General features: G+C 42.5%; 2 protein-coding genes across 4 annotated transcripts; one reads left to right on the top strand and one right to left on the bottom strand.

The window, feature by feature from the left end:
* Positions 1-2,703: 2,703 nt before the first annotated feature.
* Positions 2,704-8,689, bottom strand: LOC149304781 (chemerin-like receptor 1). Of its 3 annotated transcripts, none has more exons than XM_089478787.1 (2): positions 8,393-8,689; positions 2,704-3,949 (listed from the first exon to the last, which is right to left on the bottom strand). In XM_089478787.1, the coding sequence occupies exon 2, from the start codon at positions 3,900-3,902 to the stop codon at positions 2,838-2,840; it is 1,065 nt and encodes a 354-aa protein (XP_089334913.1). In that variant the 5' UTR covers positions 3,903-3,949; positions 8,393-8,689; the 3' UTR covers positions 2,704-2,837. The 3 variants fall into 3 exon arrangements, with proteins under 3 accessions (XP_089334913.1, XP_089334911.1, XP_089334912.1); XM_089478785.1 differs by lacking the exon at positions 8,393-8,689 and adding an exon at positions 8,202-8,361; XM_089478786.1 differs by lacking the exon at positions 8,393-8,689 and adding an exon at positions 7,278-7,347.
* Positions 8,690-40,389: 31,700 nt separating this feature from the next.
* On the top strand, positions 40,390-66,438 carry HAS1 (hyaluronan synthase 1). The gene is made up of 5 exons (XM_089478587.1): positions 40,390-40,459; positions 59,110-59,807; positions 63,471-63,696; positions 64,341-64,473; positions 65,288-66,438. The coding sequence occupies exons 2-5, from the start codon at positions 59,112-59,114 to the stop codon at positions 65,961-65,963; spliced, it is 1,731 nt and encodes a 576-aa protein (XP_089334713.1). The 5' UTR covers positions 40,390-40,459; positions 59,110-59,111; the 3' UTR covers positions 65,964-66,438.
* Positions 66,439-72,089: the final 5,651 nt, after the last annotated feature.

The raw sequence follows: 72,089 nt of genomic DNA, 5'->3' as shown, positions 1-72,089 counted from the left end.
AAAGGAGATTTTCAGCTGGTGCAGTTTGTCTATTTATTGCACAGACCTCCTTCCTCTTCTGCATAGCTACTAACAGTGTAGGAGTCTCTTCAACTTTTTGTTCTCTGACCAGCCTTGTAAAAAAGAAGAAAAAAGACAACAGTTCCTCTCCATTTGATAATCCTTACCTTACAGCAAAGAAGAGCTCTATCGGCTTGCTGCTTCCCGCCCAGTCAGAATGCTGTCAGTGAGAACAGCTAAGCAGATGTGGTTTCTGTTGTATGTCAGGGGTGTTAGAAGAGCTTCTCATACTACCTCTTTTTATCCCTGGGAGTGTCCTTTACAAGTTGCAAGACAAGCAAAATTTCAGTCTTTCTGGTATCTGCTTAAATAAGCAAAGACCACCTCCAGGTAACCAACCAACAACCCCACCATTTCCTTGGCTGTACTGTCCATATTCCAAGGAGGGAGCCCTGGCATTGAAAGCAAATAAGGTTCCATCAGCATATAGAACATGGACCCTCACTGCTATGGAAGGAGAGGTTGGAGAAGTCACTCTTCAGGACAACAACATCCAAAATCCTCCAGCAAACCTGGTCCCTGGGTTCTAGTCCCAAGATGTAGTAGTTATGTGGAAGGTAGCCAAATGGACTGAAGCGGTGTCCGCCAATTTCTGCCTTCCAAGTACTTTGGACTACAGCTTCCACTATCTACGGCTGGTAGGGTAATGTCCCCATCCAGGATAAGCCCAAGTCATTTAACTGCTGGAATAGGGTAGATAGGTAGATGAAAACCTAGAGATAATTCCTGTACCTTTAAGGATTGTGTAGAAGAGGAAATTTCAGCAGGTGCTGCTTCTTGCCTGAATGCATGGCAAGCAACAACTGGTGAAATTACCTTTTCTCCGCAACCGTTAAAGGTACAGGAGCTGCCTCCAGTTTTCACTTTGGCAACCTTATGCCTGAAGCAAAAAACAAGATGGCAGCTCCCTCAATTCCATGTAGATCAGCCAAACTGGCCAGTAGTTAAATTTTTCTTCCACACTGATAATGGGAAAGGGACAACATCTGAGGAGAGCATACCATTTTCAATGATGCAGGATAAGCTGTGAGGTTGTTGGTTTGCTCTTCCAGGCTTGCTTCCTTGTCCAAGTCCAGAAAATTTGTCACCTTCTTTTGGCCAAAACAAAACCCAAGTGTCCAGACGTGGGCCACTGTGAACCTCTAATAAACCTCCAATAAACAGGTGCTTTAGATATGTCTTGAAGTAATTTCCTCCTCCCCATCTTCTTTCAACATTGATAAAGCCATGTCCTGCTCATTCTAATTTAGTACTAGCCATTTTCCATATTCATAGAAACAGAGTTGGAAGAGACCACAAGGGTCATCAGTCCAACCCACTGCCATGCAAGAATGCACAATCAAAACACTTCCGACAAATGTTAAATACTATTTTGAGTTTGTGTATTATTATTTATGGGGGGAAATTGTGTGGATGAGAATGTAGATCAGGATGGGAATCATGGATCCCTGCAAGTCCCAACACTTCAAACCAGCATAGTGAGTGGTGAGGAATGCTGGGAATTGCAGTCCAACAATACTTGGAGGACTGCATGACTCCCAGCTCTGATTTAGATCCAGAGAAAACAGCCCATTTGGGGTGAAAAATGAAATGCTTTTGGAAATGTGTAGGTGAGGACAATCCTGTGCTGTGACAGATATATTTTACCCCTTGAAGGAGGACCTCTTCAGGAACCTATTAAAGATATTATCTAATCTGAGCCTCAGTCTTGTAGATGTGTAGCATCTGTCACTGTCAGCAATTTGTTTCCAGTAGAAACGTCTGTGTCAAAATTTACAGAAAATAGCTCTTGCATTGTTAGGAAAACGGAAGGGAAAGCATCAGAATAAAACATTTGCAACTGGTTTGTAATCATGACATCATTACACTTGCAGTAAATCCTTCCGATTATAAAATGTTTGCATAATACAGTTCAATCCTGGTACCATGATTCACCAACTTTTTTGAGAGAGAGATATGGTAACCTATGTAACCATTCTCCCTCACTGGAAAATCAGACAATGGGGAAAATTAGGACTTTAAATCACTGGCTTACCTCTTCCGAATTGAAGTCGGACTGCAGCTGGGTCTTATCGCAAGGATTTTGCCAATGAAGCAGCTGGGTGAATCTAGCCCGGCTGCAGCCCGCATCCCAGACATGCTTTGGGAGCCTCATTTAGAAATCAGGATCTTTCTAACTTCAAAAAATAGCTTCCGAAGTGCATTGAGGACCCAGGCTGCAACCGGACTGGACTCACCTGGTGGCTTTGGTGGCAAAATCCTTGCAATAGTACCTGGCTGAATTAGACTTCAATTTGGAAGAAGTTAGCCAGGTTATTTAAGTGGTGTAATAAGGTCTTTAGTGAGACCAGCAAGGCGTTATCTGAAACAAGAGGATATGCTAGGTCTTCCCACAGAAACCAAAGATGATATGTATATATCAATAGAAGTATAGTGTCTAGATCAAGGGAAGCAATAGTGCCACTCTATTCTGCCTTGGTCAGGCCTCACCTAGAATACTGTGTCCAGTTCTGGGCACTACAGTTCAAAAAGGATGTTGAGAAACTGGAGCGTGTCCAAAGGAGGGCAACCAAAATGGTGAAGGGTCTAGAAACCATGCCATATACTGGGCCAATGTTATTAAAATAACACAGAGTCATGTAGCACCTTTGAGACTAACAGCTTTATTATAAAATGAAGGTTTGTCAACATCTAATGCAATATATGCAGGGATCTATATATGTGTGTATATAAACATTCCAACATATTTTTCTGCCTCCCAGCTGCATATGTTTTCTTTAGACTAGGTGGCAGTCTACTTCCAAACTGGATTTGCTCTTTGTCAATGCCTGTGCCGAGGTCTCACTAAAAGCATTCTCAAAAGCAGCTAGCACAGATGTCCGCAGCTTCTCCCTGAAGTCCTGCCCCACAAAGACGTACAAAAAAGGATTCAGGCAACTGTTGAAGTAAGCCAAACCAGAAGCCAAGGGGATCCCCACCACTAGGACTATCTGTAGCCAAGGCGTTACTGTGGAGACTGACATCTCCAGGAAGGAGAAAATGTGATAAGGAAACCAGCAAATGAAAAAGGCTAGGACCACAGCCACCATGATCTTGAAGGGCCTACTTGAGCGGGTGAGGTGATTCCCCTTCAGCTTGGCCATAATAGCACCATAACAAAACAAGATGATGGTGAACGGCACCAAGAATCCAGCCACAAAACGGGTCAGCACTATGGCCTGGTGACGATGGGCGCCCAGGTCAGCAACGTCCTCTGACTGGAAGTCACCAGACAAGGCAAAGTTGTTGTAACAATGAGTGGTGTTCTCTTCAAAAGGACTGGGCCGAGTGTCCCGGAAAACAAGGTATGGGGAGCTGAGCACCAGAGCTGCTACCCAGATGCCCAGTGCCACCAGAGAAGCCAGCCGAGGTGTGCGGTAGTTCTGGGCCCATACAGGACACACCACAGAGACGCAGCGGTCCATGCTAATGATGGTGAGAAGGAAGACGCTAGCAAACATATTGAGGAAGGCTACAGTGGTGCTGAGCTTGCAGAGGGCCTTTCCAAAGGGCCAATGGAAGCCCAAGGCCATATAGGCCACACTCAGTGGGAGGAAGAAAGTAAAGACAAAGTCAGCTATGGCCAAGTTGAGAAACCAGACAGTATTGACAGTCCTCTTCATACGGAAGCCAGTGACAAAGATGACAAGACCGTTCCCAATCACGCCGAGCAGGAAGGCAGCGGTGTAGACCACCACAGAGAGTAGGCGCATTGACTCGCGGAGACCCACGTTGTCATCGTAATCGGAATAGTCTTCATAGTCTTCATAAAGACGTTCTTCAGAAGTGTTGCTAGTGTCCATTTTGGAGGAGAAGAACTTTTGGGGAAGGCAGAGATTGTGAAGGTAACCTATGGAGACACAAGATATTGCTTAGAAAAGATAGGGTAAAATGGCCCATATGTTGTCTGTCAAAAGTCCAAGACTACCACCACTACACCACACTGGCTCTCAGCTATCACATACATTTCACCAATGAAAACCAGGTTATAACTGACTAAGCTTCATTCAAGTGTGGTCAAGCTGCAAAGGTTATTAATGGGGAAGGGCAGAGAAGTTAAGAGAGGCTGCTGCAGTTTGCTTTTGCCGATGGCTACAGAGAAGTGCAAGATTCTGCCGCCTCCTCTCTTCCCTCTCTTGAGTTAAAATGAAGCACAAAGTACTTTTTGCACTTTGAAGTCACTTTGCAGCAAATGAAGTAATCCGAAGGCAAAAGAGGAAAGTAGGAAAAAGAGGAGAGATAAACTGGGACATTTTAAAAGAAGCTGGGAGGGTTGCCCAACCCTGCAGGGTTTGGCTGGAAGCTTGGAAATTTAGCTATTTAGCAGTCTTTTATATAGAAAGTCATGGATGCCATATGCAGTTGTACAGCCTTTAGCCACAAGATGGTGGCAGCGCAACACAGACTTAATGCAGTAGTGTCAGTTTCTCCAGGCTGCATAATAAAGTGCTGCACTGCACATCTGTCCAGCATCTGTCTTACACCACAAACAAAGCTGGGTGTGGTGCTGCTGGCAGAGTGGAACCTGTTTCACTTTCAGAACAAAGACCCCCCCCCCCCAGGAATTTGAATTAAGTAAACCTGCCAAAGGTTTTCGACTCAAAGCATTAACTGTTACAAATCCTTGGGAATCGAGCAGTTTTGAAATAGGCATAAATTGATAACCTGGTTGTGTTCTTTGGCCTAAAGTAAGGGTGAGCAAAGTGCACTCAGTGTTGCTGGATTGCAACTCCCATTAGCAATAGCTTGCACAGCCTGTTCTGAGGACTGCTGGGAACTGGTGTCCAGCAGCTGAACAGTTAGATTTTATCTGTTCCTGACATAATTGAATGTTCTCTGACATGGATCCAGAACTCTTCCCTTTTCCTACATGTAGATAAAAAGTCACCCTACAGAATTTGCAGGGGACTGCAATTCCTCACATTCGGCTACAGCTGATGGGAGCTGCAGTCCAAGAGGGCTGCACTTTGTCCACAGCTGCTCTGGTTTATGATAAAATTATAGAATCATAGACTCTTATTAGAGTTGCAAGGCACCACAAGGGCCATCTAATCCAACCCCCTGCCATGCAGGAATACTCAGTCCCAGCATTCCTGAAAGATACCCATCCAACCTCTGTTTAAAGACCTCCAAAAATGACGAGTCCACCATCCTCCAAGGCAATCTATTCTACTGTTGAACAGCAATTATAATAACATAAAATAAAAAAGTTCTTTCTAATGTTTAGATGGATTCTTATTCCAGCTTGTCAATACCCTTCTTGAACTGTATTGCCCAGAACAGGACATAGTATTCCAGGTAAGGTCTGACCATAGCAGAATAGAGTGGGACTATTACTTCCCTTGATCTGGATAGTATACAGTGCAGAACTGATGCAGCCTAGAATTGCATTGGCTTTTTCGGCTGGCGCATTATACTGTTGGCTCATGTTTAGCTTGAGGTCATCTTCACATGTACTAATTTCAAGCCACTCATCCTATATTTGTGCATTTAATTTTTCCTACTTAAATACACCACCTTACATATATCCCTCTTGAAATCTATTTTGGCCCAGTTCTCCATTCCGTTACAGTCATTTTGAATTCTGATTCTGCCCTCTAATGGATTTGCTCATGCACACCCCAATTTTGTGTCCTCTGCAAATTTGATAAGGATGTCCTCTATTCTACCATCTAAATCACAATACCATACTTTTTAATCTGTCCATATAGCTCCACTCACACACAGATTCTCACTGCAAGTATACCTACAAGCAGCAGGTATACATCGCCATTACAAGAGAACAGAAACCAGTATGACGTTACAAGGCTGACTACTCTACTGTCTGGACATGTTCTAAAATATATTTCATTTTGTGGGTGGAAAATCTAATTTAAAGGTCTCTCTGGAACATCCTGTCTGCGATTTTGCAGGATTTATTTGCTCCAAGGGGGCTACTAAATTTTGTGCACATCACATTATACTGTAGTTGTCAAGACAAGTCAAGAGAGACCCCAAGATTTAGATTTCTGAATCTTGATTGAAATTCAGAATCTCAGATGGGTCAGATTAGACACAATTAAGGACAAACTAAACCACCCAAATGGGCTCCAGCCCACATTTGAGAAGCCTTGAACAACTCCAGGATGGAAGAGCCTTGGTTTGAAAGGAGACTTTTTTGAAGGACTCCTGAATAGTGTTTTTTGTTCTGATGTCACTTGTAAATCATGGCGGCTGACTAAAATGGTGAAAAGTGTGGAAACCATGATGTGTGAGGAGTGACTTAGGGAGCTGGGTATGTTTAGCCTAGAGGAGCGAAGGTGAAGAAGTGATATGACAGCCATGTTTAAATATTTGAAAGGATGTATTACTGAAGATGGAGCAAATTTGTTTTCTGCAGCTCCAGAGAAGAGGATCTGGAAGAACAGATGCAAACACAGGAAAAGAAATTCCACCTCAACATTAAGAAGTAAGAGCTGTTCAACAGAGGAACATGCTCCTTTGGAGGGTGGTGGAGTCTCCTTCTTTGGAGGTTTTTAAACAGAGGCTGATGGCCATCCTTCAGGTGTGCTTTGATTGAGAGTTCCTGCATGGCAGAGGGTTGGATTGGATGACCTTTGAAGTCTCTTCCAACTCTAGGATTCTATGGCGCGTTACAGAGCACCGAAAAGTGGCGCTCTGCCTGCGCCGTCATTAGCTGCGCCGAGAAGCCCCAGCGGCCAAACCGCGAGGCGTCCCAGCGCAGCTAAAAAGAAGCGCCAAAATGGCGCTTCTTCTTGCGTTGCGGAAATGATGCGACGAGGCACCAATGGCGCACTCGACATGTCATTTTCGTGACGCTACGTGTGGACGCTAAGCGCCTGGCACGTAAAAATGGCCACGCCTATGTGTATAGGGTGCGGCCATTTTTATGCCCCCGCCACGTGCTAGGGGTGAGGCCGGTATGGACGCTAGGTCCTCAGCCAACCCCTAGCACGTGATGGGGGAGCCACAAAGGCCCGTGCGGAACGGGCCTATGATTCTATGAGTAGCTGTGACATAAACAATTAGGAGAATTAAAACTATACCTTTAAATTACAATGTCATATGCACATCCTAAATGTATTTACATTTGCTTGATTATATGTGAACATTCAGGGATAGCCGTGTTGGCCATATAGTAAATCCAATAACATCAGAAGTCTACCTGACATTCATACCTTTATCGAGCCAACAAATATACACAATATATATGTTGCAAGCTTTCGAAGCTCCACAGGCTTCTTCATCAGACCTGGTGTTAAAAACCATACAGGAGGGGGGAAATGAAGGTGTTACTCATAGGCCTGCATTTTGCTGTTTTTGTTCTTAATCTAGATGGTCAGGAGCCTGCAAGAGATACCCCTCCATACCATCAAACAGCTCTCTCCATTAAGAAGTTATTCCAATGTGTCCAACTAGAATCTGTTTTGTTCCAATATCCACCCATTAATTCTACTGGACAGTGAGTACTTACAGAGTGCACTGAAGTCACAACACAATTCTGACCAGTATCTAATCCTAGTATTTAAAATGCTGTATGCAAAGTTGGAAAGCAGTTTACTGCTGCCCTAAATGTCTTCTAACTGCTTATTTTCCTGCACAGAAATTTTCCTTTTCTGAGGTTTAAAATAACTAGACATTCAGTTTCTTCAAAGCAAACCTGCATTTATTTTGCCTTCATATGCACCAAAATTGCAGACAGTAAGTATCTTTAACAGGCTTCTTGCATGGTTTAGGAAAGTCCTTTTGTTTTTGGACTAAAACACCCAGAATCCCCCAGCTAACCTGGTCACCAGGGATTCTGGGATTTGTCACTACTGGCTGGAAGGTACTGAGAGATCTAATCCTCACCCCCCCAAAAGGAACTTTTCCAAGCTCTGCTTCTTATTACAGTAGGAGCTCATAAAACATAACTACACTGAAGTATCAGGTTACAGCTAGGGCATGGAAATTGGAGCCTTCCAGATATTTTTGATGTTTGACTATAGTTCCCATAATCCCTGGCCCTTGCTGTTTAGGATCTAAGGGACTTGTAGTCCAAATTGTCTGGATGATACCAGGTTATCTATCCCATGACTATCCAGGAAGATCTGGGTTCAAACCTTGCTTAGCCATGAAGCTTGCTGGTTGACTTTGGAGCAGTCCTTCAGACTAATCCACCTCACAGGGTTGTTGTTGAAGATAATAAAGGAGGGAGCTATCCGTACAGTTCTGAGCAACTTTGAAAGGAAGACAGGAGAAAGATGTCATAATCATGCACACAAATTCTGAAAGGCTGTCAAATCCTACTTACCGTCCCAAAGCAGAGGCTGCAAAAGGGAAACCTTTTAGACCTCCGCTTTCCGTCCAGATCTATCGGCTCCTCTCCTAGTGGCTTCAGCCTCCAAACCTTCACTTCTAGAGTTGTTTGGAAACACTAGTCTGCCTCCAAAAAACTCTACAAGCGGATGGTCCTGTTGTAGGATAGAGAGACGCACAGGTTGAGTGTGTGTGCTCTTAGGAAAATAGAGAGTCCAGACATGTGGCTGGAAGGGAGAGTCCATTGCCCACAAACCATTGCCCAATTCATTTTTATTTTTTAGTGCCTGCAGAGAACTGGCACAGGGACCACTCCTTTAACCCTTTATCACTTGGCCCAAACAGTGAGAGCGCACTGTTCCACGGATGTTACTCAGAATCCACTTCAAACACACCACAGTGAGGACTGATGAATTAGACCATTGCCTTGCCATTTAAGTGCACAATAAACATAAATCAATTACATGAATCTCATTTCCCCCCAGTTTCTCCAGCTTCTCAGGTACACACATTTTTGTCCAGCTGTATCTTTTGTGTACAAATGGTCCTCTTATCAGCCAGAGTTCCTGGAGTAATGGCAAAAGAACTATGGTTGTGAAAGTTGTATTCTCAATATCACCCTGCTCCACCTGTACTAAAAGTATTTAAGATATAAATTAACGGAGATTAGAATATTTATTAATGATTAATAAATATTGGAATCTGAATTAACAAATGGATTTTTAGAGGGAAAGAAGCTAGATCCCTGCTCCCATCATTATTTATGGCACTGTTGCCTTTTAACCTTTAGATAAGTCAATGACAAACAGTCATTGATGGAGATGGGAGAGGGAGAACTTTACTAATTTGAACTACAGCTTCAAGAATCCCCTAGGGACTTGGGAGTTATAACCCAACAAGTAGTACTTCCTTGGATGCATCTGCATTGCAGAAATCATGCAATTTGACACTGCTTTAACTGCCATGGCTCAGTGCAATGGAATTCTGGGAACTGTAGTTTTGTAAGATACACAGGCCCTTTCCGCACAAGCAAAAAGTACGTACTAGGCATGTACTAGGGTTATGAAAGGGCGTCCCTTCCGGACGCCCTAACCTTAATACGTACCTAGTACATACAAAATGGCAGTGCCCTATACAGATGGGTGCCACCATTTTGACGTCGCGGACACTTAGCGTCCGCAAGTCATGGCTCCCTTATGACAACGCAAGTGCGCCATTGGCAACTTGCAGCGTCATAAGCGCGCCGCCAAAAGAAGCCTCTTTTGGGGGCTTCTTTTTTGGCTGTCGGGAAGCCTTGCTGTTTGGAGGCTGAGGCTTCCCGGTGGCGGAAACAGAGGCGCTGGCAGACCGCCCTTTTGGGGCGGTCTGTAAAGCGCCACAGTCTTGTGTTGAAGAGCACTTTGGTGCCACAACAAATTACAAATGCCAGGATTCTATCAAATTGAGCTATGGCAATTAAAGTGGTGTCAAACTGCATTAACTCTGCAGTGCAGATGGAGCCCTGGTTCTGGGAGGGAAGCCCTAGGAGTGTTTTATTCTCTTCCCAGGGATACGAATAGTCCCAGAATCTATTAGTTCAAGAAATGGGATATGAACTCAAGCCCAATGCAGAGGAAGAAGTCAGAATGCTCCAGAATCTTGAATTCTATTTCTAGCCGGTTCACCATTGTTAACTAAACTGCTTACATTAGTGGTCAACCAACGTGAATGGAATAAGTAGGAACAGATGGATAGCTGCAGCAGCTACTTCTGTGATTTAAAAAAAAACCACAAGAGATTTCTTTCTGGTCACAGATGTGCATCTTGCATGTGTTTCTGCCTTCATGTGAAAATTAAAATAGGAAAGAAAGAAAAACTTGGTTGTTAAAAAGAAGAAGATAAGTTCAGCATCGATGCCTGAGATCTTCTTCGCAGAAGAAGGCAGCAATGCCTGGCAGTTAGAGCGAGGGCTGTTTGCCAGGAAACTTTGGGTTCCCTTGCCAAGCCTCCACTTGCAAACAAAGCAATTAGAGAGGCCACAAACTCCTGAGTGTTTGTAACCTCAAGCCACAGTCACAACAACAAAAGCAGGCTGCCCAGGAATGAAGGGGTAAGTGGTGCCCCTTGGAGATCTGTAACCAGGATGGCTCAACAGTTGCATTATGTGTTGTTTTTTTAAAGTGGGGAAAATAAATCATTCAGAAAATAAATACATAAAAAAATTCCAGACAAATCAAACCTTCAGCAATTTGCTGACCTTGGGGAAGTTCCCAGATATTCAGCACCAGCCTTGGGCTTTAAGATAAACAGCAAACCACTAGCCACAAAGCTAACATTCCCAAGGTTCAATTCAACAGATAGATTTTTTGCTAAGGAGGTACGGGTGGCAGATGAATAATGGATAATGGTGGGATCATCCTGAACCAATATTATTCTAACCCAGCACATTGGGAATGCTTGGAGACCATGAGGAAGGAGGAGGAGAGGAATATTAAGAGGAGTAACAGCTGAGTGAAAAGACAGCAACAATTTCATGATGATGATGATGATGATGATGATGATGATGATGATGATGAATTTCCATGTATAGCTTGCCTTTCTCCCAATAATGGGATTCAAGGTGGCTAACGTTTTCAGGACAATACAGATTTTAAAACCCAACAAAAACTTTGATAAAAGTACAATTATAAAAGTTAATTAAAAAGCAATTCAGCCGCTTATAAAGTTAACATGTTAAACATTAAAGGATTAACTTCATTAAAAGATTATACAAACCATCAAAGTGCATGGCATATCATCTTTGATGTGATCTTTGATTATGCCACTAACCTTGAAAGGATAAAGAAAAGATTTCATGTAATGGCTCTATGCAGTTGCCTGGAGGCACATATTACTCCCCAAAGGTGAGTGACTGTTGACAGATCCATTTCAAAGGCATTATAGTCAGGTGCACCAGAGGGCACTGATGTCAACGGACCATTCAATCAGAACCTAGAAGACCAAGATGCAGAATGGGCACCTAGATACAGCAGTGGTTGTGTGGCATGGCTGTCTCTATTTTGGATAAGGGAAGCTAAAAGTGACTGTTCATAGAATCATAGGCCTGTTACAGACAGCCAAAATAAAGCTGCTTCAAGTCACAGTGGAGGTATGGTGTTTCAATGATGTATGCGTCCTAAGAGTCCAGAAGTCGCACCGAAGCCATGCTCCAGCCTGGAGTGTGGCTTTGGTGTGGCTTCTGGACTCGTAGGACACATGCATCATTGAAACACCATACCTCCACTGTGACTCGAAGCAGCTTTATTTTGGCTGTCTGTAACAGGCCATAGAGTTGGAAGAGACCACAAAGATCATCCAGTGCAACCCCCTGCCATGCAGGAACTTTCAATCAAAGCATACCCAACAGATGGCCATCCAGCCTCTGTTTAAAGACCTGCAAGGAAGGAGACACCACCACTCTCTGAAAGAGTGTGTTCCACTGTCGGACAGCCCTTACTGTCAGGAAGTTCCTCCTAATGTTGAGGTGGAATCTCTTTTCCTGGAGCTTGCATCCATTGTTCCACGTTCTAGTCTCTGGAGCAGCAGAAAACAAGCTTGCTCCCTCCTCAATATGATGTCCTTTCAAATATTTAAACAGGGCTATCATATCACCTCTTAACCTTCTCTACTTGCATGTCAATGGAGTGAGGAATCAATATTGGGTTGCAGTCCAAACTGTTCAGCAGCAATCCAAGGTTGTGGGTACAGGTTTCTTTGCTAGCTCCTGTAAAGTTTGAAGTAAACCCTGGAGCAGATTCTCTGCCCCAGTGACATGGAAGCAACCAGCCACCACCCTTCGACACCCCTGGTCCTGGCCCACTAATCTCTTCCTTTTTCTCATAGTAGCCATTTCTTCTATCCAGTTGCCAATTAGGACCATAGAAGTATACAAACACCCCGGCCTAGCCCAGCCCATACCTGTCTGTTCTGGGTTCTCTGGCTCCACAAAAGTTGTTTTCCATGATGTGGTAACAACCAACATCTCTATACTATTATTATTGGCATAGACCATAATTAGAGAGTTCTAGTGCTGAGAAAGCACAGGGAAGGGAAGTGTAAGGGGGGCTTCCCGCTTTCCTGCTGACAATCCTGAATCCGAACCTCTTACAAGCACCACATCCCATTGTATCCCCCTGTGCCTTCCTTACAGCTCCATTTTGGGTCCCACATTTGACAGTACTGGATTTTTGTTCTGGTTTAAAGATATCTTTCTCTCTTATGCAATCATCTCCTCCCTCCTAGTTTTACAAGGAAACCAATGTTTCTTTATGAGCAACCAACACTCAGTTACTCTAGTCTTGTATATAACAAGCAAAAGGTAATAAAAGAGAGGGGAAATAAAAAGGAATAGCATGGGCCAAGGGTAAAAGGCCTTGTGAAACTACAAAGCCCAAGATTCGATAGCATGGGCCTACAGCAGTTAAAGTGCTGTCAAACTGCATTATTTCTATAATGTAGATGCAGCCTTAGAGTGAGTACCACCTACTCATAAAAGAGTCGTCCCTTGTGTATTGCTACACACTGTTCCAGGTGTATCTCCTTTGAGGTTCAAACTACATATCACAAAATGTTTCTGAGTTCTTTCCTTTGTGTGAGATTCCTTTTTAATCCCATTCAGCCTAGATATTGTCTTATGAGAGCCCCTTGGCTCTTGCGCAGTTCACAGTCACTCTCCTCAAGCTTCTTTTTCATTTACACAGGAGAAATAATATGATGGATTATATTCAGTATTCCTGCCTCTGAAAGATGCCACCATCCAATGCCTGCATCCCAGACTTCCTCAAAGATGTCACTCCTCAGAGTTGCATTTTGGAAGATACCAGGAGATGGAATGGAGTCTTGCAACATTGGATGCATCATGGGATCTTATTCTCTTTCCCCTTGCAACTGAAAAGGCAGCTTTGGAAGGGCAAGCTGAACTATGAAAAGAAAAAGGGTTAAGCAGCTTTCTGCTCATCCATTCACCATTCTTCTGCTTAGGTACAGCATGCCCCAGGCTGCTTTGAGTTTTTTGGAAGGGTTTCGGTTCCTTTGCATTTTTATAGCGGAAGGCAGGTTCACACTGCAGGACTATATGAACGACCAAATTGCAGTACTGCAACAGAATTATCCACTTCTCATATTTCATTCATGGAAGATGAGAGAGAACAGGCCATCATGCAGAAAGACAACAGGCAAACCCTGCTGTGAGTAGGACTCATGCTGGAAGCCCTTGATGTGCAACTCATTGCAAACCTATCCATTCTCATGCTGGCACCATTTGGAAATTGTCTCTGCTAAGTGATTTATGCAACAGCTAGGTGTTTGGCGGTGCTCTCTGCAGCTACTAGGCCCTGAGGATATGCTTCTCTCTCGCACGCTTGCAAAAAAGAGACAAGACTTGATCATAACTTGGCTCATCACTCCTAAATGGGCCAGTGCCACTATATCTAGTGCTCAGACTAAAAACAGCACCCACATAGATGCCAACAATCCTTACCCATCTATGGCCAGAATTTTGTTGATGCTTGATTCACTGAGTGAATGAGTCTTGCTTTCCTCCCAAGCAAGGGATTCAAGGCAGCTTACAATACATTTTAAAAGGTTAAAGTAAAACATTAGTTTACAAAGGTTAAACAAGAATTATATCGCATTATTTTTAAAATAATAATAATAATAATTAAAAACAGTTAAAAACATTTGTTCTATGCCCACTTACTTGGGAGTAAGCTGAACACATTGAAGACCCTTGTAAGTAGGCTTTATGGTTGTTAAGAATGTTCCGATTTAAGGATATTGCAGTGAAAATGAATGGGAAAAGTAATTTGCCCTCCTTCTGCAAGTACCTGCAGGTAAGCAAAATGAATATCAACCTGAGTGTTAATGTTGACTCTCACACATGTATCTTGAAAATAGGCTCCAAGGTACTGGAGCTTCCACGCTGAAAACAATAGGTGCCATTCATTTCCATAGGTCTACTCTGTTGGGACTCTGTGTCGAACCACTGAACTGTGTTGTAACAGCTGTGGTTTTTCCAAGCCTGTAATGAACTGTCGTACTCCATAACACTACACCCGGTCCCATATAAATCAGTGCAGGACCAAATCATTGACTGCAACTCATAAAAAGGCAGTGATGGAGGCAACGTGTGACAGAGAAGGGCTGGGAGCTCAAGAGTGGTGCTGCAAGCCTACCTCCCCTATCTTCATTCATTCATCTGTGAAATGTCAGAGGTATGCCTTAGGCATGCTGACACATTTCCTGAGTGGCAACAGCTGCCAGAGAGGAGGATGTGGTTGACCCCAAGCCAGTTGTGGCTGAACATCAAGGAGCTCTGAAGTTCCAGCAGGCTCACCCTGGATCCAACTCAGTTCACAGTGATGCTTTCCGTCTCAACCTCTTCCTTCCTCTCTTTCGCTCTCGCACACATACACACACATTGTTGACCACTAAATCATACTAACCGCAATGGAACTGCCTTGCAAAGGCTGAAGAGTTACTTTTTTTACAGACACACACACATATATAAAGTGGTTTGTTGTCTAATTTGTTAGGAAACCCCTCAAAATAATTAGTTGGTAGTAATGTTACAGAGAGATCTACTCATTGGTTGTGTCACTCCTTGCTTTTTCATTACCATTTGTCCAATTCCAGTGGCTGGCAGATTAAAATAATAATACTAACTGTTCTGAGCTGTGCCAGAAACTAACTTGAAAGTGATATTCATCATCACCCTTCAAAGCATCCTTTGCCCCTTGTTGTATTGTTATAGCGAGAACCACTTCTTATATCATTTTTGGAAATATAATGTCTCTGCACCTTCCCTGCAAAATAATAATAATAATAATAATAATAATAATAATAATAATAATAATAATAATCAGATATAGGTAACTGATACTTGTAAGATGTTATGCCTGGGCTCTTGTGTCACATTGACTGCAAGCAGAAGGTGATCACCATTTTGAATACCATGGCCTGGAAAGATTGTGCCTTGAGAACAAAGGCCACTATTGCTCCTGTGCCTTCTTCATCTTTTTCAGAGTTCTTCCACATGCAGAGTCCAGGCTTCAGTCCTATGCCTCAGATATTAGGAATGCAGAGCCCTTCAAATAGGTTTGGAATGTGACTCCCAAAAAGTATTATCTGGCAAAGGATCATAGGAGTTGCAGTCCAACCTCATTCAAAAGGCTATATCCTTATCCCTGCGACACATTCTTAGCTAGTACTTAGCTACTGGCTCTGGTTGCTTCTCTAATAGTCTCTCAGCCTTTCTGCCTGTGAACTCAGATATTGGTATCGTACGATTACAGCTACAGAAGTAGGTTCAGGATTTGTAGTAGCTGATCTCCCAGACTGGGTAAAGCATACCAGTTCAGAACACACCCAAGAGTCCTTTGCCAGATGACGACTTGCCAAACTCTGCAGAAAACTATCATCTAATTGTTGGTTCTGTGATGTGGGAGATTCATGATAAGGAATTCCAACTATTTCTCCTAAAGGCAAAAAATAGCAGTGGAGGAGAACATGTACTTGTTGAATTTCTGTCTGCCAAGGAGCTGTTAAAGAAACAGAAGTTCCAATGGAGGTGGGATCACTACAGCTTTGAATTCTGCAAACATCTGAACCAGTTTACCTGCCCTGCCACAAAATAAAAATATTTAGATTCAGAACTGGATGCACATGATTGTATATACAGTTACATATGAGAGGCAGCATGGTGTAATGGTTGGAGTACTGGGAAGGGACTTGGCAGATCTAGAGTCTAGTCTCCACTGAGACAGAAAACTCAGTGAAAGAGCTTGGAATAATCAAACCTCACACAATTGTTTGTGAGGATAAAGTGAAGATGAGAAGAACCATATATACTACCTTAAACTCATTACGGAAAAGGTGAATACGGTGTAACTGATAAATAAAGTTCATCCAACTTTTCTTATCCTGTGCATCAGAGAAATGCAAGCTACTACCTTTCAGCAGAACAATGTTTTAAGAAAGATCATTTGCCAACTGACTGATTCTTCCTTCCCAGGCCATCTTGTTTTCCATGTGGGTAAAGGAAAAAGTAGTGAAAGATTCATCTCTTTTCCACCATCCAGATCATTGGCCTGTGTGGAATCCTAGTGGCCTTTGGTTACCAAATATTATACCAAATATAGATATAAATATAAGAATTATGTACACATACCAGGGTGCTCTGAATGGGCCACAGCTGTATTCAGATATTTCAGACTTTGGTCCATTGTTCACAGGCTCCCTATGCAATCTTACCTTCCTTTCCAACAACTTTGTATTTTGGAAGGAACTAGAGTGGTGTGAGTGTTGGACTATGACTCTAGAGGTCTGGGTTCGAATCCCTGGTTGGCCCTGATACCCACTGGGTGACCTTGGGCAAGTCACACGCTCTCAACCTCAAGGAAGGTAATGGCAAACCTCTTCTGAATAAATCCTTCCAAGAAACCCCCATGATAGGTTCACCTTAGGATCTCTGTAAGTTGGAAACAAATTGACAGCACACATAAACAACCAATGGACCAAACTGCTGTTTTATTCCCATGCAAAGCAGACCTTCTGCAATAATTTATGATTTCTTTAAGGAGTAACTGACAAGTAAGTTGGACTTAAATCTGATGTAGCCCTTGGGTTTTTTTTTTTTGGGAGGGGGGAGTATTGGGCAACCTAAAACAATGGGGGGAAGAACTGGGATTTATTTAATAAAGAAGAGAAAAGAGAGTAGAAAGCAAGAGGAACTGACTTGATTATACAATTTAAGGTCAATACAACTGAAGTTAAGCCTCTAAACCACAAAGTCCAAAATGAAGTCCAATAATCAAGTGATCCACAGGGGATCAATTTGAGACTCTCTCTTATCCCCAGCCACATTATACTCCGCTGGCATTCAGATGTAGACCTCCATCTGTCATTCCCTTGGCTCTAGAACTGCTGCTGGATGATCGCTGCAGAAGGGCAGAGAGAAGACCTCCTCTTCTCTGGATGGTTATTTGTATTTTCTCTGCAGACTCTGCATTCTCGCCACAACCACATTAGTTAATGAAAATAGAAAAATACTGGTATGAGAGCAGTCATTGTCACACTTCTCCACAATAGCACAACTGCTGCTATTTCTCCCATCGCACTTTCTTTCACTCTCCAACTTAACCTCACTTCCCTGACCCATGCCCTACCCAGCATGCCTTTTGGAGGATTTTATATTTTATATTTATTTTTAAAGCAATTTTGGAATTATGTTAATGCAATTTAAGTGTTTTTTTAAAGAATAGACAAAAATAATAAAGGAAATCTGCAAAGGAAAGGAGGGACAGGAGGAAAGCATGCTGAAACTCTGCCAATACCACAACTCCCATGACAGCAGCATTTCACACCTGAGGGACTGCTGCACAGTTGGGTTGCCAGATCAGAACTATTCCACACCCTGAGATTTCAGAGCCACAACATGAGGCCTAGACATGCCACCACTGGTGCCATAGGGGAAAGCCCTTGGCGATATCAATAAGTATGATGTGTTAGGCACCAAACACAATTGCACAAAGTATGCAGTTCAAATAAAAAAAGAAATGAGATGCTAAATATTCATCATGGAAACCTCATATCCAGCAAGAGGGGTGTAGGGTATGCTAACACCATAACCCATCATCTGTTGGCCCAGAGCAAGTTTCCAGGTAGAAAAGCCAATGGGGGCAAATATAGTGCCAGTCTCTGCCACATTAAAAGACTGTCAGTCTCCCACATCAGATGGCCGCTGAGCAGCACTGGCACAACAATGTGTGAACCTGGTGCTGAAAACTGCACTGCCTTGAGTGGCCATCAGATGGCACCTGGAACTTAGCATAACACAACTCCTATCAATCATAGCACTGCTATTATATGCATAGCCCTAGGGCTGATGGTGAGGTAGTGGGGGACCAAGAGTCCAAGAGTCAAGACTCCTGGGTTGTTAGATTCCTGGCTCTTCAAACGAAGTCGGATTCAGGCCTTCCAGGGAAGAGAGCATCCAGCAGGCCTTGGACTGGAATTGAGCCCCCAGTTTCTATAGTAACCAAGGACCAGGGCAGGCCTCAGCTATTCAGTTCATCCCAAGATATTCAGACCCTGACTCATTTTAGCTTCATTTCTAATGCAAGGCATAGGTCTAGCTGCTTCTGGGTCTCATTTCGGTAGCAAAGGGCTTGGAATCATTGGGGATTTTTCTTACCTTCTGATCAAAAGAGGAAGGGCAGGGTTTTGGGGGGCTTCAGGTCCTAAGGGAAGAGGAGCTGAAGACCATGCTGATGTAGGTTTACCTCCAGTGTTAGAGTATACCTATTGAATCAATAGATCGTCCCTGTGTATTGACTTACTAAGTTACCACTGATTCCATGTGACTACTCTCTTTGGGAGTAATGATTCAGATTCAGGCTATAATCTCCTATTTTCTTCTCTAGGACTGATTCTAGAAGGCCCTTTTTGGAAGTGGTTTCAAAGGTGATTAAATCCAAGAGTATTTGGGGGGGGGACATAACAGCATTTTTATAGCAAGGCCTATTCAAGGAGTACACAAAGAATCAACACAATAAAAATAACAAGAAAGGATTGCAAAGATCTGACAACATGTCTGAGGTATATGTTGGGGTGGGAAACACCCATTTCTAACGTCACAACCCATGCCACAAGCAAGCTGTCCATGGATGAAATGAAATGGGGCAGCTTTCTGTCAATGTTTTTAAAGCCAGGAGAGCATTAGAACTAGATAGGAAACATCAAGAAGCAGTATTAAATGGTGTGATATTAATGGGTATAAACCACCAGTCTTGATGAGTCCATTACTGTATTGGAGTTTTTAAAACCCCAAATGCTCAATACTTCGTTCCACTTCCTTTTTCAATATCAGCAACAAGAATATATGTTTTCCTGCAATTATTCCCCAAAGGCATTCTTTAGTCCAATACTTCTCAGGCCGTGTGTTGTGTGGAGGACTGGCCATTATCTTTCTAGGGATCAGTAATATATATCTTTCTATTGGCTACAACTGTTTGCTTCCCGGAAACTCACCATGGAATGGCAATGGATGGCTTGCAAACCAGGACCAGTCCACCATATCCTCCAACTGTCTCAGTTCTTCAGGGACAGTCCCAATTAATCCTCTGCCATTCCACTTATTCAGCTGCTTTTAAATGCATGTTTTAGCTGTGCAAAAAAGAAAGAGGGTAAAGTGTGAGCACTGGGCTAGATCTCGGGGAGACCAGGTTCAAATTCCCACTCAACCATGGAGAATCAAGTGAAATAATATAGTCTTAGCTGTAGTCCTAAGGGATGTGCAGCTAGGATGGATGCGGCTTGCTCCACAGACAAGGTGCGGCTGTAGAGAAAACACTGCCAAGTTTCCCCATCAGCTTAGGCTCCAAAGTGATGAGATCTACAACAGGACTACTGCTGGAGATCTTAGATATCACGCAGGCTCACTCGATAACATGGAGCCTTTTTCCTTCCTTCGCTATTTTTCTTGATTCCTTTATCTTCTCTAGTCTATTACGGTGCTTGAAACCAGGCTTCCTCAGTCAGCAAGGAAGCATTTCAGTTGCTAGCCTAAGTCAGCCTGTCTTGTACTTAATTACTAGCATAGAATAGAATTCCATAAACTAGGAACTGAAGAAGAAGAACAAATGGTTTCACTGCCAGAATCACTGAAGGAAATCATTGCACACTGGAGGCTGTTCAACCAAAATTTGGGAGTAGGCCAGTTTCGACACAGAGATCAAGCACATGGCAGATACATAAACACATACACACAAAGCCCTGTGAAATAAGCTTTGAAACTACAGTATTACCCTCGTATAATCTAGTACAACTGCATGTTGTAGCTTAGACAAAAGGGTAAAATCTGAGTATTGGACTAGCATTCCAGGAGAGCAGGGTTCGAAACCCCACTCAGCCAAGGAAACTCACTGGATTACCTTGGACAAACCACACACTTGCTAAGGACATGGATGAAACTGAGGGTTTAAACAGCTATTATCCCATGAAAATTGTGCAATCGCAATTAACATTTTCACACACATCACCATTAAAGAGCCTTTATCCTGGGAATAAAAAGGCAACAGGGATTTCCCCGTGAATGATTTGTTGGTGTTTATTGCCTGTTTATTCCTGGGATAATGGCACTTTAATCGCGACGTCGTGTGAAAATGTTAATCGCCACTGTGCCATTTTCATGGGATAATCGCTGCTTAAACCCCAAATTTCCCCCATGTGATAAAGTCCTAAGAGGAAGGCAATGGCAAACCTCCCCTGAATCTATCTTGCCAAGAAAACCACAGGAGAGGGTTGCATAAGTTCTTGAAGGTACATAACAATAATAAAAACGTAGAAATCAAGGGATGTGGCAGCATCTTTGAAACTAACTGAAAGACAGAAGTTGGTAGCATGAGCTTTCGTAAACTTGAACCTACTTCCTCAGATTCATTTGGAGGGTAGGAAAAGTCTACAAAAGCTCATGATGCCAACCTTTACCTTTCAGTTAGTCTCAGAGGTGCTGCAAGATCTCTACACTAACAACACTAACATCAAGGGAGGAAACATCAGACCAAAAGGTCTTATCAAGCCTACATCTGGCTGCAATCCAGTCCCTGGAAACTCTTGGGAAGGCTCCTCCAAGGCAACCCCCTGCGGTAGGAGAGATTTCCATTACATTTTGTTTACTTTCGCAACTGAGAAAATCAGTAGCATCCAAAGTAATCCTGCTGTTATCTTGAAGCTGTGACCAGAGATAAAAGCAGCATTCCCCCACATGCCATGCATCTTCCTAACTGCTGAGATTCCCCCAGATGCCATGCATCTTCCTGCTGCTTTTTGCAGTCAATGAAAAGGACCTTCTCCTCCATCACCCTCTTCGTTTCCCCAACTAAAAAGGCAATTAGCATTGTAATTATTCATCTTATTTGGTTTATTTATATCCCACTTTTTCCCACACATTACTCAAGGCATCTTGTGTATGTCTGTGTGTGTTTATGTGTACCTTCAAGTCACCTGTCACTTTATGGTGAGCCTATGAATTTCACAGGGTTTTCTTGGGCAAGGAGTACTCAGAGATGGTTTTGCCAGTTGAAAAGTAGACCACAGCACCTAGCATTTGTTGGTGAGTTTTTGTTGTTGTGTGCCTTCAAGTTGTTTCCAATTTATGGTGACCCTAAAGGGTTGATTAGTGACTTACAAGTCATTAAAACCCATACAGATTAAAGAAGAGTATGGGTTGTTGGAGAATCTGGGTCCTGTTCTGAAGAACCCTCTTCCAATAATGTCATGACAGTGACCATGATGTCAGGTTCAATAGAGATATGGATAAAATGTTACCAGAAATTGCTTACATAGTCAGATTTGATGTCAAAAAGGACACTTCTTGAGAATTAAGGCATATGTGCAAGAGAAAAAGTAATGGTTTTTCCTTGACATGAATGTCCAGTCATAACCAACTGTAAGGGTGGTGCTCATCTTCGTTGCTAAGCCAAAGAGCCAGCATTGTCTGAAGACAACTCCGGTGGTCATGTGGCTACTAGCATGACTGCACTGAACGCTGTTACCTTGCCACTGAAGTGGTACCTATTTATCTACTTGCATTTGCAGGCTTTTGAATTGCTAGGTTGGCAGGAGCTTGGACTAGTGATGGGAACTCACCACATCGTGCGGCACATGGGCCTCGAACTGCCAACCTTCTGATCCTATGATCATCAGAATGGGGGTCTTAGCCACTAAGCCACTGCACCGCACTGCAAGAGAACGCAACAGGTGAATTTTAAAAAATTTAAATTTAAATTAAATTCCAGGTACTGTGGGCATTTTGCAGGCATTGTAACAAGCTGTGTGGATGGAGTTAAGACTTCCATCTTAAGCCACAGCTGTAGTAAAAATACAAGCTATCATGCAGTAGTTTTGGGCACTTGCAGAAATCTGGCACAGGGACATATGTAATCCTGGTCAAACAAAATGTGCATTGATCTAACATATAATCTACACCCAATGTGCCATTTGAAAGTCTAATGAACCTGAATAACATCTAGTGAAATAAGTCTTTTCATCAGTTATTAGGTTCCAGTGTAGGAGCAGAGACAGAGCCCAAGGTTCATATCTAACAGGCCCTTTCTTCAGTCACATGTACCTGAGTAAAGCTAACATATATTTGACTTGGAGAATTGAGAATTCCATGACCAAATGGTTTTGGTAGTAAAGAACAAGAAGAAGTTGAAGAAGGGAAAAGTAATTAATAATAGGCAGAGTTGAATAGTGAGCGAACGGTGTGACTATTTGAATGGGAGAGCATATATGGGAGATGCATTTTAGTGTGTGTGTGTCTATATGTGTTGTTGAATATAATAAGGCATAATCGGTGCCAGGATGCTGCACAGTTTTGCCCCAGTACTTGATTATTATTTCTGGTGAAGTAATACAGAAGTCTGTCTATTTACATGTAAATCAGGGTGGACAGAGTATGTCCAATGTGGCTTCCCAAAGGCCCTTTTACCATCCCCAGGACCACCGCAGATTCCTTTGGGTGTCTCCCTGGAGCAGATATTTTTTCCCCATAGAAGATGTTTCTAGAAGCAGCAGGTTTTCAATTATGGGTATCCCAGGTCACATTAGCCTCTAAATTTACCTTCTAGGTAAAGTGGAAGGCAGTAGAAAAATATGACTGAATACAAGTGGATTGACTCAATCAAGGAAGTTTGATTGACTCAATCAAATTTGATTAATTCAATCAAGGAAGTCCTATGTTTGCACAATTTGAGTGGCACTCTTGATAACTGGCATTATTATTATCTATTTGTTTGTTTATTTATACCCTGACTGTCACCTGATATAGGAACACAAGGTGGCTAACAACAAATTTAAATGGATGCAGGCCCATTTTACGAAGTATAAATATAAGGTTTAAAAACAATTAAACAATATACAGTATAAAGGTTAAAAACATTAAACATTAAAACAGTAAAATGCATTTCAAAACTATATACAAATCTACAATCTGAATTGCACAGCATTTAAAAGCTCAACCCTCATCAATTTGAAAAAGTCTGATAATACTTTGTAAAAGGTGAATTATTCAAAACTAAGCCTAATCCACCCCTATTAACCTGGAATTAGGAGCAGCCTTTGCAATCGGAGGCATGGCATCTTCCTTGGTTTGAGACCGTACAGCATTCGTTTAACAAATTAGGTGTTTCTGCCAACACACCCATACTTACACTTAAATTTCATCACTGACGTCTTTGAGTTTAAACTTAAAAAACAATCTAGCTTAGGTGAAATTCCACAGGGCATCTGTAAACAACTTACACACACAAATAATTTCCCACCATTCTGATATGAAGAGCACTTACATCATCTTTTGGCTATCCAGGGAAGTGAGATCACATAGGTACAATTAAGTCTCGGCTGAGGGATTTTTCACAGTTGCTTTGTGCCTTCAAGTAGTATCTAACTTATGGCAAACTGAAGGGGAACCTATCTTGGTTTTCTTGGCAAGATTGGTTCAGAGGAAGTTTTCTATTGCCTCCCTCTGAGGCTGAGAAGGTGTGACTTGTGCACCCCACCCACATGATTCAAGATCTCACTACGCTTAATGTTTTGGTCCACTAGAATAAAATGTCAGGCCCTCAAGCATGCTTCTGTCTGAACCATGCACCTCCTGTTAACAAAATTTCCTTGACCTCCTAAGATAGGGCTGGAACTTGAAACAAATTCCAAAATCCTACCCATTGTCCTTTGTGTCCTTCAAAGAAACACTCATATCAGCCGAACGGCAACCTGCATGACCTTACCCTGGTCTAACTCTAGACCACCCCCAACCCAATGCTGAATCACTGTGCCACACTCAGTTTCCAGAATTGCCCAATGCTCCGGCTGAAGTTGTTGTGAGACCAAGTGGCTGAGCTGACTCAGGTCTTGTTCAAAAAGAGGTGGTAAAAATGCACTGAGCAGTGGAAAGGCACTTCTCTGATGCTATTTCGAAAGCACTGCTTCTAATCGTGAAATAAATGTAGGGGTTTGCCTGCATTTTATCTCATGCCCGGAAACACCTACCCAAGTCAAGCACATATTAGGGAGGCAGAGACAGGATAAAGGGCAGTCTAGGCCCGATGCCAGGACAGGAGGAACTTGGTTCATTTGAGGAGGGCTGGGGATGTCCACTTTTCCTCATTCCTATGCAATTTCTTGGCATTGCTGCTTTGAGGAGATAAGGCAATCTTGGATCCTCCCAGCAGCTTTGCTCTTTCTTTCTAGCACCAAAATAGTACAGCGGGCATCTCAAAGCTTAACTATAATCAGTCTTCCCTCTTGCAACAATTAGGAATTCTAAATTTTAATTCCCAAATAAATTGAATTACGGCCAGGGACACTGAGCATGGGGTATTTCGCCCATCCATTTCACATTCTAGACTCAAATATGGGAGCAGATACTTTGTCGAATAAATGAAAAGGATTTTATGCTATGACAGGGGAGAATTCCCACCATCGTTTGGACCCACAGACCTCTTTTTAACCCACCAAAACCTGCCATAAGCCTGACATGTCAAAAGCCTTCCTATCCTCATGTTCCCAATTGGCAATTGGCATTGGCAATCCTATCTGTAATAATATTTCCATACAGAACCCTGTTTCTTGGTGACATTGTGACAAAAGATATCTAATATAAAATTTGTGTTTGCCGTGTGCCTTCAAGTCTTTTCTGATTTATGGTGACTCTAAGGTGAACCTACTATGAAGTTTTCTTGGCAGAATTTGTTCAGAAGGGCTTTTTTCATACCTTCTGTTGAGGCTTAGAAAGTGGGACTTGCCCAAGGTCCTTCAATAGGTTTTCATTGCTGAATAAGGGATTCAAACCCTGGTCTCCCAGTGACCTAGTCCAACACTCAAACCATTACTCCATGCTGGCTCTCTGGCATATAAAATACACACATGAAAGCACTGAAGCTCAGACTAGACAACACATATATGACGTTTTTAGAAGATGTATTTCCTCAAGTGGGGAAAGATGACTATTTGTCTTTGACTCCTTTATGTATCTTGCACTTACCATTGGAAGGTAAACATGGGCTTAATTTCCAAGCTTGATGGTTGAGACACATCTCTGAAGGGAAAACAGATTACTCATAAGGAAGACACATCCCCTTTCATGTCTGATTTGACCCCAAATGTTCAGAGTACCCCCCATTCTCTCTATTTCTCAGCTTGCCATCCATCACTGCAGCCATCCATCAGGGAGAGCAAGGGCTAAGACCATGCTTTGTTTTCCAAACCCTATCTTGCCCTGTTCTCACATCAAAAGTACCAATGTTGGAGAAATAATCCACACCTTGCACTGCTACCTTTCCCCACTGCAACTTGAATTCTGAGGCGAACTGACCACCCTTCACTTGTAGACTTGTTAGGCTTCTAGGTTTGAGCTGAAGAACTGAAGTATGGTGGCTTCTTCACAACATGTTAAGAAAAAGGATCAAATATGCTGTTCTATCTTAGGCAGCAGAATGTTTTGGGGTGGTCCTGTGCAGGGGTTCTTTCTTACCACCTTTCAGCTAGACATGGTGCAAGATGCATCTGGAACCTTCTGCAGACATGTTCCCTTCCACTGCCTTCTGTTGGCATAGCTCTATCCTGGGATCTGTAATGCTCAAATATGACGGAATGTCGGAAGAGTATGACAGAATGCTGAGAAATGAGTTATTTATTATCGTTATTAGGTTTTTACAGCTCCCTCCCTGCAAGCCACCTCCTGAAATGCCTAACTCCAGTATATTTTTGCTGTGTGCAATTTTCCACTTATCTAATTGAGTTACCACTGGAAGTTCCAGCCGCTGTTTTGATGATCTTGGAAGATGGTTTGGAAAATTTAAGGGTCCTCCAGGGGTGCCATTTCTGATCTTCTCTAGACACACATGACTGATTTAGGGTATCCTTAGCAAATCCTCTGAATCCCTCTAATTAAGATGGGCATCTGAGGAGAAAGCCAACTGTACAGACTAAGTACACAGTAATAGGAGTGCTAAGATTCAACTTTAACGGCCTGGGCAACATCATAAGGAATCCTGAGATTGCTAGTCTGGTGAGGAACATGATCTCTCTGGCTGACAATCTGAATTGTATTGATGTTGTATGCCTTCAAGTTATTTCCAAATTATGGTGACCTTAAGGCAAACCTATCATGGGGCAGGATTTGTTCAGAAGAGGTTTGCCATTGCCTCCCCTTGAGGCGGAGAGTATGTGACTTGTCAAAAGTCACCCAATGGATTTTATGGGTGAGCTGGGAATTAAACCCTGGTCTCCAGAGTCATAGCCCAATACTCAAACTACTACACAATGCTGGCTTATTTCTCCCTAAACTGCAAATCCCAGCATTCCCATAGGATATTGCTACTGTAGTTGAAATGGAGTCATAGCATTATAACTATGTATTGTAAAAGGGCCCTAAGAATGTTCATCAGGGTAACTGAAATGCTGAGATGAAATAAAATCCTGGTTTTGTGGAAATAAGTCTAGAAACCCAGACGCTAAGGTTTGTATTGAGTGGTTTCAAATCTAGATGAAATGCAGGCCCCCAACCCTTTTCTTCTTTAGCTTTATTGATAGCTTGGAGTTGTTAGCTCAGGGGTGGAAATCATACAGCCTTCCAGAAGCTGTACTTCTGGGTATCCAACAACATGATTCTCATCCCTGTATTAGTCTTCTCAACCTTATGCTTACCCCATTCTCCTTTCTCCTTGGCTTTACCTCTTTTACCTCCATTCTTTCACTATCCATTGTGTCATCCAGGTCTTCCTTTGTAGACTGCTGCCTGTTTTGCTCTACTTCCTTGAGGCATCCTCTTTCTGCCCAGCTTCTTGGCATGCCTGGTATCAGTACATAGCATCCTTGGGGCAGCTAGGAACAGAGTAGCCACCAGTGACCCAACCCTAAAAGAACTAAATGGCCCTTGTTGTCCTTTTCAACTCTAAGATTATATTTTAATTATCTATGATGCCCTGGAGTGATGCTACATCAAAAGTGGTTTTGCTTCCAAGCCAACACACCTCCCCAAACCACACAATGTGCAGCAGGGACAGGCCACTGGGTGCTCTCCAGATATTTCTTTAACAACTATCATCAAAACCAACAACTGCAGCCAGTGATCCTGATAGGAGTTTTCCAAAACACTTAATGGGCATTTTATTGCTTACTATACAGCCTCTACTGCTCTTAAGAGCTAGTTTAATTGTATGGTCTTCTGTTACCAAACTGTATTCTATCCTTTGCCCTTTTACTCAAGTGTTGTTCCACACCTACTTTTCCACCAGGTTTCTTTTGCTCAATATCAAAGCTTACTTAAGAGTTATAGTCCTTCCTTTCCCTTCTTTGTCTCTGAATTCTCTGTCCCTTAATTTTGTCACTTTTCAGGATCTCTCCTCAGTCATTCTTGAGAGCATGGTAGATCAGATGACTGGCAGTAGATTGTCAAGGGTTTCTTCTGACTCCAAACAGCATAACAATAGCATATAAAATTGCAAGTCAAGAGAAAAGAAGAAGAGACTATAATAGCAGACAATTGCTAATACTTTCTATCTCATGGCTTTGATTCACCAATCTGTAAAGTACGAGATGCCTTTCATTGGATCTGGCAGCTCTGTTTTCCACTTTTACAATTATGTTTGTCTCGAGGGCCTATATTGCTTGCAAATAGAGTAGATCTATTGAATCAATGGGCACTTCATAAATCAACACTTAAATTCAGTAGGTATACTCTAGTTGGAATTAACATCAGCTTTAGGCCTAGCTACATCGTAAATTGGATATGGATTTGCATTTGTACATACAGGTTCTGCACAATGTATAGTAACAATTGTTGGCAACCCTGAGCCACTGCTTTTTCATGAGGTCCCACTGTTCATCACCAAAACACTGTTTTGCATCTGACTCTAATTGCTAGACTGCAGGGTTCTAGGAAAATATCAAATTGGCTTGAGTTCCACCCATCCCTACCCTATGAAATAGAAGACTGGTCCTATGCAAACTGACCATTTTCCATTCCTCCACAGAATCAGAACAGCAAATTGTTTTGTTTCTTAAGCAACCCAACATCTCATGTCATCACATCAGGTCAGCCAATCATTGTGGGATGCTTCACCACGACAGGACGATATTTATTTATTCCTTCGGAAAAAGTAAGCGTCATGAAATCTCCAAGAGCGTTGTTCCTACACATCATCATAACAACATAAGCAATGCCATGCTGAGTCAGACCCCCACTTGGTTTAGCTCAGCAGTTCTGCCTTCTGCAGTACCCAGACAGACACCAAAGGGAAGTTCATAAACAGGACAACTCCTCTGCCACAATATAGTTTTGCAAAAAGAGTCATGCTGGATATCCACGTTCTGTGTAGGAAATTGTGTCTTCTTACACAAAAGCCTTGTGGAGGGCAAGCCCTGCCATTTGGTCTGGGTGGAAACTGTGTGGATACTCTTCAGTATTTTTTATCAGTAACTAAGGTGAATGGAAGAAGGAAATTCTTATTAGAATTTCATTGCCAACAACTCACAAGATAGTTTCAGGGTTGACTCATATTCTGCTCATGATCAACTATAATTCCAGTTCCCTAGAACCACCTATTTCACATATTTTGGCTAAACACACAGAGACATACACACACTTTCATTTATATCAGTAGTCACTATACCTGTCTCCTTCAAAGTAAGCCTATTTCAGTTCAATGGGACTTACATCCTAAGCAAGGTGAGCCTTGCCATTAAGAAGAATGAGATGGCAAAAGAGAGAATTGCATGTCACTGCCATTATACCCGAAGTTCCCTAAGACGAAATTGTGGAACGGGCATCATCTTTGCTTCAGGTACAGAAGTTTCCTAACCCATTTTTGCTCACTAGTAAAGGTATATACTATACATTCTAAATTTGTAGCAATTGTCACCAAGTCTCTGTAAGATATGGATATATAGTGAAATATGTAAGTAGTTAACTCTTCAAAAGACCTTTTAAGATATTCCAGACTTTGGTAAGTTATGTCTAAAAGGTAATTAGCAGTAGCTATGGTTCCAAGAAACCTCAAAGTAGATAGTTATACCTTTAATGTAACTCTTTACTTTCCAATTTCTCAAATTACGCTAATTAACATTTGTGTTAATTGGTGGATGTAGCATTTCAGTCCTATAAGACACTGGCATATGGCACCAAACACATTCTCCACCTGTCTGCCTCACTGATGCCACAACACAGCATATTTCCAAGACAGCTTTGGGCAAAAAGAAGCCCTGCTCTCATTATTATTATTATTATTATTATTATTATTATTATTATTATGCTTTATTTATATAGCGCTGTAGATTTGCACAGCGCTGTACATACAAACAATAAAACAGATAAGAGTAAACCTGCCCATGGCGTACAATCTAAGATACTGACCAATGTTTTGAAAACCTGGATAAAAATGGTGTGTTCAAAGTCCTAGAACAGGAAAAGATGGCAATTAAGCAGTTTCCTCTGATTAGAAAGCTGATAATGTATTATCGGGATATAACATTATTTAAAACAAGGGCAATAGACCTTCAGCCCAGTTATAGGATGGCTTTGACATGTTTGACAACTACTGTCAAATCTATATTTAACTATCAGGTGTGCAGAGAATACATTTTAATATCTGGACTGAGAGAAGCTCCTCGTTTCCCTTGGCATTTCAGCAATTACCACCCATTCATCAAGCTGTCACTGGAACATTTCCTACTTGGTGTCAACACCTAGATACCACCACAACCAGCTTTAAACAAAATCCTTCACAGATAATTTAATTTCTTTTTTTAAAAAATGAGTCTTATTGGCTGAACTGTATGTATTCTGTGCTAGAAAGAACTAAGAGCCTGAACAGACAGGCCAAAATAAAGCTGCTTCGGGTCACTTTGGAGGTATGCTGTTTAAATGACACATACATCTTAAGAGGCCAGAAGCTGCGCCAAAGCTGCGCTCCAGTCCTTAGGACTGGAACATGGTTTTGATGCTGCTTCTGGCCTCTTAGGATGCATGCATCATTTAAACAGCATACCTCCAAAGTAACCCGAAGCAGTTTTATTTTGGCCTGTCTGTTCGGGACCTAAAACCCTAAAGTAGCAATATTGTTATGCCCTTATATCGTAATTCTATAAATAATCCCCCCCAAAACAACCCACTAGTAATGGTGCTTGGAAATGTTACTTTTAGATTACAAGTGCTGGAGTCTCCAAGTGGATTCTGGGAGTTGCAGTGCAGAAAAGTACGTTTTCTAAGTTCTAACTTTAACCCAGGGTTTGGTTTTCTTGAGATGAAATATTGGAGGCTTTTGGGATTTTTTTTGTGAGGTCTGCTTTAACTACACACATTTACCAGCTGAGCCAAATTCACAGTTTTAGCATGCTGATATATATGGCTCTCATGTTAGGTTTATAGCAACATCTTGTCCCCTAAGTATGCTTCCACAGCTTGAACTCAGCTCTTGGGCAGATCTTGTCTGAGCCTCTTCTAGTTGTAACTCTGCCCACAATTCTCTGCCAGAGAGCTCTAGTTCAGAGGAATGGAGTAAAGTTCTGGAGCAGAGAAATCTAGCTCTCTCATCACATTACAAAACTCAGGATTCCATAGGACGGAGCCATGACAGTTAATGTGATATCAATCTCTGTTTTCCCTTGAACAGACTCCCAACCGTGGCTTGAGGAGAAGCGTAGCCAGACACAAAAGAAGACAAGGTTCATGCATCTTTACACTTGAGCAGAAGAGGGATTTCAGCAGGTGTAGCTTTGCATGACAAGGTAGACCTAGAATCACAGAATCATAGAGTTGGAAGAGACCACAAAGGCCATCCAGTCCAACCCTCTGCCATGCAGGAACTCTTTCTTCTACTTAATTATACTGGTCTCATTCCCACTAAGAAATAAATCGGTGTGTGATCGGAACTGATGGATCGATTCGACATCGGATTGTGGTTGATACTACACTTTCCCCGATCGCATTTTCTGTCATTTTCTGGCATCAAAACCCACTTGTGGTTCCCATTCACTAATGAATTGATTCAAAATGATTCGGTTCCAACCAGCCGAAGGGGAAATTTAATATCTGGACTGATCCGTTTGTAGTTCACATTTGCACGGAATCGATTTATCGAAAAAGAAGCGAAAAAAATCAATGTCAAAGAGATGCGGTTTAAATGGGTCTGTAGCATGGCGCCCCTCTTGGAATCACTTCAGTGATTTGGATTATGTGGGAACCAGGGTCATTTGAACCAGTTCAAACCAATTGGCGATCCAATTTAAAAGGTAGTGGGAGTGAGGCCTAAAGGTGAAAAGGCTGTATTCTCTTGCTAATACTCTCTATCTCATGACTTTGATTCACCAATCTATAAAATATGAGATGCCTTTCATTGGGTCTGGCAGCTCTGTTTTCCAGTTTTACAATTATGTTCATCTCGGGGCCTATATTCAATTATTGCTTGCAAACAGAGTAGACCCATTGAATCAATAGGAACTTCATAAACCAACACTTAAATTCAGTAGGTATACTCTAGTTGGAATTAACATCAGCTTTAGCCCTAACTACGTCGTAAATTAGATATGGATTTGCATTTGTACATACAGGTTCTGCACCACCATCACCTGCCTTTTGGGTTATTAGCACACAAACTCACAGCCCCAAAGACACAACACCTCCCTTCAGCTCATAGGAGTCCCAAATGTTTTGTGCATCCAAAAGGAGCACATAAAAATATTCTATATAGGTGCGATTGAAGCAACCCTGAGTCTTCCAAGCCCGAAGGAGGAGGTGTGTTCAGTATACTCCAAGTTCTGTGAACCGTTTGGATCTCAGCCAACATAGATGATGTCAAGAAAATCCAGAAGTGAAGGTGGTGGGAGTCAAGGGCAGGCACTTAAAATGTTTGAGAAAGGATAGAAACCATTTTTGCACAATCCATGACCAAGTACCCAGCCCATAAAGCAAGTGACTGGGGAGGGGAAGGAGAAGAGACGGAATGAGAGATATGAGCAGAGAGGTCAAACCAAGTAGTTAACCAAAAGCATATGAAATTGTTAAATTTAAATCAAATACAAGATTTAAATTAAATACAATACAAAATTAATAATAATACCAGATTGTGGTATTTTGATGCACAATACATTGTATTTTTTTAAGGGGACTTGGAGGAATGGTGGGTGCAAGAAGGGGCTAGGGACATAGGTAACTCATGCATCTCACTTTCCTTGCCCATGCACTAAAGCTATGCTCCTTCCTATAGTTAAACCCTGGAAGCATTAAAGGTCTGCTGGCACAAGACTGAGCAACTTTGACCCCCAATGAATAAGAAACAGAAACTGAACCTTATTACACAAAGTACTTCATGTGAGTGTAAAGTACAAACTCTGTCATTCCTGATTCATCACACCAAGCACTTGATATTAGTATAAAGTACAAACCCAGTAATTGCCAATTGTCAAGATGCCAATTATGATGATCATAAGGTTGGCAGGTCGGCAGTTGGAGCCTAAATGCCATGCGTGACGGATTGAGCTCCCATCACTAGGCCCAGCTTCTGCCAACCTAGCAGTTCGAAAACAGGTAGATAAATAGGTACCGTTTCGGTGGCAAGGTAACAGCATGTCATGCTGGGCACATGACCATGGAGTCGTCTTCGGACAATGCTGGTTCCCTTGGCTTGGAAACCAAGATAAACACCACCACCTACAGTCGGTTATGGCTAGACATTCATGTCAAGGGAAACCTTAAGCTTCTTTGAGTCCCAATCGAGGGGAAAAGCAGGAGAAAAATAATAAATAAATAAATAAATAAATAAATAAATAAATAAATAAAGTAGCAGTAGTAATAGTACTGTAGTAGAAGCAGTATTTGAGGGGCCCTGGGCAAAACACTCTTTGGTAGGCTCTGGGAGCAGTCAGCAACAAATAGTTGAGGGTCGCTATTTTGCTTTGCCAAAATAGAGCTTAGAACCATTGTGAAGTCAAAAGCTTTCACAGCGAGAATCTACATCATCATCATCATCATCATCATCATCATCATCATCATCATGTTTTACAATATTTATATAGCGCTGTAGATTTGCACAGCACTGTACATACAAACAATAAGATACCATAGATAAGAGTAAACCTGCCCATGGCATACAAGAAATTTAATCCCATGGCTTGAGTAACCCACAGCTTGTGGCATTTTCTCCTAGCTACCCACATTGAAAACAGAAATTGACAAAAGGGCAGAAGAGAAACAAACTAAACGTCAGGAAGATAGGCACCGTTTCTTTGTTGTGCTATCTTGCATTTAGTGATTTCAGCAACAATCCATGGTTAAGACAAAATTATGGCTTTTCACAATTGTGCAGACAGTGTTTGGAGAGTGCTGCTGAATGGTCTTGTATTTTTTAGAAGGATCCTATTAGGGACACTACTATTTTTATCTGTGTTGTCAAGTATGATGGGCAAGGGAGCTATGAGAATGACTGATCCAAAGCAACCTAGTGAATTGTAGCAAAAGAGAGATTCACAAATGATTTCCAAAGGTAGTACTAGTCCGTAGCCATCAGAGAGTAGCAGCTCAATTACGTCGTATGATTTTTAAGACTTAGCTCTAGTAACAAAAACCTTCATCTGTTGATTTCTGTATCAGACATCTGATGAAGGTACAGGAAGAAGCCAGAAGATTTTCCCCCTCACCTGACTCCATCCCAGACAGTCTAAAGTGGATTTCCAAGAATAGTAATGATTTTCTCATGGCTATTTCAGTGAAAGAAGAGAGAATGACAAGCAACACAATCATGCAGGGTTTAAGGGACGGAGTTAACAGAAATTCCCCAAACCACTGGAAGAGCTGCTTCAAGTGTTGACTCACCTGGTCTGCATTGCAAGGTATATACAGGTTGTGTAACCACAAGCTAATGCTGTGGTGTCCCAACATTGTTGTTCAAGGAGGCAGTATTAGCAATGGCTAGGCTCTGAACTGTTCCTTCTACAGAGCTTCCAGCATTCAGTTTTAGAGTTGACTGTTAGGTAGAAAATTTCTTTATCACTGCAGCAGGCTGCATAAACTGATAGTGGTTGATTAGGTGAACTTCTGTTGGTTTGAAAAGGCAAGGAGTGCTGCTAGGAAGAGAAAGAGTAAGAAACGTCTGGCTGCTTTAGCTGGCAAGAGTGACTGGCAGGGCATTGGGCCAAAGGCTTTCCAAAGGAAGACTGTGAAAGAAGGGAAGCTAAAATTTAATTTCGTCCATAGGTATCATTACAGTTCCCATCATTCGGAGCCAACATATTTGGGGATGGTCAATTAGGAGTTGTATCTGGAGGATGTTTTCTAGGATATGGGATGCAATATGATAAAATATGTACCTGCGACATACAGCGGCATTAACTGGGAGGGGTGTGGAAAGGATGCAACCTGCATCAGATGACACCATTGTTCCTCAGGCTGTGACATTAAAATGTAGTCTCCCATTAAAACGTTAAAGCGATGGAGTGAGTGGAGTGAGTCTCAATGGGAGGAGAAAGGAAAGACACCCATATTTTAAAAACGTAATTAAAATATTTTTTAAATTCTTTAAATAGATCACATTTTACCAATTTTTCACTTCAAGCATATGAAACTATGTATATATGTAAATACACTTAGGCTGTGCATGTGATATAATTTAAAAGCATAGTCTTAACTGTGCTAGTTGTTTATGTCACAACTGATACCATGACATTCAGTGATATATGGGAATTATGATTTATGAGTAACGTTAGTACCAAAAACATGACTAAGGTTTCTGTATGGTGTGGTAGAGGAGGAGAAGGTCAATGCGGGGTGACACCAATCCTTGTAACACCACTGGCAACACAATGTGTACTTGCAACACATGAGTAGGTAACTTTAGTTCGGAGTTCCCTAGAGTTGATGCCGTGTGCCTTCAAGTCGTCTCTAATTTATGGTGACCCTAAGGCAAACCTATAATAGGGTTTCTTGGGGCTGAGAGTATGTGATTTAGCCAAGGTCCTCCATGGGTTTCCATAGCTGAGCATCGAACCCTCATCTCCAGAGTCGTAGTCCAGCACTCAAACTGCTACAGTCTGTCTCTCAAGAGTTAGAGCAATGCTACACATCTCTGTCTTTAATTCTCTTAAATGTGTGAGTAATTTGATGTTTTTCATTGACTAGCATGCAAACATAATCTCCGCCCATCTAACAATGTGTGTGTTTGCGCACATGCACTAAAAGACCACAAATTGAAACAGGATGTATGAGTCTGGGAAGGATTCAGAGAGAAAAGAGGTTACACAGAAGATTAAGGAGAATGATGCATTGCTAAAAGATTAAAGAAAGAATGTATGCACATTAAGAATGGGTACTTAATATTAGATCTTGACAACAGTGAAAGAATGAAAGAATTGTTCATCCGATCCATAAAGAAAAAGCAAGGGCTTGGAATGAGCAAAGATGATGAGATGTTAGTCATCTATGTAAAACACACTACTTTGAAAGTTGTGGAAACTTTTTGAGAGGAAGACGGGGAAGGGAGAAAGCTTTGTCCTTTTGAGTAAGCTTGAAGTCTAAGATGGACTCTTTCAAGGAGAAGATGATTCTTTGATGAAAACCATGTTTGGGATGGGTTTTAAACCAGCCAGATGATGTTCTCGGGTGTGTAGCAGTGCAGAATCCTTACTCAACAAGATGCTTTTGAAGAACAGTTAATGACCATTTTTGTTCCCAATCTTCAGCCAGAGTTTGCTGTTATGTTGTTATGTGCCTTCAGGTTGATTCCAACGTATGAAGACTCTATTATAGTGTATTCTTGGCATGGTCTATTCAGGAGAGGTTTGCCATTACCTTCCTCTTAGGATAATGGAGATATCAGATCTCGGGGAGGAAAGCCAGGACCAAAAGGCATACTCCTGGCAAATTCACACAATCACAGTGAAGAATTTCAGACACATTGTGCTTATCCAGGGCTTCTCCCATGAAGATCCAGGAATGCTCCAGCAACAAACCATTCACGGGGAAGTTCCAGAAATGGTTTGTTACTGGAGCATTCCTGGTTCTTCCCAGGATAAGTCCTGGATAAGCATAACATCGTCTGAAAATCTTCAGCGCAATCGTGTGATTATCCCGGGAGTATGCCTTTTCCTGCCCTGATTTTCCCCCATCTGATGATCTCCATAGTCACGCAATGGGTCTTTGTCACTGAGTGGGGATTCAAACCCTGGCCTCCCAAAATCTCATCCAACATTCAAATGGCTATACCAGTGATGGTGAACCTTTTAGAGGCCGAGTGCCCAAACTGCAACCCAAAACCCACCTATTTATTGCAAAGTGCCATGTCCCTCTGGCTTTCTAATAACAAACTCTGGCAAACTCTGTGCTGGGGTGACAGCACATGTGCCCACAGAGAGGGCTCTGAGTGCCACCCCTGGCACGTGTGCCATAGGTTCGCCATCACTGGGCTATACCATAGTGGCTATTGAAATTACAGTTTTAAAGTGACTTCTGCATTCATGTTTCTCGAAAGCTACATAAAAGTTACCCTTCTGTTACTTATAAAAAGCCATCCAAACGCAGCAGCACAGGGCATAGCATCACACAGCACATGACCCCTGTGGTATTCCTCCTCTGTCAATTGAGCTCTCTCACATGGACATCACTATAGTAACTTTTAAATGTTATTGTGATATAGCAAAAGTGGTGAAGTTATCCTTCATTAAATTCTGAGCATACTTCGAGATAGGTATCTCTTGACACTGGGACTATGGACTAATTGCAAGGAACTAGTGACATGCATAGAAAGCCAGTGGGCAGATTGTGTTGCAGGGAGAGAACTAATGGGGTTCAAGCACTTAAATCTTAGCACAGGAATATATGGAGAGAGCAGTAATATGTGGGGGTAATTGCCCCCAAAGTGAAAGCTAGATTAACAATGCAGGATTCAAGGGCATATTCTCAAGTATCTAAACTACCATACATGCAATCGGGGGGAAAGCACATTTGTCCTATTTATTCCCATCTCTTCTAATTCCACCCATTTTCCCTGTGTATGATTTTGGAGTGTAAACTCCTTGTGGCCAGACTCTATCCCATAAAGCATCATGCACATGAATGGCACTACATGAGGGCCATTAGCAGCCTGGTAGTATATACAGTTGGCACTCTGTATCTATAGATTCAGTCATCCACAGCTTCATGCGTGTGTGTGTGTGTGTGTAATTCCAAACCACAAACCTTGATTTTGCCATTTGATATAAAGGACACCATTTTACTATGCCATTGTATTTAATGGAACTTGAGCATCCACAGATTTTGATAGCCACAGAGGGGCCTGGAACCAAACCCCAGCAGATACCAAGGGCCCATTGTATGTTTATGTGTGATGAGGCTTCCAGAGAAGTTTGGGTGTGTGGGACTGTAGCCTTCATCCCACTGAACAGAGTAAGGCTTGCTTCTGGGTAAACAGTTATCAGGTCAGGCTGGTTGAATGCCTTCCACAGTAGCCTGCGTCATTTCTAATCTTCAATCTTAATGGTATGTGTGGGTTTTATATTGGTATTATTTATAGATTGGACTTTGTGTTCAGTCCCATGAAGAGAAGATGATGCTTTTCTTATTTATTTTTTTCTTTCCTAGCCATGCCACTCTTTGGTGTTTCTTGGTCTTTAAGCGGAAAATCAAAATAGCAACTCCCATCCAGCTCCACCCATCCACTCCTGATAACTTATTGAAAGATAGAGAGGAGAGGGGGATATCTCTTTGTAGAATTGGCTGTTCAAAGGAAGTGATTCAGGAAAAGACAAGATCAGGCCTGTCCTAAATTTCAAAACATTATTTTTTCAGGCTTTTAGTGACAGCTTTCCTCATTCACTTGTTTACTGATGGCATGCTTCCCTGTGTGCTGTCAAAGACGCTGATGCACACTGGTGTGCCACCTGTGTTTTTTCTGGGTGAGAGTGAAAAAAGACCTGTTCACAGTTATGCACGCTTTTTGTAAAGTAGTAACAACTACACTTTATTATAGCTCAGAGATCCGGAGAGTTAAAATTCATAACATATGGGCCCGAACAGACAGGCCAAAATAAAGCTCCTTTGGGTCACTTTGGAGGTATGCTGTTTAAATGATGTGTGCGTCCTAAGAGGCTGGAAGCCGCACCAAAGGAACCTAAGTAACTATCAGGTTGAAACACACAGGGACAACTTATTTCAGACATTTCTCATCCCGACCATCTCAGACTAAAATTTGACCACAACCAAACTCATGCTGGGATTCTAATCTTCTAATACGAATTTGACATAAAATTGGGTTGACCATTCAAGGACCCATGAGTTTGTCTTTTCGGTGGTCTACAGTATCTTCATCGCTCTTCTCCAGCACCACATTTCAAATGAGTTTTTCTTTTAATCCACTTTCTTCACTGTCCAGCTTTCACATTCGTACGTAGTAATGAGGAATACAACAGTGTGGATATTTCTAACTTAATGCTCAGTTCTATATCTCTACACTTTAGGATCTTATCTAGCTCTTTCATGGCTGCCCTTCCCATTCCTAGTCTTCTTATTTCTGGAAGTGCAGTCTCTGTTTTGATCAATGTTTGATCCAAGGTATGGGTTTGTATTTTTAACTAATGGGCTCGTGTGTTGTGATAAAACAAAACATAACAATGTCTTCATGATAAAACACCAGCATCATCTGGTTCAAGCTCTGACTCCTCTACTAAACATGCAAACCGGTTCATGGTTGATGCTTCAAACACAGAGGAGGGTTGCCATGCAATGAAATTGTCCAATTTACTTTGCTTAGAGCATGGTTGACTATGCATATTAATGTCTGGACTGGTGCTTTTCCTCTTTTTTGTCATCACTGGACAAAAGGCAATTGCTCTTACAACCAACAGCAAGGTAATTTGTTTACTGGGAGGCCAGATGAATAACACTGAATGGCAGCAACACACCTTTCAAGCAGCAGCTTCCTAGCTACTTTTAGTAGAGAAACCCAAGCAGCACTAACTCTGCATAATTCAAAGTTATATATAAGCAATAAAGCATTAAAAGTATAAAACTGTTAGCAAAAGACTTTAAAAGAGGAAAATTACGGGTATAAAACAATATAACTTAGTGATAAAATCTGGAAAACTGCAGTGCTCTCAGCTAAGCTGCCGTTCCTATCTTGGATAACGTCTAATAAAATAGTGTAGTTTGGAATGAACAGACTCTTCCGTCCCCATAGCCATGCTTGCAAGAAAACCCCAAAATGATGGATTAATGTGTTAATTCACATTGACAAGGCAGTTTTAGCACTTTTCCCCTCCACTAGGAGCAGGTTTTTTGTAAAGTTTACAGGGGTTCCTCGCATTAGAGACAAAGCCAGCCTTTTGCAGGTAGCTTGGAACAGAGAAATAAAGTGTTATAAAGAATACAGTATATTTGGAGCTAGCAGCTCTGTCTCTTTAAATATGGGCATGCCCTAGTAAGAAAAGTTGGTCCCTAGCCATACCCTGGCAATATAAATATAATCGCCAAATATATGATTCTAGAAATAGAAATTAAATATATAATACTCTGCCCCTACTTTGTGGACATGGTCCCTTTTTGATATATATAGACATAGATATACCGATATAGATATATATCCTGTGGCTTGTAAAATACAACAAATATGCCTTTGAGGAGTGGCACATTTTTGGTAGTTCAATTAACGTACTTCGAAGCAAGTACATGTAAGGAACGTTGCTATGAATTAGGAATGAAACAGTCCCGCTGGATCATCAGGAAAGATCTATGCAGTCCAACATCCATTTCCCACTGCAGGCTTCCAGGAAATCTTAAAAGCAATCTAGGATTTCCAGAGCCTTTACTGGTTTTGCCCTTCGACTGTTGGCAGTTGGATGATTTTCTGCCTGGATGTTCCATATAGCTATCCCAATCACCAGGCATTGCTAGATCTTCCATTAGCTTGTCTAATTCCCATTTAAGGTCATCGAAGATTGAGGCAATTTCTATAGTCTGTGGCAGTGAATTCCATAGGCTGGCTCTGTGTTGTGTGAAGAGGTACTTGCTTTTATCGGTTCTGAATGTCTTGCTTTTCATTATTGTGGGATGACCTTCACTTTTAGTCTTATGATTGAAAGAGAAGCCATTCTCTCTCTCTTTCTCTCTGGTTGCTTCCAGAGGGGACGATCCAAGTCAAAAAGGCACTGGACAGCTATTTTGTCTTTTTTCCTTAATGGGTTTTCTGTTCTCAATGAGACAAAAGCCAGACAAAAGTTGAGGGGGTTATAGATGGAAGAAAACATCTTATGGACGTTCTTTCCACTCCCCTAGAAAAAATCTGCTAGAAAGACTGCACAATAAAAGCTTTTTCTGGAAGCGCATGCCATTCACTTTCTTCTCAGCATGTGTGATTTTATCTATCATCAGGGATGAAAGAGAGATGAGATGCATTCTTGTGTTGCTTGAAGCTGCAGTCCTATGGACACTTATTTCTAAGTAAATCTGCATAGGATCAGGGGGCAAGCATTCATTTTTTTAGCATCAATTTTAATATACCAGCACAACATTTTCAAGTATATAGTATATATTATATTATCCGTTTCTACTCATTGTAATCCATAAGATTAGAGTTACCCAATCTCGAGGCCTGGCACTGAGTGGGTCATCTCCAGATGGGACTTGTTAATGTTAACTGCCCTCAAGTCAACCTCAACTCATAGCGGTCCTATAGATGAGACATCACCAAGACCCCCTGTCCTTCACTGCTCTGCTCACGTCCTTCAGGCTCATGCCCATGACCTTTCTGGTTGTATCCATCCATATGGCATGTGGTCTTCCTCTCTTTCTACTGCCCTCTACTTTCTTGGCATCATTGTCTTGCCAACCCTAAGTAAGACACATTACTCCACCCCACTCCAAATATTACAGATTGGGAATATAGGGAAGGCGAGGGACGCTTGCTAAAGGCCACCTGATGAAATTTAAACCTGGGAGTTTCTGATGTATAGCTTGGTCTCTTGGCTGAATTCCATGACAAAACAACACACACACACATATACACACACATTCTTAAGTAATGGTCCATTTATTTGCTAACACACCCTATTTCAAATGCCAATCCAGAACAGGCTATGGCGCAATCAATGAATACTATGTTTAGCTTTCCGCAACATATAACAGGGAAGGGGGCACCCATTTGTGAGAACAGGTGTCTTACAAGTACACTCAGATATTCTACTTTCACCAGTGAACTGCTGGGAGTCATCCTCCTGTGTTTGAACTAGCAACGGTTGGTATTTCCTTGGCTGATTCAAAACCAACGGATCTGTGACACAGCATTTGGGCCGGGACTGTTCTCTCAGGATTGTGCTAGGAAGGGTTATTGCCTTGCAGCCAAGTACCTTACTCATGGCACCAAAAACCAAATCCCCAGGACATTTGGTAGTGAGAGCAGAGTCTGGGTGTGTCTGTCTTCCAATCCCATACCCACAACTTTGGGTCACTGGATGGAGCTGAAAGATTAGCAAATGATGGATGGGCAAACCTTGGCACATCCACAGGAGTACATACAAGTGTTAGCAAAGAGTTATAGGGAGTGAGTGAAAGGTGTTTGTCATTGTCAGAGTGGATAGTGCTGGGTTTTGAAGGACAGAGGGTAGAGGACCAAACCTTAAAGGCTGGAACCGACAGGACAGCTGTGTTTTGGGACAAGTACTCTGCATCTTTATTCACATAGGAAACTTGCATCTCAAGAGAAGTGTCTCTTTTTGTTTTGCTAATGGAACTTAAAAATTTTTCCTGGGTTACCCACATGGCCAAAAGGAATGACCTGCATGAATGTCCTTCCTATCTGAATTAAGAAAAGCAACATTGACAAAATGCAGGCTTGGGACTAACAACATCTTTCCCCCTCTTCTGTATGATTTTTAACATCTTTGCCTGATGGGGATCTCCGAAAGGTTGCAGCATGTATTTTGTGCATTTTTGGTTGGCCAATAAAGGTACCACTGTTTTGTGGATTTTGGATGTCAGGAAATGAGTAAGTGTGCATAAGAATATAGTCTTGGAATAGCACATCATGCAGGAGTAAGATCTGGCACTTTGTGGAGTGGTCACAGAGCTGCCAAACAATCACATTAGGCAAAACCTCGATTCCAACACCCCAATATTTGTTTTCCTTTGTGGCTTGAGAAGCTAAATTGTACCTCCCTTCTACTCACAAGTTTTTTTTAATTAACTTATTGTATTTGGTTTATACTCCAGCTCCCTTCCATCTCTGGAATTTGTAATTATATAAGAGAAATACAGCACAACCTGCTTTGAGTTCCAGCTTCTGGTGGGGGAAATGGGGTATAAATTAAGATGCTGATGAGGTTATCTAAAAGCATTTTTAAAAATCAGGTACTTTTCTTTAAAAAATTACCAGTAAAAGAAAATGCAGCAGCCATCTGTTTAGAAGCTCCTTCCGCAGCAAGTGAGCCCAGTTGCCAAAAGCTCACCTGCCTACTGGCAGAAAGACAACTGGGAGGGTTTAGCTGGCCTAGCCTCTCTTGGAAGGGTGCACATCATCTCAGAAAAATGCCTCCGGGAACACAGCTGCCATGTTCCTCTTCTCCCCTGTGATGAATGACCACATTGTAGCTATTTTAAAACCACCTTTTATGGAATGGGCCCTTTCAACAAAAAAATTAATAGGTCTTACAAGAGCCTGGTCTGCTTGGTCTGATGTTCAGATGCTTCCTGACATTGGGCAGCCTCATAACCCAGGGCTTGCTGGAGATATTATGCCACCTCAAGTAGAGACGCCAATGGCTCCCCAACCCACCCAAGTCAAGATGGATCACACTGAAAGCTGCCCCACAAGAGTATCTTTGCTTCCCTGACAGGAAAACTCCAGCACCCACAAAAAACTTGTTGCCTTTTCATTATGGCCAAAATCTGTGGTCTGGGGGTAGGTCTTGTTAGGAAGTTCTTCCTAAAGTTGAAGCGGAATCTCTTTTCCTGCAGTTTGTATCAATTGCTGCAGTCCTGTTCTCTCAGAGCTGCTGAAAACAAACTTGTTCCATCACAAGCAAAGTTGTAGCAGTTTGTGTATTGCACTAAAACTCCAGGAGAGCAGTGTTGGAATCCTTTCTCAGCCATAGAACCACATTAGATGGGCAAATGCACAAATCAGACTCTCTCTGCCTTAGTGGTAAGGAACAGCAAGCCACCTCTGAATACATCTTGCCAAGAAAATTCCACACTTGGGTTGCCATCAATCAGAGTCAACTTGAAGCCACAACAGAGCTCTTCAAACCAGTGGGTGGAATAGCTCTTCAAACCAGTAAACAAAACCACCTTCCAAAAAAAGGTGGCTCTTTGACAGCCCTTCAAACAGAAGAGTCCTCCGTGAAGTAGTACACATGGCCCCCCAAGATGAAGGAAGGGAAACATGCATTTGTGCACATTCCTGGGGTCACATAAACATGGCGATTCCTACCTGCCTTCAACCACTCTTTTCTTTCCTGTAGCCAAAGTTTCAGCAAGAAAGATAAGGAAGGGAGGACTGGCATGTATCCCAAGTCAAGTGGAGTCACTGACAATTGCCTCGAGGGTAATAGCCGGTCAAGTGTGCTAAACTCAGTCCAAAAGCAAAAAATTAATGCCTTCTACAGATCAGGACTTGGCAAGTGATACCAAAGCCTCCATTGTCCATATGTGTGGACCTGTCCTCCTGCCTCACTCCCAAAGAAAAGAGACTCAACCATAGGAACAAAACTTTCTTCCACTTTCCCAACCATCCTGCTTCTGTCCTTGTCCTGCTGTATTTATTTGCACATATATGTATATACCCCACCCTATCTCCAAAGACTTCTGGGCAATTTTACAACCAGTCAACAATTAAAAACATCCTTGCAGTTGAAAACATAGCACAAAAATAACCTCAGAATATGTCAGTACAGAGGCAGTCCATTGCTGTGGTGCAGCAGTCGGAACAACAACCCAGCTTTGGATGCTGTTTAAGCTAGGAAAACAGGATATATCAGTGATGGTGAACCTTTTAGAGGCCGAGTGCCCAAATTACAACCCAAAACCCACTTATTTATTGCAAAGTGCAGTGTCCCTCTGGCTTTCCAGTAACAAACTCTGGCAAAATCTGTGCTGGAGCAATGGCACATGTGCCCACAAAGAGGGCTCTGAGTGCCACCTCTGGCACACGTGCCATAGGTTCGCCATCACTGATAAATAAACTATGCCTGTTTGTATTAGAAAACAGAGAGCAATTATATCAGGCAATTAAATGCCTTGCTATATATATAAGCTCTTCACCAGGTTCTGGAAGCTTGTTTATTCTACTTTTAAATTGCCACTAGCTAGAGTTTTGTGGACACTATGTTGCTCTTGTTGTTGTTGTTGCTGTGTGCCTTCAAGTTATTTCTGACTTACGGCAACCCTAAGGTGAACCTATCTTGGGGTTTCCTTGGCAAGATTTGTTCAGAGGATGTTTGCCATTGTCTTCCTCTGAGGCTGAGAAGATATGACTTGCCCAAGTGGGTTTTATGGCTGAGCTGTGAATTGAACCCTCCTCTCCAGAGTTGTAGTCCAACATTCAAATTACTATGCCATGTTGGATCTTGGACACTATAGAGTCTGTTTCAAAATATAAAATACAGCAACAATAAATAAAAGTAATGAGGAGGTCATCCACATTCAAACTGACTAGGTTTGGAAACAGGGCAGATAAATTAACAATGCCTGTTGATTCATCCCAGTTAGAGTGAACCTTTGGGATCAATTGTTGAACGATGAGTAAAACATTGGTAAATCCTACTGATTGATGAGTCTTCATAGTTGGGACTAACAATAAGATTTGGGCTACTGTATGTGCCATCTTAAGGGAGGCTATAGGTGTAAGTTCTCAGGACTTCTAAAATTATCTCAAAGGAAATTTTGATGGAATCACATTTGGAAAACACACATTTTACAAATGTTTTAGCCTGTCCTTCCTTCTGCCCAACCTTTTGTAAGAAGAGCAGTTCTTACCTTCAGTCCACTACCATGTTGGCAATGGTGGGAGATGTAGTCCAGCACATCTGCAAGTACTGGGTTGGCAGCAGTTGCTTTAGGCTGAAGTTGGCAGGAAAAAAGAGGAGAGGGCATGCTGCTTTTCTCCTGCCAGCTTCAGCCTAAAGCAACCTAAAGCATGAAAATAAGTAAGGGGCTTTCTGGAAAGCCACACAGGATTCTCACCTGGCTGATTAAGACCAGATGGCCCAATTCTTGAATGCCTGGGACCTAATGCTTTAGGCTTGTAAGAACCGATTCCTTAAAAGGTGGCTTTAAAAGAGCTTTAAACGCAATCTTCCTGAGCCTGAAGGGATAGTGTCTAATACAGAGGGGAAGCCATGGGACGGCAACAGCATCATCCACAGCAGAGATAACATGGGAAGCGTGGGCGGCTAAACTCTGGGATAGAGCCTGTTGGTTTCTGCTCTTTTGCTATCAAGCAGACTGGGCTCACCCATTTCAGGGAAGATCCCTTTGAACTGGAAATTTCAGACTGTCCTGGCGTGGGGAGGATTTGCCCTTTGCTGACCCACAGGAGGGGATGTGGCGTGGTGATTTGGGAAGCAATCTAGCTTTTGCAGGCCAGCTTCTGAAGTGACTAATCCCAGCAGCATCTGGACAGAAATTCCATGTGTCAAAATATGAGGCAGAGTGACACAACCCAGAGTTGGGCCAGACTTTTGGGAAAGCAATTAAATGGGGGGTGGGGGGGTTAGCACAAGATGCTTAAAAAGTAAATACTTTCACCCAAATAGAATTGCTAAGTGTCCACTGCAAGATGGAGAAATGCTTTTGTGTTATTGAAGGGGAATTGTTATGGGGTGAGACTGTCCCCTTCCATGTAGGAGTTTATGAAAAAGAAACTTCTAAGCAAAATTTTGTACATCACACTAAAAACACATTTTAAAAGAAAGAAAGAAAGAAAGAAAGTCCTGCATTTACAAAACAGATGTAAAACCAGTATTGACTATGACTGCCATTCTATCATAGAGATAACAGAATGAATGCTACCATATTCCAGAGGATGGAAAGGTTATGTGCTTAGACCACAACTTCCAGAATCTGGTGAAATATTTTGGAAGTTGTGGTCCTAAAAGGTAACTTTTCCCAGCTCTGGAATATTTGCCCACACAGCTAGTTGATATGTGGTTTCAATTCTTTTTACCCTTTAGTGGGATGCTCAGTATGTCCAAATGGCCAGACAGAAAAAGTCTGATTCATTGGTTCATTCATTCTAAAATTCGCTCAAAGGAGAATTTGGCGAGATCACATTTGGAAAACACAAATTTTACAAATGTTTTAGTCCAGCCTTCTTTCTGCCCAACCTTGGGTCATTTAGTTTGTCAGTCAGTGCAAAGATAGATTTGATCAGTGCAAAGAAAGGCAGAGATATGCTAATCGATCATGTGGGGAAATGTTGTAATACAATGTGGGCTGTTGGTATCCACTGAGGTTTGTTTCCTTGAGGATACCGTAATCCATGGATGTTCAAATCCCACTAAATACAGTGGCACAGTGAAATGGTGTCCCTTATATAAAAATAGCAAAATCAAGGTTTGCTTTTAGGAATGTACAGTACGCCCACACCATACGTGGACGCACTATACGTGGCTTCCAGCATAAGCGGAAGCCATGCGGGGAGAAAAACAATGAGGCATGTGCCACTGCACCGCTGCATGCACGCGCCCCATTGTTTCCAATGGGACACGAGCATACGTGGATTTTCCCTTATGTGAGGGGATCCAGAATGGATCCCCCATGGAAGGGAAGGGCTCACTGTATATCTTTTTGGAATATTTTCAAGCCATGGATGCTTGAATCCATGGATAAAGAATCCATTAATATGGAAGTCCACTGTAATTCCATATGTCTCCAAGTGTCCAGATTTGGCAGGGACAGTCCCAATTAATCCTCTGTTGTCCCACTTTTCCAAATGCTTTTAAGGTGTCCTGGTTTCTCTGTCCTCCTCTCACTTTCTCCCTTTGCCCTTGGTTTACTTGATAGAAACTGAGTTCATCATAATGCAAAGGTAGTTTCTACTCAGATAACTCAGGAGCAGGGCGAAGAGAGGAGAGGAAAAGGCAGGCTCTTGCTCTTCCCTGTGGGCTCAGGCAATAACAAACTGCTGGACGCGTCTCTTTCCTCATGTGCTCTTCCTCATTAACCGCTTTTGCTACCTCTGATGTACTTGGCTGCATGTTTCTGTGAAATGTTGGAGGGTATTTAACTTGTGAGGTTTTGTGTCGTCCTCTACCCCCACCCCACACCTGCCACAAGGACCAGTATTAGGGAAGGCTGATTTTCCAGTCCTGCTGCCGTGCATACTCCACCAGCTATTTCAATGCCTGTTCCCCACCCCACATGTTGTATCCCACCCAGCACCTTGGTTTGCATACTTGGGTTCTTCCTTGTGTATGTCTGAATGCCTCTCCGGAGAACTCTGAAAAGGAGAGAGAGGCTGGTGTTGATGAATGCCCCATTTCTCCTCCTCTTCTTGCACTTTCTTATCCTGCCTTTGCCCCCAAACTCAAAAATTCATACAATTTAAAACAAGTGCAACACAATACAGTGAACATTAAAATAGATTAAAATTGTCAACAATATTAAAAAATAAAATAAACAGGTGCTCAGAACGAGAAAAAGAATAAAAAACCACTCAGTCTAAAACAATACAACATCCTCTTAACAGCTTGTTCTTTAAAAACTTTCTGTTTTAGAAACATGTTGGAATAAAAAGGTCTTTGGCTGGTGAAGGAAGGACAGCAATGATGGAGGTATCCTGGTTTACCAAAAAGGTCAAAGCAGCCACCAAGAAGGCCCTATCTCAAGTCCCCATCTACCATCCCTGGGCTCACCATCCGCAGATCCGAGCATCTGTAGACGGCAAGCCCTGTTGTCCCCAATGGCCACACATGCTTTAATTGTCACGGCTCAGTGCTATGGAATCCTAGGATTTGAAGGTTTTTTTGTGGCACCCTGGAGCGTTCTTACAAAGAAAGCAACATATCTCACAAAACTACAAATCCCAGATTTCCATTGCATTGTGCTATGGCAATTAAAGTGGTGTCAGACTGGATTATTTCTGTAAATGTAGACACAACCTTGGCCTCCTTCCTCAGATGAGGATTACATTATTAATGGGCTACCAGTATATTTTCCTGCAATTTATACGTTGTTGCTGTGTACCTTCAAGTCATTTCTGATTTATCATGGGGTTTTCTTGGCAGAATTTATTCAGAAGGGATTTGCCATTGCCTCCAAGGCTGAGAGAGTGTAACTTGCCCAAGGGCACCCAGTGGGTTTCCATGGCTGAACAGAGATTTGACCAGTGTCCTAGTCCCACACTCAAACCACTACACCACAATGGCTCTTATATACGTGTGTGTGTGTGTGTATGAATATAATTTTATAATATGGACTAAGATCTGAAAAGAAAAAAGGTATATACAGGTATATAAAGATCTTCCATAGAAAACATGGAAAGACTTATGGTACATTTCCAAAGGTTCTCAATCATTCAACAAATGGTAGAGTTCAATGGACGTCTTTTCAGAAGTTAGTCTCATTGAGCTGAGTAGAATTACTCCCAGATCAGGATTGTAACCTAACTGCTGCCATAGGAAGTTTTATGCTTAACTCTTGTTCTTCCCTTCCAGGTCCTTGAGAAATCCACAAATCTGAGTTTTTAAAATGTGAAGTCAGTAGATAAGGATGTGAGCCAGCATGGTGTAGTGGACTGAGTGTTGGACTAAGACTCTGGGAGACCAAATATTGAATCCCTGCTTGGCCATGGAAACCCAAGGGGTGAGGTTGGGCAAGTCACACTCTTTCAGCCTCAGAAGAAAGTGATGACAGACCCACTTGGAACAAATCTTGCCAAGAAAACATCATGATAGATAGGTTCACCCTTGGGCCACCGTTGAACATGCAACAACAGCTATAAATAAAGATATCTGATGTAGATGTAACAAGGGTGGTAATGGGTGCTACTAATGGGTGCAGTGTTATTCTCTTTTCTGAGAGCAAGCCCAATAAACTCAGAGACCTTTTGCAAAATTAATTCACCAAATTACAACTCTCAGGATTCAGCAATTCCCTATGTCCAGTTCTGTCCATTGGCCTTACTCTCATCTTCTGGTCAAACAGGTTGTGATGATTTCTGAATCAGTCCAAAAACCTGCCACATCTCTTTGCAGGAGAGAAAAGCAGGATGCCCAGCCTGGGAGATGCTAACAGTCTGATGCACACTGCTTACTTGGAAGCAAACTCTTTGAACTAAATGGGACTTATTTCTGAGTAAGAGAAGGCAATTCAATACCTCCAGCTATCATTATCTGGTCTGATCTTTCCTAGCAGCCAGAATTTTCTCACTTCCCCACCCTACAGCCAGATTTCCCAACTTGCAATTGACTTCCAAAGTCCTTCCTTGTTTGCTATAGACAAATCTCTCCCTAAGGAGGAATAATCTTCTTTCTTCTGATAATGTCCTTCCGTAAAACGTGAGTCGCTATAACCAAGCCTTCTGTTCGGAAACTCTCAAAGTTTTCATGCAAAACGTTGAGATTCTTTTTCTTTTCATTTTTTGGCTGAACGGTGGTAGCAGTGCATACTGCTTGCTTAGAAGTAAACTCTTTGGACCTAAATTGGGCTTACTTCAGAGGAAGCCAAAGGTGTGTCAGAGAAAGTGTTTGCAGAACCAGAGCCAATGTGGTCTAGTGGTCATCCTGCTTGACTGGGGCAAGCTTTTTCCTCTCTGCTTCCAGAACATCCTCATGGTTATTTTTTAAAGGCACTCTGCACATGCTCGAGTGCACTGTTCTGGCTGATCCTCGTTAAATCTGTCTCCATGGGGTTTGCTATTGTTTATAGATGATTTGAGTGGTTTTTGAATTGTACAGTATTAAAAAAATGTTCTGTGAGTCACCTTGGGTCCCTCCTGGAAGAAAAGGCAGCATACAAAACAATCAGTCAATTGAGGGGGGGGGGTCAGTATGCAAAGGGATCTTGTAGCCCCTTTGAGACGAACTGAAAGAAGTTGGCAGCCTGAGTCTACTTGATGAATACCCCATTTCTCCTTTTGAGTCTACTTCCTTAGGTGCACTTGCAAAGATAGATGTTGGCAACCTGAGCTTTCCTAGACTTCAGTCTACTTCCTTAGGTGCACTTGCAAAGAAAGAAGTTGGCAGTATGAGCTTTCCTAGACTTCAGTCTGCTTCCTCAGATGCATTTGCAAAAAAAGAAGTTGGCTGAAGTCTAGGAAAGCTCGTGCTGCCAACTTCTTTCTTTCATTGTCTCAAAGGTGCTACAAGATTTCTCTACATACTCATTTCTACAGACTAACACTTTGAAAGAAAGAAGTTGGCAGCATGAGCCTTCCTAGGCTAAAGTCTCCTTCCTCAGGTGAGGTGGGGGTGAGAGATTGTATTTTAAGAAGAAAATCAAGAGATCGTGGCCAATGGATAGGGGAAAGTGTGGCAATGCATGAGCAAAAGGCGTGTCTGTGTGTGTCTGTGTGTGTTTTTCGGAAATGAGGAATTAGTAACCCCTTGGCTGCCTTGCCTACAAGTGCCTTCCAAAGCCAGGCCTCCCAATGACATCAAGGGGACCCAGCCCAGCCTTGACGCAGCCCAGGACCCGCCTCCCTCCTCTCCATTCAAAACCTTCCCCGCCAGAGATCAAAGATAGATCAGATCTCCTTGCAAGCTGCTTCACATCTTGCCCTGACTACTGCTGCTACTGCTGCTATTGCATTTTCAATCTGGCTGACCCAGAGCTACAGGTGAGGAAGGGGACCCATGGGGAGGGCAAGCTTGCCTATGGGACAGGCATCTCAACTTGATTCCCTTTCATCAAGGGAGTACATTCCTCTCTCCACATTTGCAGCTTTGACTTTTACGGATCTGATTTATCCACGGATACGATTGATATGCTCTCTCTCTGTCTCTAGGCATCTCTAGGTCCTCCAGAGAAATTCTGCCAGAGGTTGACCTTAGGGTTTCACTGGAGGACCTAAAGATTTCTTGGGGTTTATCATGCTGGGGCTAATTTCAGCACGGGAGAGAGACTGAAGCGCATTTAAAGCGTCCTGCAAATAAAGCTAAAAGGGCAAGAAATTGCACGGATGCTTATCACGCGCAATTGGGCAAATAAAGTAATATCAGAAATGCGTTGTCACTCGAATCCTGAAACTAAAAAGATGTGCGTTAATGCTTCTTTGTGACCACTTGAACGGTGGGTTTTGTGCGACGTCATGTGCAATCGTTTTGTGTAATTGTGTGATTTTTCCAGGATATTCATGGGATAAACTCCCAATCTCCTTTGTGTGATAAAGCCCCTATTAGAGACAACACTTCTCTAGGCATTTGTAGGTCCTGCAACTTGATTCTGTGGTCAAATTTGGACAGAGGTTGACCCCAGAGTTCTGCTGGAGGACCTAGAAATTCCTACAAAGGTGTTCTCTCAGGTTAAAAAAAATAATGTTTATTTATTTGTGGTGGGTTTTTTTCCCATTTTCATGGAGGTTTGTGTCCCTGACCCCAGAGAATGCAGAGGGACGAGTGTAGTTGTTGTTGTTATTTGTTGTTAGCTGCCCTCAAGTCGGTTCCGACTCATGGCAACCCTGTGGATGTCTGCCACTGCTTTGCCCAGATCCTGCAAGTCCTTGCTCAGAAATCCCCCTGATCAAGTCTATCCATCTGGTTTGTGGTCTTTTTCTCTTTCTTCTACACTCTACTTTTCCTAGGAGATGATCAGACAGGGAACAAAACGTCCTTGTCCTGTCCTTTTCCCATTCTCATAGTGCGACCGTGAGAAGATTTTCATACAATGTCGCGCTTATCAAAACATTATCCTGCCCAAAAAGCGCAACTGACTGTGATCGCGCAAAAGACTTTCAAATGACATTGCGCGGACCTGTCATTGTCCTGTCAATGAAGAGGGATTGCCGGGCATTTTGCATTAACAGGAATTTGCGTTAATGCAATGCTGCTTCAATGACAGGACAATAGCGCTGCGATCTGAATGTCTTCTGCTAATATAATAAGGGAGTAGGCTTTCCATTAAAGTGTCATTTCTTAACCCATTGACTTCCAAAAATATAGCTGTGTTAGTCTGTAGAATCAGTATGTAGAGAGATCTTGTAGCACACCTTTGAAACTAACTGAAAGAAAGAAGTTGGCAGCGTGAGCTTTTGGAGATTTCCATCTACTTCCTCAGAACGCTCCACTCAGCCTTCCATCCTTTCCTAGGTTGGTAAAATGAGGAACACACAGCTTGTTGGAGGCAATTGGCCAACACATTGCAAACCGTGCATCTAAAACTTTGATCTTCCAGGTTTTCTTTCCAGGTGTTTTGGACTTCTGATCCTAGAAACCTTGGGCACTTTAGCCAACAGTCAGGGATTCTGTGAGCAGATTTCCAAAACATCTGGAGGACCAAAGTTGGAAAACCACTGAGAATGCTTAGTTCACTGTGAAGCAGTACAGAAATGTAAAGTGGTATTGCGAAGTGGTATTACAGGGCAAGGGTGTTCCTGAGCACACGCAAAGTGTTTTTCTTCCACCCACACCTTGTCATTATGTATTTACAAAAGGTCTTCCCCATTGGCGGTGAATAGAGTTTTTGTTTTATTCATGTTTTATTATAAAGAGAGCCAGTTGTTGTTAGATGTGCTTTAGCTGTGGATTCCTGAAGTTGGACTATATGACCTTTGGAGGCATTCGGACTCTATGGTTCTGCAGGGTTCTTTTACATCGATGGCACAATGGACCCTTGGTATCCCTTGGGTTTTGGTTCCAGGGCCTCCCATGGATACCAAAATCTGTGGATGCTCAAGTACCATTAGATGTAACGGATTGTAAGATGTGAACCTTATATAAAATCAAGGTTTGCTGTTTTGATCCATAGGGGGGGAATTTGTGGATATGGAGAGCCAACTGTATTTCCAAAATGACTTGGATCTCTTTCTTTTCTAGCATTTAAGAACTAGTGAAGTCATGGTGCAGCTGAATCTAAAATCTCCCCTCCAGCAAGGAGGGGTGTGTGTGTGTGTGTGTGTGTGTGTGTGTATTCTTCAGATTATTTAAGGGAATTTAAAGATTTTTTAAAATAACACCCTTTTGTACTGGCGTTCTGATTTATTAAACTGTGGTCCCCTTTTAATACTCATGGAAATGTGAACTGTGCATTCTAACCCCAATGAGCAATTGTGGATTGGAATACATGTATTATAATATAGACGTGAAAAAGTTGTGTATGCTTGCTTTCCTCATTTCTGTACAAAGCCACACTTTTTAAAGAAACAAACAAGGGTGGGGCGGCTGATAGTGGTCAAAATACAGAATGTAGCTTTAAAAATTATGCTGCTTGTGTGTTGCCACCAACTAGGAGATTTGAAAGGATCCCGGTGCACTGGGGCAAACAGACAAGGCTAGAACCATCCCAGTTTCAATTCTGTGTGGCAGGGGATTAGACGTAAGCAACATGATGCACTCCAGATGTTCTGGACCACAGTTTCCATGGAGTAGCAGATGACAGGATCATAAAATCTTAAGAGATGGAAGGAACCAAAGGCGACATCTACTCCAACCCCATGCCATGCAAGAGTACAAGGAGTCCAGCATACTCAAAGGGAGTCTATTCCACTGTTGAACAGTTTGTACAGGGAAGGAGTCCTTCCTTATGTTAAGGTGGAATGTCTTTTCTTGTAATTTGAGTCCATCAGTTTGTATTCTGATCCTTGGAGCAGCAGAAAACATGCCAGATCCACCTTCTACATGACATCCTTTCAGATATTTAAAGATAGCGATCATATCATTTCTCAGTCATCTCTTCTCCAAGCTAATGGGAATTTTAGGTCCAAAACACACTGCAGAAATAATCCAGTTTGAGACCACTTTAACTGCCTTGGCTCAGTGCCAGGGAAGTGTGGAAGCTGTAGTTTTGGGAGACATTAAACTTTCTCTGTCAATAAACTACAATTCCCAGGTCTTTCTAGCACTGAGACAGGGCAGTTAAAGCAGTCTTGGACTGGATTATTTCTGCAGTGTGTTTTGAACCTTACCCAAAACATCTAGAAAATCACTGACTATGGTGTAGGCTGCTAGTATCTTTCATGATGGAGAGAGGGGAGTGATTCAGTGGCAGAGGATGTGTTCTGCATTCAGAAGGTCCCAGGTTCAATTCCTACCATTTTAGAGAAGGTTAGGTAAGATCACCAACTGAGATGCTGGAAAGCCACTGCTACTGAACAGCAGATAGTATGAAGCTAGATGGACAGCCATTCTGAACTAATATAAGATCATTTCCTGAATTCCCATTCTGATGCCAAAACATACCTGTGATACTTTGATTTATCACCTCTCTGTGTGATCCATGCTGTGCTGTGGGTATATTGGTTATGAACCAGTGCCCAGCCAACATGCACAATAGACTGGCACCCTGGCTAGTGAAGTTGGCATGCCTACATTTGAAGTTATCCAATATTGCCCACTGGTTGCTGTAACCATCTACTCACTCTTTAGTTGAAAGGATGGTTTGTAGAGGAGCAGTGTGCCAAAGTTTTAAGCAACCTGCGTAATCTGTTCCAATCTGATGGAGACGCCGGTCAGTTGCATTCAACATAACAACAGCGTCGGGGGATCTGCACTTGATAGCATTACAATACCTTCAATTGGTCCAGCACAGTCTGGAAGTAACTTGGCATTTGACTGGCACTTTGAAATAGTCAAAGTATGCTACCAAAAGTTTGTTAAAAGAATTGAAAGTAATGGAAAATAGTGTATGGGTCCAGTTCTTTTATTTTCACCTCCTGGTCAGATGAGTTTGGGATGCTTTTGAAACAACACAAAAAATCTACCAGGCCTATTTGTTGTTGTTTTTGTTGTTGTGTGAATTTAAGTTGTTTCTGACTTATGGTGACCCTAATCATGGTTTTTTCTTGGCGAGATTTGTTCAGAGGAGGTTTGCCATTGCCTTGCCCAGAGGCTAAGAGTATGTGACCTGTCTAAGGTCACCCAGTGGGTTTCCATAGCCGAACTGGGAATCGAACCCTGGTCTTCAGAGTCATAGTCTAACACTGAAACCACTACTCCATGCTGTCTCACCAAACCTATTTACTGGAGGATAAAATACAGTAATATCCTGGAAGCATCTGATCTGATCTTGGAAGCTAAGCAGGGTCAGCCCTGGTTCTTACTTGAATGAGAAACTGCCAACAAATCGCAGTGTCATGGGCTCTATTTCAGAGATAAGAATTGCAAAAACCATTTCTGAGTATTGCTTGTCTAAGAAAACTTTCTGAAATACCATGGGTGGGATATTTCTTTGGAACTACCGTCAGTTCTTTTGCATGGGTTGATGGGGAACTACCCTGCCAAACCTCAGTAAACCTTACAAACAACTCCAGCTTAAGCCTAGGCAATATTATTAATCACCCATTGCAAACTGGAAATGAACAACAGCATTTCAGCCAAGGCTACCTACAAAGTTTGAGCTTTAGGCAAGATTTGAACTGTGGAAATCCTGACTCAGGAGTTGTATTCTAATGCAGTAGGCCAGATATACTAGTACCCCAGAATAGTTCCTATGGAGTTCCTACACAACACAGCAGCAATGTTTTCATCTACCGTATTTCTTCATATGACTGTTGGGACACATGGCTAGTTGTGTTGTCAGTCACAGCAGTCAGCTTTTTAAAAACATTATGTTATTTTAAATCTATGTTTGATTTTAACTGTTGTAAGCCACCTTGAGTCCCAAACTGGGGGGGAATGATCTATTTATTTATTTCCTCCAATGCCAAATGTTATTTCGCCATGCTTTAGCAACAGTGCAGGTGGTAATGGTGGTTGAGGCTGGTGGTTACAACATTACACAAGAACCCACTGGTTCTGATGAATTTGCAATGCAATGAGAACTTCCTCTCTGGTTATTCTTGCTATCTCTTATACACCTCTCCTCAGAATTAAATTGCAAGGATTTAAAGGGATTTATTTCCAGGCAAAAGTATACACCGGTCTCCCCAACTTTCTCCCACTGCCTAGCATATTTCAGATATGTTGGACTATAGCTCCCATAATTCCCAGCCTTCCCTGTTGAATAAACACTTACTAGTCCCGCAGAACTTACCTATAACCAACTAGGGATGATGAAGGGCTAAATACTCTAAAGGCAAAAGATCCTATCACATCTTGGAAACTAAGCAGAGTCAGCCCTAGTTAGTACATGGATGGGGGACTGCCAGCAAATACCAGGTGCTGTAAGCTATGTTTCAGAGAAAGGAACTGGCAAAACCATTTCTGAGTATTCCTTGCCTAAGAAAGCCTTATGAAATTCGTGGGGTCACAGTAAAGTGACAGGCAACTTGAAGGCACAGATGCATGGGGATGATGGGATATGTAGTCCAGTATATCTATTGAGGGTGCTGGGTTCCGGAAGGCGGGGGGTATAGGATTGCAGCCCTAATGGTGAAAGTATGAGAAAGGAGGTGTTGATGTGGTGGAGCAGGAAAGGACAAGTGCGGATGGCGGAAAGAACATGAAATGCCTGTTCCACTTATGGAGGGGAGGTGCGGTTAACAGTACACACCATGTCAAGTGGTTTTCTCATTTATTTATTCAGTGACCCATCAGTGCCAATTGCTTTAATTTTTGCAAACGCCCCTTCCTTGGCTCTGTTAATAACTTTTATAGCTTCACCCGAAACCTTTGCTAGGGAGTGAGTTTGGCAAAGCTTTGGCACACAGGAGGCTGGCAGGGGGATATATTAATATTTAACTGTGAGTCGAGAAAACTCCCCAGAATTAAGCAGAGGGAGACCCATTGCTGCCATCCTTTTCTACAGACGGGGCTGGTTCCCCAATATTTTGCAATCACTACTGGCTTTCTCTATCCCACTCTCCAAACCCAAGGTGCGTAGTGCTCCAAGCTAGCCAAGTTTATTTTGGCCCAGCAGGCAGAACGTCCCATAAGCAACTCTTGCCACATTCCTGGCTGTACAAATACAATAATGGCACAGTAAATAAATAAATATCAGTTTGTTGCCTCTCTGTGACAGCCAGATCCAGCTGCCTGAGACAGCTAGCTCACCCTACCTAATGGTAAGGCAAGCCTCATTCTCAGAGTAGAATGAGTGGTTGCTGCAAGTTAGCTGGTTAACCTAAGCATTTGCTGCAGGTGAAGGAAACCACCACCCAGTCCTGGAACACTGGAGGTCCCAGATACCTTTTGCTCACAATGGGCTTCCAGCACAGTGCGTTATTCTTGCTCGTAGGTGGCCATTATGACAAAAAGATGGTGGTAGAGATGGAGGCAGGATCTTCTGCACAAGTAGTTTATTGCAGCCTTGGGTTGCGATAAAGTACAACCTTTAGAATCAAATATATATGCTACACTGAATCCTAAACTCTGGACCAGACCTGCCATTAGACTCAGTGGGACAACTATCTGAAACAGCAAATCTTAGGGGTAAAATCCTCTGTCCTTTCCTTCAGTTACATGACAGAGCACTGTGTGACCTGTGCATCTAAAATGGCCCACTGCCATTAGTTGTAATAAATGATCCTGTCCAAGGACAGGTGGTGGCCTCCATGTCCCTTGGGTAAGGAATCTGCTTTTGGTTTCCATATGAATTTTAAAGGAGCTGGCCAAGTTTCTAAGCTTCTTGGATAACACCTTAAAGTTTGGACAAAGTCCATGAAGCAGATTCACTGCCCAGCTGGCTTCCTTTAATGCTATCCATTTACTAGCTTTCATCCTGCAGCCCCACCAGTTTCTGAATGTAGAAAGGGGAGGGAGCACCATTGTGTCCTTTGCCTAAGGCAGCAGAATGTCTTGGGCCAGTTCTGCTGGGGCTGCTTCTCATACCATAGTTATGCCTCTCTTAGTATGTCAGTACTAATTAAAAGTTAGTTTCTTAGGGCAATTCAAGCATCTGTCATTTGACTCATTTAAAACAAACCTGGGGCCAGCGCTATGGGCATATCACACACAGCCCAAAAGAAATTTCTCCATCCTTGGAAATTTAGACAGGGCCCAATTTTCCAGTTTTCTGTGAATATGGTGGTAAAGGAGTCAAAGCTAAAGCAACATTTTTTAATTTAAAAAAATCATCCAGCAAATCCAGATTCTGCACTTGGAGAAGTTGAATGATGAATTACTATACATTTTTAAAACACCTTTGGCAGTTGTGGCAAAGATACTGCACAAGGAGGTACATGATACAGCCTTCTTCTTCGTCTTTAAAAGTACTGTGTTGTCATTCTCTCCATCACTACATTTTAAATGAAGGGGTCATGCCAGTGTAAATCACTTTCAGGATTGTGACTCTAGAACAGTGATGGCGAACCTATGGTACGTGTGCCAGGGGTGGCACTCAGAGCCCTCTCTGTGGGCACATGTGCCATCGTCCCAGCACAGAGTTTGCCAGAGTTTGTTACTAGAAAGCCAGAGGGACATGGCACTTTGCAATAAATAAATGGGTTTTGGGTTGCAGTTTGGGCACTCAGCCTCGAAAAGGTTCACCATCACTGCTCTAGAAATACAGGTTTTTAAAATACCTTCAATGGAATGATATTATAAATACTTCCCCTGTTGATAAATATTGAACCCATTCTCTTGGAGACAACCCAGGACATTAACTTCTCTAATTCTTCCTCCTAGGGATGGATATCACAAAAGTCTCCAAAGTTTTTGTCTCAACTGGGCGTCGGATCCTCACCATTGGCTTTGCCTTGCTCATACTCTCCGTCCTGGCTTGGGCCTACATTGCAGGGATTCAGCTGGTTGCTGACAAGTACCACATCATGGCATTTGGTCTTTATGGAGCCTTTCTCGCATGCCATCTCATAATCCAGAGCTTCTTTGCCTTTCTGGAGCATAAGAAGATGAGGAGGGGTTCATTGACATGCAGCTATACAAAGACAGTGGCTCTCACCATCTCTGCTTATCAGGAGGACCCAGCTTACCTTCGTGAGTGCCTTCAATCCGTGAAAGCAACCTTGTATCCCTCCGACAAGCTCCGGGTGATCATGGTGATAGATGGCAACAGCACTGATGACCGGTACATGATGGACATGTTCGAGGAGGTCTTCGCTGGAGAGGACGTGGGCACTTTTATCTGGGAGAACAACTACCACCACCAGCCCCAGCTGGATGTAGATGAAGGGGACAGTGGTTACCAGGCTGGGGATGAGCCATCCATCTATAGTGAAATAGACATGGATGACCCTGGGCAACTGGCTGTAGAAGAACTGATCCGGACTAAGAGATGTGTCTGTATCATGCAGAAATGGGGCGGAAAGAGGGAAGTCATGTACACTGCTTTCAAGGCCCTAGGGAACTCAGTGGATTATGTCCAGGTAACTGATTTCTGTCTCATTGTCCAATTGTTTTACACTGATTATTATATCATATCTTTAGCTATCTTTCCTCTGAAGAGCTCAAAAATGCATGAGCTGGCACCCTGTTAGTGGCATACACAAGTTAGGATTGTGTATGTGTATTTCTGGCTCCTGTGGAGGTTGATATCCCCTTCCTCCTTCCCTCTATAGCAACCAAAGCCCCCCATCTGGACCAAATGTATTACCCACTGCACTCCCCACCCATGGCCAATCGTGTCTGAAAGAAAGGAGGAGCATTGCAGAAGCATCTGGCCATGTCCCTGTAGCCAGACATGTATTACCTTAGCCACTGATTCCTCCAGAGGACCCTAGTGGACCTCTGCAGATGATGCAGTCACTTCACATCAGGCTACAGGGACATAACTTCTATTCCCTTACTCTCTTCCAAACATAAACACGTGGGAGGGGGGATCACTGTAGACTCCTGGATGCAAATCCTCACTCAGCCAAGAAGCTCAAGGAGATAGCTGCATTAGTTGTTTTATCCTAAAAGGGAACATGGTGAAACAGGAGAATAAGTGATATATTTTAATATACCCTTCCATGGACTTTAGTCTACTTCATCAAAAGCAACTGGTCAGATGTATCATAGAATCATAGATTTGCACCCAGGACTCTCTGATTCTAGCACAACACTGCATATCCGCTGCACCTTTGACCTGCTGAACACCCAGCTGTTCATCCAACTTGAAACTTGTCTAGGCGTGCATATTCTTCATTTTAATTGCACCTTTGCATAATTGCAGCCCTGATTTTTATCCTTTCCTTTACAATCACTTTCCGTTTCTGTAATGATCTGTAATTTTCATTAAGGCAGGCCTTTATAAGTGGGTGTGCAAATGCTTAGTCATAATAATTGCTCAGCAGGATTGCCATGGGTTAAAGGGTACAACAGGTTCCATTGCCCTTGACCACTGGCCACCATACTGGCTTGGTCTAATAGGAGCTGGGAACCCCAAAACATCTGAAAAGCCACAGGTTCATTTGTCCTACTACATTACTGTTGGAAACAGAAAAAGGAGTAAAGATATAAGCACCACTTCTCCTTCTCCTGAAGTAGAACAGGATTTAAACTTTAGATCTGAAAGTACATGTAGTGCTCAAGGCATCATTCATCGGCAACTAAGGTTGCTGCATTGCCACAGAGTTTTAAAGCACCCCTGAGAGGTGGCCATCTAACCTCTGGTTTTTATTATTATTATTATTATTATTATTATTATTATTATTATTTAAAAAATCCAACAAGTGGGAATTCATCACTTTGTTACCTTTCAAATTTGTGATGGGGTAAAGCAGATGAAGCCACCTTGAGATGGGGAATGGATTTGGTCGGGGGGAGCAGTTGGTGACACTTCTGACTTGCATAACTTAAGTTTCCTTAACCTAGTTATGGCAATCTGCAAGACTATACTAGGCAATGAAAGTCTGATATCTGCCAATCATGGAATCATTGTCTAAGCACAGCCCCATGTGCCCTTATGACAATGGTGGAAAATCTTTGGTCCTTCAGATGTTGTGGGTAAAGGATTGTGAAGTTTTTGTCCAAAACATTTGAAAGACCAAAGGTTCCCCACTCATACTGTAAAGACACCTCCTCGACTAACTTCCATCCTCAGCAGTATCGCTAGGGTTGGCATCACCCGTGTGGTAACTCATGGTGCCACATACACATACCCCATAGACCTCCTCCCATCCCACACTATACAGAAGCCTTAGTAATGTTTTTTGTACTAACGTTACTCGTAAATCGTAATTCCCATATATCACTGAAGGTAACGGTAGTACTGACCTAAACGACTAGCAAATTTAAAATGATACCTTTAAATTACAATATCATATGTACATATCATACGTATTTACATGTACATTCTTTCATGTGGTTAAAGTAAAAAAATTGATAAGATCTGATGTTTTTAAAGAAAATTTTAAAAGATTACTTATTTTTAATCAAAATTTAAAATTTAATTAAAAAAATAGGGCCTCTTGTTTCTTCTCCCATTGAGTCTCATCCTAGTCAACCATCTCTTCAACATTTTAACAGATGCAGGCGAATGCCACAGGCTGTTTCTGCCAAAAGAATAATGTTTGGGGAGCACTTAGGGTGTTACCTAGTGCAGCCCACATCCCCTGCACCCCCATAATGATGATCCTGCTATCACTGACATATTCTCTGTCTGTCAACGTAACAGACTGTTATTCAATATACAGTAATTACACTGTTGTTGTTATGTGCCTTCAAGTCATTTCCGGCTTATGTTGACCCTATAATGTCACACTTTTCTTGGCAAGATTTGTTCAGAGGAGGTTTGCCATTGCCTTTCCCTGAGGCTGAGAGCATATGACTTGACCAAGTAGCTTTGCAAATTACTTTTTCTACCGCAGCCCTCTATCCATCCTTTTGCCATTACCGTGGGCAGCCAAACCATCGACCCATCTCCTTAATTTGGCTACAAAAGCAGTTATTAATTCTTGCTTGCTCATGTATTACTCACTGCCAAGCTTAGGAATTTATCATTCCCATTTCGCAGATGAGGCAACTGAACAACGAAAGTGTGACTTTTTTGCCTCAAGCCAGCCAGTGAGTGTTGCAAGCTGAGACAGCATCTAAGCTTCGCTGTCTGGTGAGCACCCTCCCAAGTCCCAACATGTTTTCCATTGCATCACACTTTGCCACAGACGAAACAGAGATATAGTGGTTTTCTGAGCAGGGCCATGGTTTTTCCATGAAATCTGTACACTTGTGTGAATATCTCTTGATTATTGTAGGTTACTATCTAGTAGCAATATATGTGATTAGCATCTGCTTGGAAACACTGTGGGCTTTAGCAAAGATGATAAAGCATTGCTTTTCGGTCTTTTGGCTAAGATCAAGTGTGCAAAGATGAGAAAGTACTAGTGTTCATGCATTTCACCTAGTGCCATTGGAAAATACATTTCTCCAGTGATAACTGCATGTTTGAACCAACCCTGGCACCAAAGAGTTCAGTCCTAGTCAGAGACTGGCTCTTCTCATAGACAGCAAGACAACCATTTCCAGTAACCAATTTTGGGTATTGTGGATCACAAGCAAATTGTTAACTTTTATTAAATTGTCACTGGATTTTTATTGCCAAGGAAAAGGAGGGGGGCACTTATCGGATTTTCTGGCTGTCATCCTATTGGTGCCACAGGTGTAACTTGTCCGATGTGTGTGGTGTGAATTACTTGCCACAGCGCAGCAGATGTATTCTGCTGACAGCAGTAGAAATAGAGTAATGCATAGAACAACAGTGTGCATTGTGGTCACACATTACACACTGTATTTGCTCAATGTGGCTGCATATTGTGCATTGAGCAACAACACAGTCATTGATGTGTGTTGCACAATGTTGCTATTCTGCATGGTTTTTGCATTGTGCTGGCACAATGTGCTTCTGCATGTGGATATTTACACTACACTGAGGAAATGTTGGATTGCAAACTCTGTTTCCTGTGCCAAAATAACTTGGATGCTTTTATGTTCTAAATGTTCCTTTATTTTGGGTGGTTAGATAGATAGGGGTGACTTTGATTGCTCTTCCTTGGGCAGCAAAATATATTGTGCTTGCCTTGTCCACATCTAAATCTCTTGGCTTCTTTCAGGTTTGTGACTCAGACACCAAATTGGACCCAGCGGCGACATTAGAACTGGTGAAGGTTCTGGAGTCAGACGAACGCTATGGAGCCGTCGGTGGGGATGTGCGGATCCTCAACCTCTCTGACTCCTACATCAGTTTCATGAGCAGCTTGCGCTACTGGATGGCCTTCAACATTGAACGCGCCTGCCAGTCTTACTTTGATTGTGTATCCTGTATCAGTGGCCCCCTGGGTAAGGATTCTCACACGCATAGGTTCCTTCTCCTTAACATCAATAGCAAGTTGAGGTTATTACTCATAATCAGAAAGGGTAGGTGTTTTCCCCCAGTCTCTTGTACCTTTTATCCATACCCTCCAAGTGTTCTGATTTAGCAAGGTCCCAATTAATCCTCTGTCATCCCACTTTTTCAGCTGCTTTTAAAATGTCCCAGTTTCTCTCTCCTCCTCACTTTAACCCTTGGTCTGAACTGAGTTAAAAGGGCAAGTTAACTCAGGGGAGGATAAGAGGAGGCAAAATCTTGCCCTTCCCAGTAGGCTCAGGCAAAAGTAAACTGCCACAACCTCTTGTAGCTTCTGGGTTTTTCCCTAACTGATGATTTTTTTCCATCCTCACTACTCTACACTCTGATATTACCTGATCACATATGTTCCAGTTTTCATCTGTGAAACGTTGGAGACTATGTTTTTACCTCACCCAGTACCTGATTTATATATATGTGAAGCAGACAGCACTTTAGAGCCAGAAGAAGACAATAAATCAGAAATTATACATTATGTAACTAAATCTATGTAGGGATAATTATAATTTATACCAACATTTCTAAAATGTCTGTATCTGGCTTTGATCTCACCTGTTGTCAATGCTACCCTCTTCAGGCTTGTATCGAAATGACCTTCTGCAACAATTTCTGGAGTCCTGGTACAATCAGAAGTTCCTTGGAACCCATTGCACCTTCGGTGATGACCGGCACCTCACCAACAGAATGCTGAGCATTGGCTATGCCACTAAGTAAGGAAACATAGCTAACTAGATCTTCTGAACTAGGAACAATGTTGAGATGAGCAGGGAAATTTGACAGTAAAGTGTTGCAAGCTTGAGTATTAGACTAGGGCTTGAGAGCTCCAGGTTCAAGTTCCCACTGAGCCTTCAGAGCAGATACTTTATCCCAGCCTTGACCAAACTTAATAGGGTAATTTTGAGAATAAAGTGAAGAATAGAAGAGCCATGTATGCTGTTCCGAGTTCATTGGAAGACAGGCAGGGTATAAATTTAACTCAGTTAAATACATGGGATTGAGTGCAGAGACCCAACTTTGTGTCTTGGAGAGGATATTGGATTTAGGCCAGGGAAACAAATTAGAGACCTCTCCAAGCATCATTGTTGTTAATCACCATCAGCAACAACATACCATGTGAAATAGGATTCAGTCATTCCCATTTTGCAGATGAAGAACCAAGGCTGGGAGATAGTGACTTGTCTATGATCTGCCAAGGCAATGTCTGTTATTCTGTCTCCAGCCAATGGTAATCCCTTTGTGGGATGAGGCATTTCACTCTGCACTTCTCACATCACAAGCCTTCCCTACCCTGGTGCCCTCCAGGTGTTTTGGGGACAACTCACTAAGTTGGAGACAACAGCTCTTGAGAACAAAAACTTGGGGATGTCCCTAACTCCCATAACCGCCATAGTATGGCCAGTAGAAAGTGATTAAGGGAATTACAAAACATCTGAAGGCAATAGAATTAAGGAAGACACTAGATTGATATGGAAATAGAAGCTTGTCCTGTTTTTAAATATTAACTTTCTCCTCTCCTTGTGCCAGGTACACTGCCCGCTCCCGTTGCTACTCAGAGACCCCGTCCTCATTCCTGCGATGGCTGGCACAGCAAACCCGTTGGACCAAATCCTACTTCCGGGAGTGGCTCTATAATGCCCTTTGGTGGCATCGTCACCACTTATGGATGACCTATGAGTCTGTGGTCTCAGGCATCTTCCCCTTTTTTGTCACAGCCACTGTCCTACGGCTGTTTTATGGGGGGAACCTGTGGGACGTGCTATGGGTGCTGCTCTGTGTCCAGTTGGTGGCAGTCGTGAAGGCCCTTTATGCTTGCTGGCTGAGGGGAAATCCCATCATGATCTTCATGTCCCTCTACGCTGTGCTTTACATGGGTGGCCTACTCCCGGCTAAGTATTTTGCCATAGCAACCATGAACAAGAGTAGCTGGGGCACGTCAGGACGGAAGAAAATGGTGGGGAACTACATGCCTCTGCTACCTGTTTCTATCTGGGGTCTTCTCCTTTTGGGAGGCCTGATCTATACCATCTACCATGAGGCTTTGGCCAACTGGACAAAGGAATCCAAACCATATGAGATCCCATACCTGCTCATTGGCTCAGCTATCTATTTGGGCTACTGGATGTTCATGATCATGCTCTATTGGGTATGGGTTCGGAGGTGCTGCCGAAAACGAGTGGATTTCTACAGTGTTCAGGTGTGAGCTGGACAGAGAGAAAGGGCTGGGGAACCTGAAATCTATACCTGGCTACTGCTGGACAGATGAGGGTGGGAATCCAGAGTCTTGGTTTGTCATCCATGCTCTAAGAGAAGAAAGTGGCCAAGTAGGAGTGCATGGATGAGAACTGGCGGCTTATGGTAGGGGATGCTTCCTAAGTCCTCCTCCATTCGTTCCCTTACATGGTGGTCAGTAGAGATGAAGTCTATACTCCTTGAGTTCTCTTCCAGAAGCCAAGGTGATGGTGGAGAAGCCTTAAGACACCTGTATCTCAGGAAGCACATGAGAGGCTCCTACCTGCCCCTTCTCTCCCATTTCAGCTGGTAGCTTTCTGTGCCTGGGAAACATTTCTGACCTCAGTTTATTTATTAGTATTGAGTTTCCCCATTCAGGGAGCACCAGCCTGTCTACCTTCACCTGTCTGAAATGTAAGCCCCTCTGCTGTGGGGGGGGGGGGGGGGAACATAACTACATAGGGATGTGTGCTGCATACAACCCGGTCTCATTGCACTGAAAAGCCATGCCACCTCGGAGCAGAGGAGTCCTTGAACAAAAAGAGAGACTGAGACCTAGCGGCTTTGGACTGCAGTTGTTCTGTCAAAGTTTGCAACAGATTGGATTTCACTGTTAAAAGTGGGAGGGGTCCTCACTTATCTACAATTGGAGTCCAGGCCTATATGATGACTTAAAGGATTCTCTCTCCCTCTCTCTTTCTTATGCAAAAAGAAAAAAAAATCAGTATGTCTTATCATGCCTTATGGATACTTGGCAGTTACCAAAAAGAGAAAAGAAAAGAAAAAACAGGAGGAAACCCATTGTGCAACAGAAGCTGGAAAATTTTGTCTTGCATTATTTTCTCCTACCGGGAAAAGAAGATAAGGAGGATTGATCTCACGTTTCTCCCCATCATTTCTTTACAACTGTACTGACCAGGGATTTATGTGGGAAGTCCCTTTCTTGTTAAAAAGAATTGAAGGAGTCAATAGTTATTTATTTGCCATATTTTAATAGTAAGAAGGACTATTTAATGGATTTTTTTAAAAGCAAGAAATATTGAATAATGAGAATTTTTTTAAAAAAAACAGGTTTTATAAATGTTGTAAAATAAATTTGTATTTATTTTGGAAATTTTCTCATGGTGTGCTGATTTTAATTTCACTAGGTGTGAAGTTGTACAACAGTAACATTTGTTTAGAGCTTTTTTGCAGTGTGCCAAATTCTGCATTATCTAGTTGCATTCCTTATGGCCCACTTTGTATGCTGCTGCAGGACCCACATTTGGTCCCTATATAGCCAACTGTGAAAATTCATTTTCATCTATGGAGTTTATCACACGGACCCAAAGCGGAATGGAAGGGAAGGGAACGGAATGGGCGAAAGTCCCCAATCCATTCCCCATTCGTCCCACAGCACCCAATTTTCAAGAATGATTCTGAACAGTTCTTGAAAATCAGCTGCTGTGGGATGGATGGCTGATGCATATCAGGTTTGTTGTTTCCATTTTGTTTTGGGTTCGCAAATCTCTGAGTCACTGTGACCCTTGTGTTATTCACACATGCCATCGTTTCGGGTTAAAATGGAGCTGCCTCCCTTCCTTTCAAGGATAAGCAACAATACAGAGTGATCCGAATCAATTTGGAAGTTTATGATGCAGATCTTTCAGGAAAACAAGGGGGGGGGGGGAATGGTATCAAATATCCTGGTTTAAGTGGGTTTTTTGTAACCCACTCAAAAGAGAGTGTATCAAGTGATATGTGTGAACACCAAGGATTCAACCCAGATTATTTTTGTAGTGTGAATGGGACCATAGTTTACACAAGTGTTTCTGTACAAGGACCATTCAGCTTTACAACATGCTTTATAATTAAAACACATTAATTAGGAGTAATTTTTAAATTATGTTGCCATCACTTTTAATGCCCAAACCCTTTTGCCTCCACAATGTCTGTCTCTATTCTCCCCCAATGAAAGCCGTCTTCCTATACCCCCTACTAGGGTAGATGAGACCAGTAAGCCAGAATTATTGGATGGGCTACAATTGCTCACCCCGATATGATAAAATGAGTGGCAATTACACTTGTAACCTGTACAACATTTGCTTCATCTCCAGAGGAGATGATGTGAAACAATAAGGGCATGATAAAGAAACCATACTACTGCTGGCTGCAACATCCATGCTTTTGATACAGAAGGTTCCTCGGGTTAAATCCTTGACATCTGCACTTATAAGGACCAAAGAGGAACGGTAGAGCTACCCCTCATGGGATCTGCTAGTAGTCTAAGGCTGCAGAATTAATGCAATTTGACACCACTTTAAATGCCATGGCTCCATCCTATAGAATCCTGGGGTTTGTAGTTTGTTGTGGCACCAGAGCTCTCTGACAGAGAAGGTTAAATATATCACAAAGCTACAGATCCCATAGTTGTATTGGATTGATCCATGGTAGTTAAAACTGTGTCAACACGCATTATTTCTGCACTGTAGATCCAGCCTGACTAATACAGTCCTTGGCTGTATAGGCACAAATAGTCTGACCTGGTATAACACGGCATTCTAAGTTCCTAGGAACTTGCTCATAACTTTTCTAATTCAGATCCCCACCCTTTCTTCAATGGTTTGATTTATCCTTTTCTCACGGGGAATTCTCATTGCATCATCCCTTTAGCTATTCCATTCCAAATGGACACTTCCTAAAACAGCTTGTTCCTGGCACAACGTTTGGCTTTCCCAGTGTTGATGGAACTACAAAAGCCAGTCAGAGCTTGGAGAAGTTGCTTTGGGAGCACGACAATCACCAAACTTCTCCATAGACCTTAAGATGTTGAAGGAACGTCTAGTCCCAACCAAAGTTTGGAAACCTTGTTGTTTTAGAGTTTCCAGACATCTTTAGCAAACATGGGCAGTGGAGGACAGTGGTCATGTTGGTGGGAGGATTCTTAGGACTGTAGTCCAAAGAGTGACTTTTCCAAGCTCTGATTCATGTCCTTCAAGGAAAGCATGGAAACCATGCCTTATGAGGAATGACTTAGGAAGCTGGGTACATTTAACCTAGAGAAGAGAAGGTTAAGAGGCAATGTGATAGCCATGTTTAAATATTTGAAAGGATGTCATATTGAAGATGGAGCATGCTTGTTTTCTGCTGCTCCAGAGACTAGGGCACAGAGAAATGGATTCAAGTGATAGGAAAAGAGATTCCACCTAAACAATAGGAAGAACCTCCTGATGGTAGGAGCTGTTTGGCAGTAGAACATGCTGCCTCAGAATGTGGTGGAATCTCCTTTAAGGTTTTTAAACAGAGGCTGGATGGACATCTGTTGGATAGGCTTTGATTGTGTATTCCTTCATGGCAGCATGGGGTTGGATTGGATGGCCCTCCTTGAGGGTCTAGACTAAGGTTGATCAGCATGATAGATGCCCATTTCTGGTTTTGAAAAATGTGGATTTTGTTTAAATTAAGAGTTCTGAGACCTCTTTTTGCCACTCCTAGAAACGTCCAGCAGAATCAGTTTACCCTTTGAGAGGTGCAGGATAAGGGCAACCTGGGCATTTATGGGGCAGTGGGATTGAGACCTACCAAAATAATTAGGTGACTGCTTGGAACCCCAGGCCTGCTCTTTTCCCAGCTGAATCTTAACTTCAAAGCCCATTCAAGCAAGGTTGGAGGAGGGCAACAGATGATAGATGATAGATAGATAGATAGATAGATAGATAGATAGATAGATAGATAGATCTGCAGTGTCTAGCTTCCCCATGCCAAATTGACCAATTGGGGGATATTGGGAGTTGCTGACCTAAACTAGATTTTCCAGGTTCAAGTCCTGTTGTATGGATATGTCAGTGGGTGAACCTTGGGCATTATCTTCCTTTATTAAGGGAAAACAGTGGAAATAACAGCCAACTGAGAGGAAGAGTTTTTGCCCTCCCAAGGAACAGCTGGTTTTTAGATCCAGGCAAAATGAAACTTGGTCTGATTTCTCCATCATGTTGAGATGTGCAACACAAGTGATGAGGGAGTGTTGCTTTTAATCATGTGGAAGATAATCTGGGGTTCCTATAAACTAAAGCAACATTAGTGTATCTTCCTTCATGTTCCCTATTCCTCATAAAAATGAAGACTGTGTTGCAGAATCCCTGTGCGTGTGTATAACTAGAGCTCAGGAAGAAAATAATCATTTTGGAACCAAATGCCCTTTCACACTATACAATTTTAGCACTGGGATTCTACTTCAACAGATGTTGCTGCATAGTATCAAATCCTGGGATTTGCAGTTTAGAGAGAATACTTAGAATTCTCTGCGACAGAACTCCAGTGCCACACTAAACTACGAAGCCAGGATTCCATCGGAAGGCACCATGGAAGTTAAAGTGGAACCAAAGTGATATCATTGTGTAATGTGAAAGGGCCCCAAAACTCCTAAATCCCCTAGCTAGCATAATCTGTGGGACTTTGTGACCGAGCTCCCAGATTTTTCAAGGTTGGTGGGAAGGGGTGCTCAAGTTCTGGGTCTAGTAGCTTTACTGGAGGGACAGGAAAGGGAGTCTCCTCTCTGCCCTGCCAACCAGCAGCTCCATCAAACTCAGAACTGCTGTAAGTTGGCAGGAGTGGATGCCAAAGTTTAAGGTCTGATACTTTGGTTGGCCGGGTAGGAAAGGGAGTATTCCCCCCTCTCTTCCCAAGCCAGACTCTCCTCCTCCGCCATCTTTTCATCATTGGTGGCAACATGGTGACTCAGATGGGCAGCACGGAGACAGCCGGGTGGCAAGATGAGTCTCCTGTCTGCTTGCGCACTGCCCATTTGAGCTGCCAGGCTGCTGCCAAAGAGCTGGAGGAAGAGGAGGAGGCCTCACAAGGAGGCCTCACCTTTGCCCTTCTCACCATCCCCAGATGCCACCCTCTTGTCTGCCCAGCTGCCTGGCTGCCCGCCCTTGAGAAAAAACACCCAGGTTCGCCCTCCTGGAGTTAGGCACCAGGTGACACCAACCCTATTGATGCCACTGAGCCCTAGGTGCCCACTCCCGACAATGCTACAGATCCCACACTTTCCTGCAAAGAGAAAGTCACAAGTGAATCACTGGTCAATGTGGAAATCACTTTCTTAAGATCATGGGCCAGACTTATAGGTCATTGCTTTTATAAAATGTCTGTGGGTAGTGGTAGGCAAGCTTACATATTCTCCCCCCCTCCTTTTTTAAACCCTATGTTTTGCTGTTCATGTATGCTCTGTAGGGGATTCCAGACCAATGAGTTTCTGAAGATTGGAAGCAACGGTAAACCCAGATTCCCTCAGCCATGTGCAAACAGCAATTTGTTTATTTTATTCATTTTCAAAATTATTTGATGGCATTCATGTGCCACTTCTATGCTGCTCAGTGACCCTCAAAGCAGCTACTTGTAGCTCCTACCATTCCTTCAAGGAACCTAAGTCGATATAAAGTCAATTCGGCATGAGAGTATTGGTCAAATTGCAACTGACAAGACAATAGTTTATGAAGTCAATATACTCTGAGAGGCAGGTTAGGCCAAGCAAAAATGATTACCCCAAAGTCAGCCAGCGAGTTTCATAGCACTGTGGGGAATCTGAACCTGGATCTCTTCTGTATATGCATGTTACATGTCTTCAGGTTACCAGTTGACCTATGGCAATCCTCTGTATTTCATAAGGATTTTCAGTACAAGGAATTCTCAGAGGTAGTTTGTTATTGCCTCTCTTCAATACAGCCTACATCAACTGGTCTAATGTTGCAGTCTTCTTTCCAATACCAGGCAAGCCTGAGCCGTCTTACTTCCAAGATCAGGTGGGATCTATGCCTTCAGAGAATTTAGGCTGTTTTGTCTGCTCATAGTTTGGCACTAAACAACTGCGTAACACTGGTTCATCCAAGTTAGTGGCACCTACAGACAACACTCCTGGCAAGGACTTCCAGGGATATTTGAACCCTTCAAATACCATAGTCCACTCCCACTCCACCCTGCTCAATACAATTTAATTTTATTTATCTCAATACCCATTGCTCATTGAGCACGTAATAATGAGATATGAATGCGCATATATCAACTGTTCCAGAGAAGCAGGCAATTCCTTTTAATTTATTGCAATAAATGGAGGAAA

The sequence above is a fragment of the Sceloporus occidentalis genome, unplaced genomic scaffold (assembly GCF_023333645.1).
Source record: "Sceloporus occidentalis isolate IW3139 unplaced genomic scaffold, rSceOcc1.0.p SCAF_13, whole genome shotgun sequence".
NCBI lineage: Eukaryota > Metazoa > Chordata > Lepidosauria > Squamata > Phrynosomatidae > Sceloporus > Sceloporus occidentalis.
Note: the sequence above shows the minus strand (reverse complement) of the source record. Positions and strands in the feature narration are given on the sequence as shown.

Excerpts from the sequence above, each read along its gene's own strand:
- HAS1 (XM_089478587.1), top strand. The coding sequence starts at position 59,112 with ATGGATATCACAAAAGTCTCCAAAGTTTTTGTCTCAACTGGGCGTCGG. Across the intron at positions 59,808-63,470 it reads ACTCAGTGGATTATGTCCAG|GTTTGTGACTCAGACACCAA; the intron begins GTAACTGATTTC and ends GGCTTCTTTCAG. Across the intron at positions 63,697-64,340 it reads CTGTATCAGTGGCCCCCTGG|GCTTGTATCGAAATGACCTT; the intron begins GTAAGGATTCTC and ends TACCCTCTTCAG.